The sequence below is a fragment of the Erithacus rubecula genome (genome assembly GCF_903797595.1).
Source record: "Erithacus rubecula genome assembly, chromosome: 12".
Lineage (NCBI taxonomy): Eukaryota > Metazoa > Chordata > Aves > Passeriformes > Muscicapidae > Erithacus > Erithacus rubecula.
Genome location: NC_136664.1, coordinates 14097141 through 14168771, shown reverse-complemented (window position 1 = coordinate 14168771; position 71631 = coordinate 14097141). Strand labels below are relative to the sequence as shown.

The window sequence follows — 71631 nt, the reverse complement described above, 5'->3', positions numbered from 1 at the left end:
GAGGGAAAACTTCCTCCATCTAAGGAGCTTTGAAAGTTATTTACAAACACCAACATTAAGAAAATGGCAGTGCTACAAAAAGAAACAAATATTACAAGCTAAAAAACTGGAAAAACAGAAAACTGGTTTCCTTCAAGACTTCAATTAAGTTATTTGGTGCAGCCACATCGTATAGTTTTAATTATATTCTCCCATATTACACTTTCTACATGATTTTACATTATCCAGTGCACAGCATGAATAGCACTCTGTGAATTAGCAGGCGTGAAATATGTACAGCTACACATGACATTACCCAAGTACACAATTGGAGATGCTCTGCAGAGTCTCTCTTAAAGATGCTCCTGCAAGTCCCCATGATACCCTAAGGAAAAGAGCCAGGATTTTAGCAGGGAGCATAGCACAGCCTTCACACTGCAGGAAGCACTCACAGGAGGTGCCTCTCAGCCCTCCAAGGGAGGGACTGCTACACAGAGCAGCCTGTGTGCTCCCTGTGAGCATCACCTTCAGAGCAGGGGACATGGGCAGCATGGTGGCTTCTCTGGGAACTGTTAGCAACAACCAAGAAAATTTGTCTGCTTTTCTTCAAGATGTCTGTTCTTTTTTTTTTTGTTTGTTTGTTTGATTTTTTGTTTTTTGGGGTTTTTTTTGACAGTTGTATTTTAATGTTAAAACCAGTGCAGAATATTAAAACTACCTACTCCTAGACAGTTGGATGAGCTCCTCATGCATCCAAGTTCAGTGCTTCTTCCCTGCCCAGTGTCCTCCCCCTGGCTCATACACACTGCCTCCAGTGCTCCAGGAACCCAGACTGTTCCTCCCTGTTTTCATCCACTCAAACATTTCTACATCCTTTTCAATCTGTGCAAATCAAACCTCTTATTTTAGTCCTCTTATCACTAAGTCTTCTGTTCCCTTGTCACCTGTGCTTTATATCTTTATTTTCCTGTATCAGGCAGCCTCACAGAAATGACTGGAAAAACTATTACCCTTTTTGCTTCTCTCCATAGCCACTATTGCTGCCACATCAGGAAGAAATCAGCTACTTAATTACAGCGTATGAGACAGATAAAATGCCAATTTTGCCTCCTATTTATAATGATCACTTAATTTTGCAGGCACCCCACAAAGAGCAGAATCTGCATGCTGGTCCCTCATATTTTCATATTGTTATTAATAATCTGAGCATGAGGGGGGTGAGAGACAGAGGAGATCATATTTGCTGCTGTACAGCTCTACACTAGCTATCATAACTGTAGCACAATAATCCTATTTGTGAGCAACTAAATGTATCTATATTAATCACTGAGTCATACAATTACTGAAGTTAGAAAGAACCTCTAATATTGAGTCCAACCCTGTGCTAACAAGCCCCCCACTAAACCATGGCCCTTAGTGCCACATCTACTCATCTTCTAAACCAGGGGTGGCACTGCCCCAGTGCCTGAGTTCCCTTTCAGTGAAGAAATCTTTCCCAATATCCAACCTAAAGCTATCCTGGCACAACTTGAGGCCATTTCCTCTTGTTGTTTCACATGTTCCCTGGAAGCAGGGCCCAATCCCCAGCTGGCTGCACCCTCCTGTCAGGGAGTTGTAGTGAGAAAAGGTCTCCCCAAGGTTCCTGTTCTCCTGGCTGAGTCCCCCCAGCTGCTCCTCAAAATGCTTGTGCTCAGGGGGACAATGACTGTCCTGTGCTGCTGGCCACACTATTTCTGGTACAGGCCAGGTGCTGTTGGCCTGTGGGCCCACCTGGGCACACCTGGCTCATGTTCAGCTGCCAGCCAGCGCCCCAAGGTCTTTTTCCACTGGCAGCTTTCCAGCCACTTTGCCCTCAGCCTGGAGCAGCACATGCTTTCCTGACATAAACAGTCCCTTCTGACCTTATAGACATCATTTGGTTCTCAAGAAGAAAAATAAAAAGGGAGAGAAAAGTATTCTTTGATTATCCATTCAGCAAAAATGGCAGAAAACCATTAACATTAAAGGAACTTAAAAATCTCCAACAGCAAGTGGAAATGTACACTGACAGTGACGTGCTCACAGGTTGTATTCGCAGGCTTTGAGTAACCTGGAAATATAGATCCATCAGGAAACACAATTCACTTGAGTGGAAGCTAGGAAGGCTCAGACCTCTTAAAATCAGGTCCATAAAGACTAACACCTAGAGAAGTGTGTCCCTAAGATAGCCAGAAACTAATTGGTCATGGATAATAATATAACATGCTTGCCCTCCACCATTAATATAGGGCTATATTAATATATCATGGCTTGGTAACATAGTATGACTGGAATCTATATCAAATGATTACATCAAGGGTCCATTAAGCAAATAGTACATTAAACCAATAGAAGAGCATTAGGTGTTTGCTCCATAAATGGGTATATAACAGCAGATTTAGGATTTAAGACTCCCCAATAAATGCAATATTATATAAGCTGCAGGTTAGCAACAAATTTGCTCTACCTCGTTGATTTCTATATAGAACCAGACACAAGGAGCCATTTCTATCCTAAGGCTTGCACTGTAGACAATTAATATGAAATATTTTCCTATGAAAAGCCATATAAACATGACCATGTAATTCTCTTTTAACAGAAATGTTTCATTAGTGTTTCTGATAGAGGTCATCAGTTCTTCTTCATCACATTACTTCCATCTTGTCCAGCAATTATTTACAATACCAAGGTCACCAAACACATCTCCTATGCTTTTCCCCCCCCATCAATATTTGAGTTCAGCATGTCACAAAAGTTTAGTGATGAGGAAAACTCTTGGACAGGAGCCTGTGCAGGATGAAACCCTTCCTGTAGGTCCCTGATATTAAAAGGAAATTATTCAGATGAAAGAAGACCCATTCCCCCTGCAGGGTTGTGATGAGGACTTCCAAAAAGAAGAAAAAAAAAAAAAAAAAAAAAGAAGAAGAAATTTTAAAAAAACCCAAATACAATCCACCACAACAAATTCAAGTTGCAATTGGAGATATTTAACCACATTTCCAGGAATGCATTGAAATTGCAACATTTGCACAGGTCAGCACCTGACATCTGACCCAGCCACAGCAGCTGGAAGCTGGGCAGCAGTGTCAGGGTGAGGGGCACCAAAAAACAACAGGAAGGTCACAAAGAGCTGAGTCCCTGCAATGTCAAGCTCTGTCTCTGGGCACAACATTAGCCCCAAGTCACTTTGGTGGTGTTTTGCTGCACAGGCTCTGCCAGGCACTCCCCAGATTTACCTGGCTTCTCATTGCAGCTGCCAAGAAAATTCTGACAAGAGACTGAATTGCTCTGTACCTCCCCAATCCTTCCAGCCCTCATCTTCAAACCATCTGCAAGGAAAGCCCCTTCCACCTTAAAAGAAAACATAGGATACATTCTTCAAACAAACAAAGAAACTGAAATTAAATTATAAAAATATTTAGGCTTGTTCCCATGTAGTGTCCCACCAGCAGGGCACAGGGCTGATGTCCTTCAGCACACAGCTAAGTCATGGCAGCAATCTCTCCCCCACCAGCACCTTCCAACCTGCACACTAGATCAAGAGTCACCTTTTTTGTGTATCCCTTAACAAACACACATAAACAAAAGCCATGTGGTAATGATAGACTCTATAAGAAATACTTCAAAAAAACAACATGGATAGGAGATGCAGAACACAAAGGTTCAGGCCAGCTATTATAAACTAAAAAGGAATTTGAAAATAAACCACTAAGTCACTTGGTACAAGCTGCAGCTGGGGGCCACATCTCTGCTGCTGCACAAGCTGAGGAGCAGCAGAGCTTTGGGGGGCACATGCCAGAGCTCCCCCACTCTGCCTGTGTGGTTCAGGTGCCCAGCCCTGGTTTTGGGCAGCTCAGCTGCAGGTCTGTGCCCTTTCCCAGGCCAGGCATCACTCAGTGCCTGCTCTCCACAGCAGGGCTGTCACCAGCACTCCCTGGCAATATGCTCCTGGGGTTCCCAACACAGCTCTCCCCTCCTCTGCCCCCCTCAAGTGCTGCCCAGTCCAGTTTCCATGCACCTCTGCTGAGCTTCCCCCAGCCTTTCCCTTCCTGGGATTCTTCCCCAGCACACACAAGTTCCAGCTCCTCTGGTTCTCTCCACATCCAGTGCAAATTGCTCCCCTCCATGTGTTTTCTGTTTGTCACTACACAGATCTGGTGACAGTAATCCTCTTTAGTTTCAAAATGGTTAATGGTTTTGGGCTCAGCTTCTCTCCACTGTGTGTTCAGCTTTCTGGCCTCTACAAAGCAAGCATAAAACAGAGTTTCAGACACTTCTGTTCACTGTGCACGAGAGTAAAGTGCTTGAAAAGATGCAAGATAGTGAAAAATCAGTGCGGTGTGTTTCTGCCTCATTCATGCCTGCCAATATCATTTAAAAAAAATCAATAGATTGCAATTTGCATTCATTTTAATACATTTGCATAAACTCAGGCAAATACATTGAAAGCTTTGTCCCTAACAACTTTAAACTTATGCTGAAGCAAAACACCAGCACTGAGAGCTCACTGGGAGCTGCTGCCTTGGGGGTGTTAAAGTGGGCAGGTTTTCCTCTCCTGCTCACAGGCAGCGTGGGCAGGGAGCAGGGCTGGGCTCTGCCCTGGCAGCACGCCTGGGAGGGATGGGCATGTCCCTGCTTACAGCAAGGCAGCCTCTTGGTCAGCCCAGACTGGTTTTATGACTGCAGGTGAGTTCTCAGGCTGACTCTGAGTAGTCTGTTTTGTTTCACTTCCACGTTTTGGAGCATGGTGTTAGGTCCCTGAGGAACAGGGATCAGGCTCACACTACCTGCAGCAGTCACTGAGCAGGTGATAGTTCAGGGACACACAGAAATGTTGTTTGACATTGGGACATTGAGGCTGGAGCAGACTAAAAAAAAAAAAAAAAAATTCTTTCTTCCCTTGACAGAGCCTCTAGGTCAGATCTGTGAATTTACCTAGCTCACCAGCAACTGTTTCTCTTTCCAGTAAGTTATGTTTCATCTCCCAAATCCATAGCTGATTAGGTATACAATTTGTTGCAAGGCTATAGGATTGCTTTAAAAAGCATCAGGTTTGCTTGCTCTCAGTTGTGTTCAGCCAGAACAGCATCCCCTCAGCCTGTGGTACAGCTTGATGCATAGAGGGGCTGTCCCATGCCCTGCAAGGCACTTCTGACATGGCCCAGGTAAAACTGAGCAGGCAGGGCAGGGCAGCAGTGGCAGGGATGCTTGAGCATGTCCAGAGGAGGGAACAGGGCTGGAGAGGGGCTTGGAACACTGTGAGGAATGACTGGGGAGTTGGGGGAGAAAAGGAGACTCAGGGGTGACCTGATCACTCTCTATAGCTCCCTGAAAGGTGCCTGCTCTGGTGGGGTTGTTCTATTTCTCCAGGCACTGACAGAACCAGAGGACACAGTCTTAAGCTGAATCAAGGGAAATATAGGTTGAATATTTGGAAAAAGTTTTTCACAGAAAGGGTGATAAAGTATTGGAATTGTCTGCCTGGGGGGTGGTGGAGTCCCCATCCCTGGATGTGTTTTATAAAGATGGATGTGGCACTCAGTGCCATGGTTTAGTTCAGGTGTTGGGGCATGGGTTGGACTCGATGATTTTGGAGGCCTCTTCCAACCTAGTGATTCTGTGAAAGCCACAAGCCCCCATTTCCACACTGCCCATCTCAAGGGATGCAGCTCAGCCCTTCAGCAGGGCACACAGCCCACCCACCCCAGAGCAGGCACCTCTCAGCACGGAGAGTCTGACTGCTCACTGTCCTCAGCGTGGGGAGACAGCACTTCTCCAAACCACACTGCTCTGCAAAGTGATGCTGGTGACAGACAGGCACAGCGTGGTGCCCTCAACATCAGCAGTCAGCCACCAGCACCACCACCAGAACCTGACAAGGTTTAAGGGAAGAAAAACAGTGCTGCTTACAGGCCTAAAACAAAAAAATGCAAGGGTAAAAATGAAATGAGTAACGGCTTTTCTGCAAAATGTGTAAAATATCATTGAGAGAATAAAATCTGCACTTGGCTGAAATATGAATCATAAAAAAATTCACAAATACACCAAGGCCATCAACTCTGCATCTAGACCAAAGAGGAGGAATGCGTTGGAAAAAATTCTTTCAAATTCAGTTCAGAGAAGCTGATTTCTGATGTTCTTCAACTCAGAACTTGGAATAATTTTTTCCCCTGTAGGAACTTATACAAAAATGACAAAGAAGGAAAAATATATAAAAAGCCAAGAAATAATGACTTTTTAATCTTTGATGATATCTACTCAGAGGGTAACTATCTATAAGGATTGCAAAATTTAACCTATCATTTCCACAGTGACAACAGAATTTATAGATTAAAGATTTATAGAATTTAAACATTTGGAACGAAACCATCTGGCTGTGCAATAGCCAGCCCCAGACTTAGTGCTTCAATAGCTAGAGCTCTTCTCACTGAACAAAAGCCAAACCTCAAGTCATCAACAGCATCTGGCTATGATAAAGCCCTGCTCCAACACCAACTATTCAGGGATGCTCTGCTAAATTAGAGAAGCTGAACTGCACAAAGGGGTAAGTGGAGACACAGTAGGTGTCCTCTGGGGGGGCTGGAGGTGCTGAGCATGTGCCTCATGGGGCAGGAAGAGAAGGGTTGAAGCTGAGGAAACAGACTCAGTTTTTAAATCTGCTCTCATAAGGGTCAGCTGCTGTCTGGGTGCTCACAGATGTTTCCAGCTGGGGAGTGGGCAGCCATCAGGGTGGTGCCATGGCAGGAAGGGTGACAATGCAGAATCCAGCTCCATTTGCCCGAGGAAGCCACATCCACACTCTCTCCCTGTCCCCATCCTGGGGCTGGGGACCCAAACCACCCAATTCCCCATCAGGGATGCAGGATCTCCAGGGCTGGGGAGGCCAGAGGATTGCTCCCCACCCAGCCACCAGCCCATTTGGAAGCCACTTCTGTTCCACAATGTTAAGGTAGAAATAGAAAACTTGAGACAAATCTCTGACATTTTATAACTGCATTTGCACTAACAAATGTAGACAACATATTTATTGACATTGTAACTACTCCTCCAGGACAACTACATTTTTTTAAAAGTGGAAGAATAAAGATAAATCTCCCATAGATATTGCAATGAATCTTACCCTGACATCCTAACAGCTCTGATTCAATCCTTGAATAGGGAAGAGCTCATTAAAAATATCTTCCCCAGCCGCTGCATGGGGCCGATGGCTCCTTCAGCCCAGCCCCAGCGACTCCTGCATGCAGCTGGTGATGCCAGACAGGCACAATTTATGGTTTCATGAATTTGATGAAGTGATATATACACTCAGACTAGTATGTTTGTAAGAATTGTAAAGGTTTCAGGCCCAGATTTTGTGAACTACAAGTTTAATTGGCCCGCGATTACTGTGACTGCATATGCAAATGAGATCAGCGCAATTTCACATGTAAATGGCCATAAATTGGGCACGCCGAGCCTGCTGTGGCCTCACTGCCACTCCAGCCAGCCCCTGAGCTCTCCACACCTGCATCTTGCTGGTGCTGCTGCCCCCAGGATCCACCTACACAGCTCCATCAGTATTGCTGGGAAACTGCTGCAGGCTCGGGTTTGGGTGAGGAAAGCACAGAGTGATGCAGGCAACAGGGGCTGCAACCCAAACACTGAGCCAGAACCTCTCCAAGGAGGCTGCTTCTCTCTTGTGAAACCCTCACCCAGGCTTCTGCCAAGGGCCTGTCCACCCTGGTAACTCACCAGTAACTAGAAACTAATTTTATCCCAAAGTTTTTCATACAGGCTTGGTTGCACTTCAGAATTTTTGCGAGTTTTCCAGTCTTCAGTGCATTCCCCCAGAACAGCCTCACCCTCCTGGGTTTTGATTCAAGCCAAGAAGTGCCCAGAGTTGATGAGACTCCTGAGCCCCATTTTAAGGCCATTTGGCAGATTTGAACCCGGACTGTGCATTCCCACCCAGGGTCTGCAGTTTTGGTGCACTGCAGGGCAGCACCTTGCCTTGCTGCAGGGATGGGGACACCCAGCTTTGGGGCCCAGGGAAGATGCTGCAGCACCTGGGAACACTGCAGAAAAGCCACCCCATCCAGATAGAGCAGCTTCTGCTCTGTTTCCCTAAATATCTCATTTGCACATTGTAGTTGTTGTTGCTCTTTTTAATGAAGAAAGACTTTAGATCTTCAGCCATGGACTTGGAGCTCTTCAAAAAGAAAAAATTCAAAGGCTAAAAGCCTAATATTAATGAAGAAAAACAGAGCTATGCAAGCCTGAGACAACTAATAACCTATTCAGAGCAATAAACTGATAAAGATTTGCTGGTCTTTAGTAAGAAGCAAAGCACCAAGAGTTTTCATATAATAGGAAGACTCCAGCATTCAGTCTATCTGAACAAGATGCCTTAGGCTTAGTTTCCTCAAGACTTTTGTGCCATTTATGGACCATTTCTGCATGTAAAACAGGAAATTAGTGCACTAAAAATGACTTATGCACCAAATTAGTCTGTTTTCATACCCACAAAATCCCAAAGCAGCTCTATTTAACTCTGACCCAAGTATTCACCTCAGGGGTGAATTACCTAGAGAAGCTGGAATCAGATGGAAAAGCATTTGCAGCTTTAGGAAGCTTATTTTACATATTCACCAGTAGCTTCACGTTGTGGAAACAAGTGCAGATCTGGTGCATGTTGTGCCATGACCCAGCATGGCAGCAACCCAAAATAAAAAATGAACCCAGGGTACTTGACCTCAGTAACCTGCACAGGTTGCAGTGCCACAATTTCCACCTCCTGCTGCTACTGGGCTGTGAACCTCACATGGGATGGGGACACAGGTCTTGTATTCCCACAAGGAATACTCCCTCCACGTCATCCCATGCCTGACACAGGGGCTGGAGGCACTTGGGAAGGAAAGTTCATGTTGTACAACAACCTCCCAGACTGTGGAATTTGCTCCCACGCACTTTTGGGGCATTTTCCAGAAATAAAGACATCCTCCCAGTGCACGATGCACTCAAAACTTCCCTGTAACTATTGTCCAGCCTCTAGGTGTGGATTAGTCTTCAGAAGGACTCAAGCAAGAGCTGGAATGGAAATTTGCTACTTTTGTTCCCTTTAACTCGCTGCAATCTCCTCTGTTTACATCTGCTAGCTACATCAGCAGAAACATCCTGCACAGATGAACTCTACGAGTACATAATAAATAAATAATAACAATAACAGTTTGTGTTAATATAGCACCTCTAATCCAATTATCTGAAAGCTCTTTGCAAATACTAATTAATTAAGTCTTGCAACACCCCTGTGATATAGGTTATTATTATCCCCACTTTGTATATGATAAACGGGAGTCACCAGAATTCCGCTTCCCTCGAGCACGTGTTTAGGGCAGCAGGGCCAGAGCCACGGGCTGTGCTGCAGCACCACACATCACATCCCTCTGAAAAGGGTTTCTCTGTTAAAGACCATCACACTACAGCAGCAGAAAGATGGGAAGCTTCCCAGCCATCTCAGGCTGCAAGTAGAGCCAGCTCTCACACACAGCCCAGCACCAGGCTCCTGCTTGCTGCCTTCCTGCCCCAGACATCCCTGCAGATCCTCACCGAGGCAAAATGAGATCACACCTTACCCCTCCAGCCCTCAGCACAGCATGAAGCAATCATTATTTGCCTTGGGTCTGCTCCAAGGCCAGGCTTGCCAAACAGAGGTGCAGAGAAAGAGCTCAAGCCCCAGAAGGGCTCATAGAGCACAGGATTCTTTGCTGGCTTTGGTTTCCTTCAGGAGCCATGAATTTCAGCATCACCTGAAAAGTCTGTAATTTATGACAGGAGGAGCCATTTGTGTTTCATCAGGAAATGGTCCATCCCAAAAGCACAGGTGGGTGAGGTTGGAGGGAGTGGTGCTGCCCAAGGGCTCCCTCACCCTCTTGCCTGTGGAGGTTTGGGCTCAGCCTCAGCTGCACAGATAATCCACCCTGCTGCCTTTATGTGTCTCAGCAGTTTCAGTGCTCACTTTTTTCATAAACCTTTACAAGGCATCCTAACATCATAGAAGCAAATAATTTTTTAGCTTCCATTTAATGAAAAATTAATTGTTTAAAAGAAAAGAGAGTTGCTGCTTGCTCTCTGTGGAAAGCAGGTGGGGTTAGTTTACATATCAGGAAAACTAAGGCAAAATACCTCTGAAAATGGTTCTTTTCTGCTCCTTTCTGACAGGGAGACACATATGAAGGCCTTCTAATTTGTTAGAACCCTTTTATGCCCATGCTGTCATCTGCTGTAGTCTGGGAAAGCTTTTGGAGCTCCCTGGACCAACCATCCAAGTCCTCAGGTACACTTTTGGCAGCAATGTGGTTGGAACCATCCATCACCTCACTTCAGCTTATCCCAGCACCAATGAAATGGTGTGTAAATGGAAATATTTTATATTCCAGTTGTACCTTTTCAGAAACCTGCTGACCTTTGCCCCAGAAGTGTGTTTCTGTCAAACCCATCCCTGCTGTGCATTGAGCTGTAGTCTGCTTACTACTAACAGGGGGAACCACCCTTTCATCCACAGTGAAATCCATCCTCCCTATTTTTAACATCCAAGTAATAAAATTCACACAGCTGAATGAAAGATGTTGTTAATTATTTTATGGACTCATTGCCAATTCATTCTCTCCCGTGTTAAAGTGAGGTCAGTTAGGTGCTGCTGGGGAAGGGAAGCTGCAGCACCACAGGTGCCATGTGGAGAAAAATGGGCAAGAAGGTGTAATGCTTTAAGTCAAACAAGATAAGGCGTGTTTGCCAGTTGATTACTAAGCCTAGGAAAGATCAAACGGCTCCACTGGAGGAGAACTGGGTACAGCAGCTCATAGCAAGTGCTGTGGCTAATTCCAGACCAAAGGGGAGGCAGGATAAGAGGAAATTTATGAGTAAGCTCTTGAAGTAATGAAACGAAAGTAATGCTGATTGGCCTCATTTGCAGCAGTTCAAAAGCTGATCAGCATCGCTGAAGTAGTGAAGGATCAACTGACAATCATTTCCGTGGTGAGGAGCGGAGCTGACCCGCAGAACACAGCACGGGGGGTCCGGGCACGGGGGCACAGCTGCCGGTCCCAAATTCCCTCCCTGCACCTCCCGGACATCCATCCCATGCTGGCCCTGCCAGGGCAGCAGCTCGGCTTCCTCAGGAAACAGAGAGTGCAGCGCTGCGTGCTGGCCGGAGCAGCTCAGGGGAATGGGGAGCCAAAGCCGGAGAGTGGGAGCGCCCAGGGACTCCTCCCAGGAGCTGAGCATGGAAAGCGCTGCCCCAGGGCAAAGAGGAACCTGAGACCAGGTGGGCTGCACAAGCACAGGACACTGGCTGAGATCCCACCAGATCCTTGGGGCTGAGGGGCTGTGGCAGCCCGGGGGGACCATGGCCCCGGCAGAACACGATCTGCCCTGTGCGCAGGGAGCCAGGAGCCAACAAATCCACATGAAAGCTGCTGGATCTTCAACTGCCCCAGAGCCTGCATTTAGGATCACAACAGTTTGTAGTGTGCTCGCCCAGAAATGGGGCGGGGGGGAAGAGAGGCACATTTGTTACTAATATACCTTTGCTTCAAGACTGAGTCTGACCCGTGTCCCGGTCAGAGTTGTATGGGAATACATTATTTGTGAACATGGAGCCATCTGGAACACATGTGATTCCACTGAATTTGGACAAAACCATCTGCCTATAGGTTGCAACGAAACGCTGATGGAACATGCAGTTTATGGAAATGTTTGTCTCTTCCTGGCTGATGTGCTGTATTATGACTAATTTTTGAAGCCCACATTGCATTAAGTCAGGATGTGCAGTGGAAACAACATGACTGATAAAAATCTTATGTGAAACAATGATTTGTAATATGTAGATTTTAAGACTGTGGAGAAAAAACACCGGCCTTTTTCATCTGCATATTGATTCAAGTCCTTACATAAGCACAAAATCACTGACCATAAACAAATAGAGCCCAAACCATTGCGTTTCCAGTAGTGTTTCACATACCTGGGAGGGAAAAGAAAATATTAACCCCAAATTAGTAGAGTACTTTTAAGCTTTTTATTTTGGCACTGGACACAGTGAGCTGGCTTAGATTAGTCACTGTAATGGGGAGAATATTAATCCACTCCTGCACCAGCAGTTTTACAGGACAGAGTGGTTGTGCCTCAATGAATTTCTTCCTCACCAAACTGTATTCCTGTGGCGAACAAAATCCTCTGAGGGTCCGAGAGTTCCCGTGTCTGTGCGGTGGCCCCGCGCGAGGCTCTCGGGGCTGGGCTGCTCCGCCAGAAATTCCTCGCACGAGAAACTTATTTTTTTGGGGTGGGAGGGATGGAGCGGCGGGAGGATAGACGGGAGTCTGCGGGTGCCGTGAGGGAACGCGGAGGATGCGGTACCGAGGGTGGGATGCGGTACCGAGGGTGGGATGCGGTACCGAGGGGAGGATGCGGTACCGAGGGTGGGATGCTGTACCAAGGGCGGGATGTGGTACCGAGGGTGGGATGCGGTAACGAGGGGAGGATGCGGTACCGAGGGTGGGATGCGGTACCGAGGGTGGGATGCGGTGCGGGCCCGGCGGGAGGTTCTGCGGGGCCGTGCGGGGCTCGGCGGGGCCCGGCTCGGCGCGGCCCACGAGGTGGCAGCAGACCCTTTGGAATGCCGGGCTGTCCCGGCAGAGCCCCCGCCCGCCGCCGGCCCCGCCGCCTCCGGAGGGGCCGCGCGGAGCAGCGGAACCGGCCCGCCCCGGCGGCGCTCCGGCAGGGCTGAGCGGAGTGGGAGCATCCCCAGGCGGCACCTGGGGAGGAGGGACAGCATCCCCGGGCCGTGCCGAGCATCCCCAGGCGGCACCTGGGGAGGAGGGACAGCATCCCCGGGCCGTACCGAGCATCCCCAGGCGGCACCTGGGGAGGAGGGACAGCATCCCCGGGCCGTACCGAGCATCCCCAGGCGGTTCTGAGGTGCGGAGGGCTCAGCCCTGAGGAGCGCTGCCCGGCTCCAGCCCCCGCTGCCGCCCGCCCTGGGCTCCCCCTTCCGCTGCCTCACTCGGCACAGCTGCTGCGGGGCTGCCGGATCCAGAGGGAATTCAGTGTTGTCGAGGTCTTTTAAACGTCACAACAGGAGGAAATTGTACCTGGAATACCTGTGGTTCCCGGGGACAGCCCGGTGCTGGGGCTGTGTCAGGGTGCTCGGGCTGTGACAGGATGCTGAGGCTGTGTCAGGGTGCTCGGGCTGTGTCAGGGTGCTCGGGCTGTGACAGGATACTCGGGCTGTGTCAGAATGCTGGGGCTGTGTCAGGGTGCTCGGGCTGTGTCAGGGTGTTGGGGCTGAGTGTCACAGTGCTGGGGCTGTGTCAGGGTGCTCGGGCTGTGTCAGGGTGTTGGGGCTGAGTGTCACAGTGCTGGGGCTGTGTCAGGGTGCTCGGGCTGTGTCAGGGTGTTGGGGCTGAGTGTCACAGTGTTGGGACTGTGTCAGGGTGTTGGGGCTGTCTCAGGATGCTGGGGCTGTGTCAGGCTGGCAGGGCGGAGTGTCACGATGCTGGGCTGTGTCAGGGTGCCGGGACTGTGTCAGGCTGGCAGGGCGGAGTGTCACGATGCTGGGGCTGTGTCAGGGCGCCGGGACTGTGACAAAGCTGAGCGGGGTCCCCGTGCCGGCTGGCCCCAGTGGCGCAGGGTTTGACCGCAGCTACAAGGCACGGTCAGCGGTGCAAACCCAGACAGGGCACCGCCGAAATGCAGCGGCTGCCAGCCGTATCTGGGGACCGGCGGGGCGGTGGCAGATGGCAGAAGGAGTTTTTTTGTGAACTGAGAATGCAGACGTGGAATTGCTGTCCGCACTGATCCTCCCCCTAAAAGAGCCCGCGCGCTGATAGAGGCTGCTGCACATCCCCGCAATTAAGCAGTCAAGACGTGGTGAATAATAAATGAGCGCAGAAAGGCCTGGACTGCAGCTGGGACCGGTCCCCTGGTGAATGTGACAAGTGCAGCAGGCACACGCTGGCAGAGCGCTGCCAGCCCTGGCTGAACAGGGGAGCTCCCTCTGGAGAGAGCAGCTTTCCCACCAGGCCAGTCCCTTCTCCACCCCCTGTCCCTCCTTGCCTCCCCTCCAGCACGGGGGAGACCCCCAGGACGCGATCACTGTCCCCACCCGTCCCCTCTCTGCTCACAGGTTCCCTGCCACCTCTGCACCTCTGACACATGGACCACTGCCTGCTTTAAATGAGCTCCAAGGTAATCTGTATACACGTGAGAATAAAGGAAAAGGTAATTAAAAGATATGACCTACATCAAGCAAGACCGTCAAGTGCCTGTTACATTAAGTGAGGTGGATGAATCTTCCATCCTGCCTGGTTTTAGCATTTATTTTTGGGCAAAGCATTAGCACAATGGTATTTTACCCCCCTTCACTCTTTGGGTGGCAATATACCTTTGCTTAAAAGACCGTAAGGAGCAGAGAAGTGAAAGGAATGAATGTGGTTTGAGGTTATTGCTTGAGTGGACAGAAGAACATGAAAATTCAAAACATCCCAGCAGCCTATAGATGTAGGCAAACTCCTGGCTGTTCAGGCAACTGATTGTTCAATAAATGCAAATGGACAAAGCAAAGCATCACTGAACTTGAGAGATAAAGGTCCCCTAACAATAGAGGCTTTTTACAGCATTGAGTCCAATTTTTTTTTCCTGTTTGTATAAGTAAAACCCAATTTGAGCAACTGAAGCATCAGCTCTTTACAGTGAAAGATAATTTGTCTGGAGCAGCCAATAAGATAGTGTAAGATCCTCTAAAGAAAGCCCAAAATATGTATCCTCATTTCATTAATAAATGGCTTGAATCCAAGCATAAAAATGATGTGACTTTAATGGTTTTTCCAACTGGTAGCCACATTCCTTGTTAGCGAGAGATCCCATGTGGGAACATTAAAGTGAGACAACCCCACACAGGCTGGGAGTGATGAAACATGACCTAGCAGCTTCAGCATGCATCAGAGGATGGAGCTTGGTAATAAAATATTCAAATAAGCAGTTCAGCCCTAAATGATGCTGACTGTCCAGGTTTTGAAACTGTGGTTTGAAGATCTTTATATTTTGAAGTGCCAGGTTTCCATAAGTAAATATGAAACTGAAAGTCAAAAGCTGGTAATTGCAACCTGGTTGTACCTGGATATCTGTCTGGTTAATTTAAACATGCATTTTGGGTTAGTCCAGGAAAACTATCAAAATCTAGCATCTCTTTGTGAAGAAATCTTTGTGAAGTTGGCATGCCACAGGTAGAAGAGAGGTCATGTGATATGGTATGTTCTCATTTTTTGCTTCAGTAGACTCATTTTTTATTGAATAGCAGAGTAAATATTTAAGCAAAACTAGTGTAAACTGCTGGCAGGTATGCCATGCTAAGTAGCAATCATTTACTTTTAAATAATTAAAAGTCAATATACAAGCATAGCATTCTTGTTGCAGTGCAGCACATGGTGCCACCACTCTACCTACATGTCACTTCAGAGCCTGGTTTACTAACAAAGCATTTAGATCAGTTCCTTTGGAGGGAAAAAAAAAAAAAAAAAAGGAAAGGAAAAAAGGAGGTTTTTAATAACCCACCCTCTCTGTGCAGGTATCTTGGCTATCAGACCCCAGCTATTTCTAAGTAAGGCTGAGTCTGCATTACTTGTGGGGCTGGTAAAGAAAGCCCTGATTTCCTTTGCATTATGCATAGTGAAAGTGTCAGGATGGCTCTGATGGTGTTTAATTAAATATTTGGCAGTGTTTAATTAATTAAATATTTAAACATTAAATACTAAATAGGATGTGATGTCTGCTTAGTGGACATTATGTCTCAATAGCCATTAGTCATTAAATAGGACTCAAATTGGCCCTAGAAGACTCCCCTTAGCTAAGCAAGGTCTTAAGTACATGCACTTTTGGATCTTCATTAATAAGTAATAGAGGCCAATTCAGACTATGTAGCAACACAGAGATCCCTATTAACAGAAATTAATGTCTCTGTTTGAGACCAGACTCTCCAGTCTAGACAGCAGAGGAGCTGCTCAGGGGTGAGGGGTGGGATGGGGCTCCTTGGGCAGTGCACAGGCTGTGGCCAGGGTGGGAGGGCAAGCACAGCAAAGAAATGGCCAGCATGGCTGTGGGGAGCCTGCCAGCACCTCTGCAGGGCTGCAGCCAGCACCATGAGGTCTCTGTGGGACTGTTTTGGGTTAACTTCAGGGGATTTTCAGCTCATGGCACGGTTTAGTGTTCGCACACACTCGGGCTCTCTGCACGAGCCCTGCCCGCCCAGGGAGCCCTGCACAGCCACCTCGAGCTAAATGAGAATCAGGCTCCCCACACCCTCCCTTGGCCACATTCCCACGAGTGCTGGCCACAGCTGATCCAGCCAAACATTGCCACATGCCAGCACTCTCAGCCTGCACTCTTCCCACAGCACAGCACAGCAGCTCACAGGCTGCACGCTGAGCTCGGGCAGCAGCGCCTGCACAAGTGGGGTCTATAAAAGTGGAGGGGAATGATGTTTTAAAGATTTTTCTGTAATATAATTTCAGCAGGGAAACAACATTTTACAGGCCCATGTGGTTTTGAATTTGCTAGTTTATTATTCTCTATTCCCCAGACAACCACTAGTGGCAAGCACTTCATACTTTTCACCTCGGTGGTATTTTTGGTAAGATTTATCGGTTTTACCACGAGATCCAACACTGCCCTCTAACACATTGACACTGCCTTCCAGCACCACACTGCTCAGCAGAGATTATGGAGCCCACACTGGGTACTCAGGCTCCCTGGGGACAGCAAGGGACCTGGCACCCACCCTGCCAGTGATCTGGGGCTTTTCAGAGTGGGATAAACTGATTGCAACTTGAAGCAAGTCTGAGATTGTTTTAATTGATGCTAAAATCAAATTATAATCCAGCAGGATATAATTAACTCAAGGTTTTACTTCTTTGGGGAGCTGTGGTAACAAGCCATGTGCCATCAGTGGGACTTCTGGAGAGCCTGGGGTGGGCAGGCAGCAGGGCCACTGCATGGAGCCTGGTGTGGTCCTGCCCTGGTGCTTCTCTGTGGATTCAGCATTCATAGATCTCCTGTGCCTCCCAGGCTGCAAACACGCCAGTAATCAGATTGTGCTCTGCCTAGTAGTTCTTACTTGAAATATCATTGAGTTAGCTCTTGAGGGATTTGTGTCTGGTGACATATATATTGGTACTGAAGTCAGGGGTCGCCTATTGCAAAGATCATCTTGATAGGATGATTATGAAAAAAGCTATGCTGGTTAGAGGACCCTCTAACTAGATTTGGCCATCTTCTTTCAGCGTCACATTAGCAGATCCTGGTTTCTCTCTCAGTTTTAGTGATCCAATCTTTCTTCTCCTGAATTTCTCCCTTGGGAGCTTTCTACACAGACATTTTAATATATCACACTATTCTCTGCAGAAATCATTTGCTTAATAAAGAGACTGGATATTTTTAATTGTAACATTAGCAGTGTTCAAGAGCAGCCACAATGCCCATACCTACACCTGGCACAGGCTGGGAAGGGCTGGTCCTGGACCAAAGCCATCACAGCAGTGAGTCAGTGCTTTCACCTTCACATTTCCACCCTGCACAGCTCCCAGGGCAGCTGGGACTGGCTGTGGAGAGGATGGTGTGGCTGCTGGGAGCAGGGCTCTGCACAAGATGTTCCTCCACCATTTTGCTCCATGCAGACTCCAGCTGGACCTTTTTTAGTTTGTAATGAATTGTCAGTGGTGGGATAGGCACTATAAAGCAAGCACCCTATCAAACATTAAGTCACTGAATTACCAGCTAACTGCCACACACAGGTTTATTTTTCAGTTTCTGCACTTCTTGTTGCACAATGTCAAGCTGTCAGAAGACACTGCCTGCAGAACATAAAACAAATATCAGTGCCACGCTTCCTAACAATTCAGAGAGCCTGCTCAGCACCCTCTGCCCACAGCCCCCTCCCAGGTGACAGGAGGTGAGCCCACACGAGCTGCAGGTGGGCTGTGCTGCTCCCTGCACTCCCTGCTCTCCCTGTTATTTCTCCTGGTAGCTTTGCATGCTTGTTGCACGCTGTTAAAAGGCTTTTCATTTCCTGACAATTTATAAATATGTATTGGGCCTGAAGGATGAGGGTAAAGCAACTGCTGTTTCTTTTTTTAAAGAAAATTAAACATGACAAACTTAGTTATTCATGCAAACCATCCGCCTGTTATCTCTGATTATGCAGGATCCAAATGGTGAAGCTGAGTGAATGAGTGCATTCATCAAAGTAAACTGTCAGAGGCAGGAACACTGGGTTTAACCTACCCCTACCTTTCTCTTTTGTACTTATGTTTCATCATCTTCAACAGGCAGTGCAGTTGCTTGGTATCAGGAGCACCTATTTCACTACCCTCTCTCTCTTTAAGGGAGTTAATTAGCCCCCAGAAAACAGAAGAGAGACCCTGTGTGTAGTGCTCTCCTGCTTTAAAACATCACCTCACCAGGATCTTTTAGGCTTGTGGGCCAGATTATATGGTATTTCAGGGGCAGAGACTGGTGCCTCCAGTGCTTGTGTGACCCTGCACTCACCCAGCATGAAAGGAGCTGTAGTGTTTTGTTAAGCCTTGTCTCTCATGCATGTGTACTTATGTGTGGGAGAAATAAGTAGAAATAAGCTTCACACACTGGAAAGTGACAGATTGATTCTCATCCATGCACCAACCTGCCCCACAGCAACAGAGGAAACCTGGGACATGTAAACATGAGAAAACAAGAAAGATTGTTTCATACTGTCTGAAATTTGTGGCAAGCACCACTGTTTACTTGTCTGTTTTAATGCAGAGAAGCTGCTTCAGACATCAGCTCTTACACTCAGGAAGAGCTTTGATGTCTCTTATGAGGAAGGTGCCCTTTACCTGGTCTGGAAGGATTGGATGGGGCCAGGTCCCTTCCTGAGGCACCAGAATCACAAAATGAGCTGAGTTGGAAGGGACCCACAAGGATCATCAAGTGCAGCTCCTGGCCCTGCTCAGCCATCCCCAAAAGTTACACCATGTGCCCAGGAGTATTGCCCAAATGCCTCTGGATCTCTGTCAGGTTTACAATCCACCCTTTCTTCTCTCCCACAACCATTACCAGTGCCCTGAATGGCACCTCCTAACTGGATGATGCCCAGGTGACCCCTGAGGCCCCTCTGTCCTGCACTACCCTTCACTGTCAATTCCACTCATTTTGGTCCAAACCAGGGACCAGAACGTTTAACCCATGGTGCTGTGCCTTGCCGGGAGGGTTAAACTGGCCAAGGATTTTTGGAGTGGGCTGGAGGGCAAGGAGGGCTTCTTGGAGCTTTCAATACCTTCTGTGGTACAATATAATGCTTTAGCACCAGGAAAAAGCCCCAGCACTCTCCCAGCATGATTTACACTCTGGTTAAGTCAGTGTGACAGCAGGACTACTTAACGCTACCCTCCGCCCCCACTGTTACAGAGTTATGACTTTAAACGCCAAATATGAATCAAAAATTTCCTCTCCATTCAAGTCCTCCTTCTGCCCTTCTTATCTGACTCATTTCCAGGCTGCCCACTGACCTTCATGCTAATTGATCATTACTAATAGATAAGGGTAATGCAGCTTTTGAGCTGTGCTTACTGTGTGCTTTGTGCTTCTTGATTGGCACAGGCGACATTTTTTTGCCTGGACTGGAATTAAATCAGAAGCTGGTGGACAATACCCCTGCACCCATGCTGCTACAAGCTGAAATGGCTGGAAAAGCCCAGTTCCATCAGAGGTGGGCATTTGCAGGAGCCTGGCTCTTCTCTAGCACCCCCACAGAGCACTCTTAGTGTCACCAAACCCTCTTCCATCACCACGTATGCCCCAGGAAGGTGCCTGAACTCACTGCTGTGAGTGTAGCCCTCCCCAGCTGCCCTTTCCTGGAGGCTGAGGAGTTTCACAGGTGTTAATTAGCTCAGGAAGCCACGCAGAACCCTGGTATCTGTGGAGCTGAGCCACGCCTGCCTCTGGATCCGGTGCTCTGAGAGGATTTAAGTGACTTGTCAGGAGTTACTGGGAGAGCCCGAGGTGCAGCTCAGATCACACTTGCTGCCCGCAGCCTCCTCTGCAGCTATCAGATAATGCCAGCCCTCTGCAGTGCACTAATGCTGGGGAGCAGGTTTCATACACACATGGATTATTACTGGAATCCTATAGATAAAGCCATTCATCTTCTGAGGCCCTTGGGAGTCTGAGAAGTTAATACACATCACAGCAACAAGACATAAAACATGCAGCACAAAGACACAGTGAGAAGCACCTGCAGGAGTGCTGAAAAGGAGACAAGAGCCAGAGCAGAAGAGCAAATCTGCATGAGATACACGGATGTACACACAAACTTCACCAAAAATCTCAGATCTTCAAGCACTTTCAGGTGAAATCTTCAGAAATATTAACACGAGCTAAAAACTTCAAACTCCTTTTGTTCAGCCACCAATTTTCTTGGAAAGACTGTCAATAATAATAGCAATTACCAGCCTTTTTCTCAGACTGGCCCATGCATGGGAGCAGTTGCAGGTGGGAGCAGGTGCTGGTGGCACAGGACACCCAGCCTGCCCAGCCCAGGTGTTTGTACATCTGCCCCTTTATCCAGCCACAGGGACAAAAATAAGAGCAGAAATCCCAACACCCCATTTTCACCAGCTTAAACCCTGGTGATGAGCACTCTAAGAACCCATTTCAGGCAGAATAGAAAATTAATGAGGGAATAAAAGAGGTTGAGTCACACATCTTACATCTCAAATATGCCTTGCACAAATCGGCCGTGATGAATTGTTGTATGAAGTCTGGGCAAGGCTCCTCGCTGGTCAGAATACAGATAAAGCATGTGTGGGGCTTCTCACATGTTAAACAGAGCTCATTAAGGGAAAGATGCTGTTTATCCTTTTAATTCTGACCACATCATTCATTCGTCATCTTATTTAGACCCTATTTTTCCCCAGACTGGCAGGTGATATGATTGCATTGGCCTCAATACAATCACAGCTCACACTTTGCTTGACAATCCAGCAGCAGTGACCAGAGCTTTTGTGCTGGTGCAGCTGGGAGAGCCGAGTGCCTGCTCAGGGACATCCCAGCCCAGCAAAGCCAGGGCCGGCGTGGAAACAAAACCAGACAACTCTCAGTGCCTGAATGTATGGCTCAAAAAGAGCCTCTCCAGCAGCCATGCCAATCCTGCAGATTAATGACAATGCTCTGCCTCTGAAAATGGCCTTGCTGAGTCCAAACACGTTCTCTCGAGATGCCAGATTTTGTAAGTTAGCAAAAATGTTGAGCTGTCTGTTTGCTTTTAACAATTATGTCAGCTCTGCAAGTAAAATATGTTCCCTCGCCTGACCTCTCCATGCTGATAGGTAGGGCAGCATTTGGCTGGTTTTTGCTTTAACACAGATATCAGGGGACAGCTGGAGACTTTGCCTGAGAGAAGGAGGGCACAGCCAGCGAGGGGAGAGGTGGCAGGACCAGCAGCACCAGCAGGACCCTGCAGCAATGAGTGTTATCACCTGTGCATCACAGCAAAGCCCTAGTACCCCTACAGAGGTAAAAGCCCTGGTCAGGTGTGGGTTTAAGTCTTCAGTGGCAAGTAAAAACAGACCTGTTTTCAGAAGGCAACTCTTTAAGTAGATACCTGGTGTCACACTTTATTAAAAATACAGTCCTAAAGCAGAAAATACAAAGGAGCCTGTTGTTGCTGCTCCCACCTCTCTCCCCAAGGGAGAGCTGCTGCAGAAAGAGTGATTAAATGATTTATCCTAGGTCACAGTAGAAGTTAGTGGCAGAACTGGGAATTGCAGAGGCTCCCCTGGGTGCCCACCCAGTACATTAAGCACAAACTGAACCCTCCTGCCCACAGCACTGGGTGAGAGGCCAGGTCAGGCACTCCCTGCACTGGGACAGGCTGTCAGAGCCTGGCACTGGGCTGCTGAGCAGGAAACACTGCCTGTCAACACCGAGGGCAGAGCAGCAATATTTATATCAGAGCTAATGGAGGCAAACACCCATGGCTTTCTGTGATTTACACCCAACACACCACAGCCAAGCTGAGCCAGGGCCCATCCTTCCACCACCTTTCCAAAAGCAGCACCCCAAACCAGTGGGGCCAGGCTAGAGCCAGCCTAGAGGGGATTTTCTCACATGAGCAAACACTCACTTGACAAACACTCAGTAAAAGGAGTCACAAAACACAGCTTACCCTAGGGCTGATACTTGGTTTAAGACCTCATGAGGCTCCCAGGCTGGAAAACACTGCTTGGACAAATCTGAGCTAGATGGCAACAGCCTTGAGTGAACTACATGGAAATAAAACTACAGGCAAGCTAGTGACAGTGCTCAAACACACATCCCAAATATTTCATTACCAGTATCTCCAGAGCCCATCTAGGCAGCTTTCTGGTATGCAGAAAATCAGGTTTGGGAGAGCCAAAAAAGATCCAGAATTGCACTGGGAGTTGCGCTGAGATGGTTGATTAGAGCATGAGACAGTTCTGAACAGATGGAAGGGGAAAAACCAAACCCATGGGAAAAAAACCCAAACAAGAAACCCACAAAAAAAATAAAGGGTTGTTGAGTTCTGCACTGCACTGCAGGGACTGTGGGATGGCAGTCTGGGAGTCAGAGCACTGCACAGCCCAGGCTCTGCAGGCTCTGCTCACACAGAGCTCCCTGGCCTGACACAGACCCCCTGCACCTTGTAACTGCTGATTCAGAAAAGGAGCTTCTTGTATGCAACTGCATACAAAGCCAATATTAACCTTGTCTCAAACACTGCAAAAAACTGTGTGAGAATACACAATTGAAGGTACTTCCCTTGCTATAATCATGTGACAGTTCCTCAGAGAGAGCAGAACTGTGCAACAAATCCAAAAGCCACGACACTTCTGACTGTGATGATTTCACTTCCAAGCTAGCAGCAGGTGAGGACAACACAGTTTGCTCTTTCCAATATTCAAAGACAGTTTAGCATCAAAAAATCTTTCAGAGTGATCACAGTCCAGGAGCATACATCTAATTCCCTTTAAAATAATTTGGAGCTTCACTGGGTAGAAAATTGCTATTTCTGCTCCAATGCCAGAGAATTCAATTTTTAATTATAGAAATTTCTGTTATGCACAATTATAATATTCTTTCATATTCTCCCTCACTCTTAGCTCAAACACACTATTAGCTACTTAAACTACTGCTATGCATTGAGCAGACACAGGTCACTCCTGCTGCACAAAAATGCTGGTGGTCCTGCCTCTAGAATCAGCTCAGACCAAATAACAGAGGATGAAGCACCTTTTTTTCTATATTCCAGGACAAAATCAGTGACTGAATGCAACCTTCAGTCAGATGCAATTAGAACATAAAAGTATTAAATACCTTCTTCAGAATGCAGATATGTGGACTGATGCCTTGTGGAAGGCAAGCTAAGGACCAAATTCAGTGTGCAGAGTGAGAAATGCAACATAAGAATCCACAGCAGAAGTCAGTGAAAAAGAGTAGCCCCTTGCTACTGCCTGTGCTGGCAGGATCAGGAAATAGAGGATAAATTCTCATGTCCCCAACCAATAAACACAAAATCATCTTTACACAACAATTAATCATCCTGTGGAATGAATCAGCTGAACCAAAAAATATCAACCTGTTTCTGAGGGGCTGTTAGGGGCAGCAGCTGGAGATTCACAGCTTAAACCTGTCCCAGTCAGATGAAAGAAGAAGAACCCCAAACACACAGGAGTGTGTCCACACACACATCCCCAGGATTAGTGTTTGCAGATACAAAGATGGTGAATGAGTTGCTTTAATCTGTGGCTGCATTAAACAGATTGTCTCTGTACATTCAGTACCTGCTTTTTCAGTTCCAGTGGGAATTTAGTACCTTTGCTGATCAGAATCGATAACTTTAATTGGTAGTTTAGAGTTAGGTGTGAGGTGCATTGACACTAATGAAAATTAGTTGCTTAATTTGCCAGTGACACCAGGGAACATGCTGGGGAAGGTGATGGGAAAGGCAGGCAAGGCTGCTGCTCTGTGTGCACCACTCCTTGGGGGATGGGATGGGATGGGATGGGGATGGGGATGGGGATGGGGATGGGGATGGGGATGGGGATGGGGATGGGGATGGGGCAGCCTGGCAGCAGGAGGGTGTGCAGGCAGCTGGCCAAGCACACCCAGGAGCCCAGACAGGGGCACACCACTGCCTGGATGGACACAAAACACAGAAAAGTGACCCAGGTGCAAGTGCCTAGAGAGCTGTGCTCCTCCTGCTGCCCTGGGAGCTCAGAGCACACATCAGATGCCCAGGACCCAAGGCTCCCCATACCCCTGGCACAGACAGGCTGCTCTGTACCACCAGGGCTTTCTGTGCACCAAGCAGGTCCCTCCTTCCCAAGGAGCAAACCCAGCAGAGCCCCGAGGGCAGGAGAGGAGGCAGGGCTGTGCCCACCTGCACAGCAGCCTGGCAGGGAGCTCTGGTGGCCAGGACAGCATCCCACCACACCAGGGACCCCTCTGGCCCCTGCTCTGGAAACAGCCTCTGCTCATCAAACTGCAGAGACCACATGCATCAGCCCCCCAGGATCTTCCAATTAAGCTCTTTTGGTGTGGATCAAAATTAAACCACAGCTACCTTGTGGGCACAGTGGAAGCCTCACTAGCCAGCAATTGAAAGGGTTCTGGCTGGCCCCATTCCCTTTGAAGCATGCCTGCTGGCTGTAGGTTTCTCTTGTTGCTCCCTTGCAATTACAGCACTTTTCAGCTTCTCTCTCTCCTTTTTTCTTTAATTTAAATAGATTGAGAGGAATTAAAAAACCCTCATCAATCAGATTTATCAAATAAAACTGTTGAGGTAGGGCCAGCTGCAGCTACATATGTCAAGCTCAGCTGCAGATATGAAAGGAGAGACTGTAATTCATAGGGTGCTCAGCTTTTTGAGGCTTTAGCAGCAAAACTAATCCCATTGATATATTCCTAAACCTATAGAGATGCCCCCAAGATGGGCAAGGATCAGTCCTTTAACACACAGGTCTGTCTGGACTCTGCCCCTGTGAAAGGGGGTGTCTGTGCTGTACTTGCTGCCTGGGCACATTCCTTCAAGCTGCTGCAATATCCCCTTTCTCAGGGCTTGGGAAGGGCTCAATAGACCTTTGGTTTCTTTCCTTGTCTTTGTACCACATGTGTGGCTGCAGAACCTGAATATATCATTTGTCTGAGACAGTGTGCACAGGTTACTCCAGTTGTAGGAACTCAAGTGAAAGAGAAGAGTAAGAGCAAAACTGCTCATTGATTAATATGGGTCAATATTTCTCCAGCTTTGCAAATTTTGGTTCACCGGGGCCCACTTTTGTTGAACACTGTTGAACACTGAGTGACAAAGCACCCAAAGAAATCCCAAAGCAGGTAACATCCCCAGATACCAGCACAAGGATCTTGAGGTGTGGGTGAGAGCAGTCTTCATAGAGCTGAGAATGATGAGGAATATATATCTTGGCAATGGAGAAAGTCAGAGGTGGAGCAGCCTGTTAAAAATGCTATTAAAAAACACTGCTCTTGCCAGGTAACCCCCAAATGCCACTGTCCTGGGACACAGGAAATGCCCATGATTCTCCTGCAGATCCTGCTGGCCTCTGCTTTCTGCAAATGCCCTGATCACAACCCTCCTTCTGTCACAGCAAGTGTCAGGGGGAGCAGTGAGAAACCACAGCATCCTCTCCTCTCCCTCTGCTTTTCCCCACTGCTGTGGAATGTCCAACTCCCCTGTGCAGGGAGCATCCCAGCAGCTGCTGAGCACAAATAATAACCCCAGGAAATTCAGGGACAAACACATGGAACAAGAGACACTCAGGGATGCAGAGGTGTGGAAGTACTTCATGGTTTTCCTCATGGTTATTTTAACAAAAACAGAGTTTAAAACCTAAAATGAGAGATAAGAATTTTCCCAGCCAATGGAAATGCACAAACCTGGGGGAGGCTCTGCCCTGAGATGCTCTGCCCCATCACGGCTGCCTTTGGACAGTGTCACAGTGCTGAGCAGCACCTGGTGGGGGAGCTGAGGGCAGGAAAGCCCTTGTGCCCCTGCTCCAGCAGTGCCAGGCAGCTGCCAGGGCACAGCAGGGCTCTCTGACCCAGGATGTGCTGCAGGGCTGCCCTGCAGAGCTGCTGGCACTGGGGGACACCAGAGCACGTTGGGTTCTGCAGCAGCCAGCAGAAAGAGGCAGTGATGGCAGCAGCCCTCTGAGCACTCCTGGCCAAATCCCCTCCAGCAGAGGCACAGCACCCTGCACTGACCCCCCTGGGCCCCACAGGGCTCTCTCTGCAGCTGCTGCAGCATCCACAGCTTCTTCAGCAGAGGGTTCCAGACCGCATCTCTCATGGCAAAGGCTCCCAGTCCTTCCTCTCCTACAGAACAGAGCTGGATTCTCAGGCCGCTGCCAGGCCCTCGTGTCCTCCAACAGACTCCATCTGCTGGTTTTTCAGACAAGCAACTCCTGCAAGGACAAAATATATCCAGTTAAATAATACACACTTCATCTTCTGTTTCTCTCAGCAAAACTGTGCAATTTTTGGAGATATTTTGTAAATTCAGATTTATGATGATTATTTTTCATGCTGTGGCTACCACAGTGACCATAGAGAATTTATTGAGGTAATAATGTATTTAAATAGTCAATTTTGAAAAGAAACTGAGCCATTGCAATGAATTGACACTCAAACCATTAATATTCAAACATATTAAGTCACTTGAGGGGTTTTTTTTGTGTGTATGCATATTTTGGGGTATATTCTCCTCATAATACATGGAGAGAAGATATGCTTTACTGTTGACATTTAACACATTTTCTTTATTGCTTTTCATTTCATTGTGAGTAAAAGCATTATTTGTCCACCCAGCCTTCCTCAGGACGAATGCCATCATTTCTGTTTGCAGAAGCTACCAAAAATTAAAGGAAATATTTTAGATGTCAACGTTAAATGTCAAAAACTGATTTTAAGTAATTAGTAATACCCTAGCACATATGCATTTTATTCAGAGAATTTCTGTTAAAAATATTCATTGGGGGATATTCAAATTTATTATGTAGAACAACACGGCATTAGCGTGCTGGCTTCTATTTAATGCTTTGGTTCATAGCAACAAAGATACCAATGGGAAATCATTAAACAAATATGAGATTTTTTTGCAGCATAATGGGTCTATGTTTGGTATCACTTGAAGAAAAAAAAGGAAAAGAAAACCCTCAAACTGACAGAAAAAAACCGCAATGATCGGGCGAAGTACAGCAACATTATAAATGTTAACAGATCTCAGAAAGTGATTTTATGTTAATTCAAATGTTAACGCTGTCCGAGGCTGCAGAAGGGAGGAGATAGACGGTGCCGGCAGCGAGCACAAAGGGCTGCTCTGGTCGGGGGGGGGGAGTTTTATTAATTATATTTCCTTCGGAGCGCTAACAAAGCGATGTCAGTAGCGCACACATCCTGCGCTAATTGCCGCTAATGGCCGGGCCGGGCCGGGGCCGCCCCGCGCCGTGAGAATCGCGGCCGCGCCGCGTTCCGCCGGCCCAATTAACCGGGTGAGCGAGGGGCCCACGGCCCGGCACCCTGCAGCCCCCGGAGCACATCCACTGCACGGCCCGGGCACCCTGCAGCCCCCAGAGCACAGGGACACAGCCCCTGCACGGCCCGGGCACCCTGCAGCCCCCGAGCACAGGGACACAGCCCCGGCACCCTGCAGCCCCCGGAGCACATCCACTGCACGGCCCGGGCACCCTGCAGCCCCCGGAGCACAGCCCCTGCACGGCCCGGGCACCCTGCAGCCCCCGAGCACAGGGACACAGCCCCTGCACGGCCCGGGCACCCTGCAGCCCCCGGAGCACAGGGACACAGCCACAGCACGGCCCGGCACCCTGCAGCCCCCGGAGCACAGGGACACAGCCCCTGCACAGCCCGGGCACCCTGCAGCCCCCGAGCACAGGGACACAGCCCCTGCACGGCCCGGGCACCCTGCAGCCCCCGAGCACAGCCACTGCACGGCCCGGGCACCCTGCAGCCCCCGGAGCACAGGAACACAGCTCCTGCACGGCCCGGGCACCCTGCAGCCCCCGAGCACAGGGACACAGCCCCTGCACAGCCCGGGCACCCTGCAGCCCCCAGAGCACATCCACTGCACGGCCCGGGCACCCTGCAGCCCCCGAGCACAGGGACACAGCCCCCGAGCACATCCACTGCACGGCCCGGCACCCTGCAGCCCCCGAGCACAGGGACACAGCCCCTGCACAGCCCGGGCACCCTGCAGCCCCCGAGCACAGGGACACAGCCACAGCACGGCCCGGGCCGCCCAGCCAGCGCGGCCACCCCGACACCGTGACGGGGCGGGTCCCTCTGATGCCCCCACACCCCGCGGGGGACAATTCGGGGGTGTCTGTCCCGCAGGTGAGCAGCGGGTCCCAAAGCGCACACGGCAGCCATCCCATGCTCTGCCAGTCCCGCCGCAGGCACTCAGCACGGCCAGGTACCCGCTACAGCAAAGTGATGCCTCCCTAAACCAGCCCCTGCCTGGGCTGCTGTAGCACCTTCACCTGTGGGGTCACTCAGCCAGCACTGTCCCCCAAAATTCCAGTTTCCACCCCTGGAGTCAGCCCTTCCATGACAGCATCCCTGGAAAAGTGGCTTCTCTTTAGGCAGGCAGCTGGAATAAAGTCCACTGGGCAGCAGCAGGATCCAAACCTGCTGAAGCTGCTGGCATTTCCAGACCTTTGCCGGAGGCAGACAGTCCTGGGAAAGGGCAGGAGAACCTGCAGCCCTGCCACACTCCAAGAGCACACGGAAGTTACAACAGCAGCACCAGGCTGCTCTGGGCAGATGCAGGATGGCTGCCTGGAGTGTTGCACCAGTGCATTCCCTGCGTCCTCCCAGCACTACGGTATGCAAGGAAGTCAAGGATGCTAATTTCTCCACGAGGACCAGTAACAGAATTGCTTTTGTGTGTGGCATTTCCTCCCTCCTTGTGGCTACTGCTCATCCCACTTCAATGCCAGATGTGCATCACAACTGCCAGTGCTACAATTCCATCTTCCTCTCTTCCCACCTTTGATCCTGCCAGCACAGATCCTCCATCACTCATCCAGAGTGTGGCCAAGCACAGAGCACGGCAGCTGAGCCTCTGTCACTACTCTATGGAGCATCAGTGGCTTGTCTGACTCCTTTTTCTTCTTACCTGCATTAACAGGAGTCAGATCTTTTTTAAGCTGTCCAATGGAGGAAGCCAAGAGACAGGGAAGTGGGGAGAGGAACCACAAAAATCCCCATGAGTTCAGATTTGGTAGGAAATCAGGTTAAAAAAACCAACCAGCTCAAGCAAATACCACCCCCTATTAAGGGGTTTCTAGACCAGCCATGCCACAGGCAGCTCCTCTCCCACTCCCAGCAGAACAGGGTGGCCCAGGCAGCAAAACATTCAACAAATTGTTCCGTTGCCACTTCTCAGGGGAAAACATTTGCTTAAAAACAGTCAGATGAATTTGGAGTGATCTATAGGGCACTTTGTTATGTTAATGACTGTTACCAACTGTCTGTTCTTTATATTAAAGTGTTGACTCATTGTCAGTTGGGGCGAGACAAGACAGCTTGCTTGTGCCTTGCAGTCCTTTTGCACTCACCCAAACTACTCATGTGAAGACACTTTAATATGAAGAGACACTGTCTGTGGCTATTATTAATCTCCTGACTGAAGCCCAGAATACTAATAACACCACGCAGGATCAGCTAACCTTTCCTCAGAGCATTCTTCATTCTGCAAGATTTTGGCCAAAACGAAAACATTTTTCTCTGCTCTCACAAGGCTGACAAGCAGACTTCCCAATCAGAGATGTATAAAGGTTTTCACTTGCCCTCTCCTGTGCTCAGATAACATCATCATCATCATTATTCTGGCAGAGGTAAGAGGGGTGCCTCCTGTGAGCCCAGGAACATCAGCTTTACCCACATCAGACAGCAGCATTTGGCAGGTCTGGCTGAGGTGAGAAAGCAACTTGTTTATTCTCAGACTGATCTTAAACCCAAGTGTAACAACCAAACCTCACTGTGAGCTGCACAGTCCAAAAATGACACTGGCATCTGCCAAGAACTGGAAGATGGATAATGGGGTGAAAAGATAAAGGTTATCTTTTAACTCTTGTCACGGTCAATAACTCTTGACACATAGAAAAATTGAGGTGCTGAGCTGCAGAGGCTGCTGTCCTGACAGAGTGCCCCCCCTCAAAAAAATCCAAACACCTTGCACAGAACTGCAAAATAAAGCACCATATTACTCTTCTCCATCTGATGTTGCTGCTCTGGGATCCAATCCAAGAGAGCTCAAACCATTTATCCTGGTTGCACGCAGAGCACACCACAGGTAAGTTTGTGTAACTGGAGTCTGAACACGATAACCTGAGCAAATCACAGCTGTCCCTACTTCTTCTTTTGCCTTGGGAGGAGCCCAAACACATTCCTACACAGTTTCACTACATTTTTACTGTCTTCTTTCCAGCCAAGCCACTTATTTTTAGCTGTATGTGAGGCCTCTTCCATCCCTATTTAAGAAAAAAGCAACAGTCCTAGATCCAGAGCAGTGTCTGCTCCCTGCTCATGCAGACCAGCCAGTCTCACCCTGTCAGCTTTAGTGGACTTCACTACTTGTGTCACCAACAGCTTCCTTCTGAACACTCACATCTGTACATAAGCACTTTGTGCTCCTGACCCTACTGAAAATAAAAGAATCTGCCCCCAAAATGAAGAAAATAGACCCAGTTATGGGAAAATCACATCTGTGGGGTGGCTGTTAACTGCATGGTTTTCCAGAAAATGTTTAGGCTTGTTGCTTTTCTCTGTCAGGAAAATTGCTCAGCTCTTGATTAAACCCATTATAATTTATTTTCAAGGAATGCTACTGTATACAGTTTGTGAGAGACCCAAACATTTGATGCTTTGATGTTTCCTTTACAGTATAAAAGTATAATACATGTGACCAAATACTGATTTTTTAAATCAAGAGTGACCAACTGTAATACTGCCAGAAAGTCATTAAGTGCATTTGGATTTACAGAAGCATTTCCCCTCCCCAGCCATTGTGCATAAACAAAGTAACTTCTCTTCTTTCAAAAGTCATGGGAATTCAAGAAAGCAGCAAAACCCTTACTTCTTTAGCCAAGGCAGAAGTTAACATTTGAGACTCAGATACAGGAGCACACACTGATAAAGGAAATCTTCTCCCTCAAATAAAGACAGTTCTTGTCAGGTACCTGCTTTCCCCCATCCCAGGAGCAGGGGCTGGGCACACCTGACAGAACAGGCACCAGGTGGGAGAAGCTCCACACATACTTTTTCCTCATATCCAGGCAAACACATATGCTGAGGCAAACATTTAGGATTTCATACTTTTCCTCCTTGAAAATTGCCAACATGCTAAAAAAAAAAAAAAAAAAAAAAAATCAGTGTATTATAAAAACATATTTGCTTTCTTACTGCATGTTAGAATATGTTTGGCTTGGTAAAACATACCCAGTTTTCAAGTAGATTTGCACTTCCAGTAGACAGTCTGCTCCCCTGCATTGCGAGCATCTGTAGGACTAAAGCCCCTGGGATCAGAAAGGTTTTCCTTCGTTCCCTGATAGCAATCTCATTTAATTTTCCCTCAAACACACCAGTCTGTGGAGTTTTGAAAAACCTAGTTTTATTCAGCCTACAAAGAATATTTCCTTTCTTTTTCTAATGTGAAACTCACCTTTAACAGAAATAAAGATCTTCACATACAAACCTACCCTTTGTGCTTAGCATAAACTTATTATTTCAAGAGATTGAAAGGAGATATAGCTCATATAGCATTGCAGTATTTTGCAGTCTTAGTTAAATGTTTGATTGTGCAGAAGTTGTGGCAATAGTGAACTACTCAAAATTTGAGAGAAACACATGTTGTACTTTAAGCAGGTTTGCAGATAGTGTGGCTGAAAGAGCACAGGATCATCATGAAAATACTTACTGTTCATCAGCTCAAGCCAAGTAGCTCTGCTGTAGTTTTAACTTCAAAGCAGAGAAGTCTAACAAATTGCTATAACAACAAAAAATGGACATCAAACTCTGCTCATGTTTGTACATACTTTTCTCCTGCCATTTCACAGACACACACACATACAAAAAAAAAAAAATCTAACCCCCAGACCCCTCAGTGTCTCCACCTTGACTGGCCACCCCACAGCTGAGGCAAAGGCAGGACAACCAGAAGGGGAAGAGCCCTGCTGCTTCCTGCCACAGGCAGCACATGACACAGCTACATCCTCTGTTTAGATGCCAGACTGGAACACAGGCTGCAAGACTCCAGGCCAAGCTGTCCCTGGCCTTGCCAGCAAGGCAGAGCTGCTCCCCAGCAAATTCAAGGCTAGACAAAGCTAACCTGTGTTATTTCACAGCAAATGCCAGTGTCTCTCTTTTTGATGGCAGAGGCTTGTGGAAGATGGGGTATGAATGGTCTGGTGCTTCAAATGCATGTTGGTAAATACCTAGAGACAGCAATTCCCTGAATTGCCACAACAGGAGGTTCATGCCAGCAAACAAGGTGAAGCAGGTACATCCAGTGTCAACCTGCACACTCACCAGTCCCCTGCTGCACACACACTGACCCCCCAGCTGCTCCATGAGGCTTCACCTTGCAGCTGTTACTCCAAACCAAGTCTGGAATAAAGCCCATTGCAGGCTATGGCAACTCCCACGCTGCAGTTCAGGTTCCCTGACACTTCTCCCCCCAAGAGCAGATGCTGCTGTAAGCCCTGCACACCAGTGGTGAGGTCTGACCCGAGCCTGGCTGAAGGGAGTGTTCCACCCACCCAGCCTCCTGGATTCAGGCTGCTGCTGGACTGTGTGGGCAGCAAATAGCAGCCAGGAATAGAGAGGACCCTGAGCCAGGCCACGAGGGCTGGATCTTGCCTCCACCTTCTGCAAGCAGGGATGCAATGAACCCCTCAGGTTGTCATTCCTGAGAACCAAGAGGAGATGCTGACTTGGGACCTAGGAATAGAACCTGAGAAAGACCATCCTCCTGCTTTGGGGCAGAGAAGCCATGCAGAACTATTTCTGTGAATTGTTTATACCAGTAACTATTTCTGTGAGGTAGCAACAGCATTTACAAGAGCTGAGCATCTGGCTGACTCAGTGGGTTCCACCACGCCTCCATCATTTCTGCTCACCAGCACTGCTCCTCTCCACCCCAGCTCATCTGGGGCTGTTTCCTTCAATACACCCACAGCACCCCCCAACTTCCAATTTCACAGTAGCAGTAATGCAAAATTAGCACTGGATTTATTTCTGTTCGGTTCCTCTGATGCCCCCAGCTTTCAGACCAAGGTGAGGGTTTGATGCATTGTTATGACAAACCTTTCAGGAGGAGAAGATAATCATGCACCACCTGGGTTACTGCAAATTCAATTTACTTTGCAGCATGCTTTATGCTGGTCTGGAGCTATTAAAGAGAGACAGTTTCCAGTTGAGGGGTGTGCAGCAGTGCACAGCTAAATTGCTTTCTCAGGGTCGCCAGTGCTGCCCCTCCTGCATCACCCTGGAGGCCTCTCCCCACCTCTTGGGGTAACACACTTGGGGGCAGGAACACAGAATTTGGTATTAGCCTATTTCTGTTGCACAAACTTCAGCCCAAACACCCCAAACATTCTTCTCTTACTTAGACAGGCAATTGTCCCCTTACTTCCCCCCACCAGATTGGCCAGGATCAAAATTTAAGAGAATAGAATCCACAAGCAATAAATAGGGAGTAAACTTCTTCTTGGAGGTGGTTGTTTTGGTTTGTTTTTTTTTTTTCTAACAGGGACAACTATCTTCCTTAAACTTACCTTCACTCTTTTCTCTAAACGTCTTTTCAGCTTGTGGCAACCAATGCACATTTTTTCAAGCTACCCTAGAAAGGCAGCACCAGACAGACAGAATCCATGTGTTGCAATAGCCAACCAGAAACAGATTCTTATAAAAGATGAGATAAATTATGAGAAAGTAAGAAAATAGCTCTCAAAGTAAGTCCCCCCAGCTGGGACATGACTGCATTCCTACCTGGGGAGCTGCAAAATCATGATCTCCACTCTGAACACACCGCCTGCCATCAGAATAATGATAATAAAGCCTGACCTTTCACAAAAGAAAGAATTGCAAAATTAGCAGGATTACCATCTGAAGCAGAGACTGCATTTGGAGAGGCTTGTTGTCTAAATAAGTTTAATTCATAGGTGTATCTATCTCTCAGATCCTGGTTTCCCACACAGCCCAGAAACACACACTCACTCTTGCATAGCCATTAACCACAGTTAAAGATTTAGCTTAAATGGAAAGTTAAGCCTTTACCGTATCTATAATATTATTACAGGATATTTTCTTGAACAGTTAAATGCAATCCCCATTTTTAAGAGAACAGTTAGAAATTTAAAAATGGAATTGTGGTTTTGGTGTGAAACATCTAAAAGGGACTAAGATCTGAAATCAAACTCCAAAAGGCCTGGGACTGAAGCATGGTTGGTTATTTAGGAATTAAGCCTAGAGACTACTTTTCAGAAGTATTAGTTTCCCTCATTCACCCACATTTTGTGTTCTACATTTAAGGACAAAGCACCAAAATATCTTGGTAAATCCTTCAATAATCAGCAAATATTACATCCCCTTTGTCTAGGGCATGCAATTCTCTGAGAAATTAAAACCTCTCTAAACTGACACCAGCAAACATGTTCAGCTCACATTTGCACTTGTTTTGTTAACACAGAACTTACAACACTCATTGCAAGGAAAAAAAGCCAGCAGCACCAAAGAATTTGCTTACCATTGATTACCATTGGCAATTTTATTACATTAAAGCTCAAACATTAATCAGAATCCTGGGTCAGGGAAGAGAAAATAGCAGAATAACTTAAAAAAAAAATAGAAAGCAGCCTTGTTGTGAACTATTGTTTAAAAACATCTAACCAAGAACAGAATAGGAGCTTCCTGAAATACTAAGTGTTGTAGCATTTAAGTTATCTGCAGAACATTATGAACCCTGTTAGTCTCACAAAAGTTTTCAGTGTTATTGAACAGTCCTTCAAAGCAAGCACCAAAAAAACATGCAAAAAACAAGGAACCATTAATTTCTGTGTTCCACTCTTCTCCAGAACCGTAAGTTTCCAAAATATGTCCCACCAGGACCTCTGTGATTCTGACATTGCAAAGGTCAGACTTTCCTGCAAAAAGGCACACACCTCTCCACAATCTTACTCTGCACATGATTATTTGTCAAATACTGTGCCAAATGCCCAATGTTTAAATGATTATTTAAGAGGTAGACTTCTCCTATTGATCACCTCTCACTGACCAACACTCAAGGGTAACAATCCAGACAACCTGATTCAAGAATTTCCCAGTAAATTGATCATTACAGAGTATTAAGAAAGGATTCCCCATGCATTTGTCATGTTTATTATCCCCTTTCCAGCCTCCTGGCTAGAGGAAATCAAGTAGCCCAAGATTACAATTTTACCTTAGGACCCCAAATAAAGATGTTTCCATGGATAAGCCAACAGTGGCAAATAAATAAAGCAATAGTTACTACACTATTCATCCCCAACTCTCACACTTATTAATGGTCACAGTCTGAAAAAAAACCTTAACTGATCATAGTTAAAAGAAATATAGAACTATACATAAAACCAGCTGTCTTAGACAGCATTTTTATTAAAAATGAATACACAGAGACATAGCAGCTTTTACAATAAAGAGTTTCTTAAAAGGCATCAAGTTGTAAGCCAACCATTCAAAAAAGAGGCTTTGAAATGTTGTCTTTCCACAGCACTTTTTGCCCATTTGTCAACAAGGGACAGAAATCTGCAGATTACCCAAAAGACAAACAGGCCAGTAACTAATCTAAACTTCAAGCCCTTTTTCTGAACAGTTGATCAAGCATCACCCTCCGTAGCAGCATCTGGAGCACACTTCAGTGTTCTTTCAAGTGGCTGGTGTACTTGATCCATTTCTTTAAAATACTTTAACATTCAATAAAACTATTTCAAATAGAAAAACTTCCGTTACATGAAAGTAAGGTTTCCTTTTCAGATTCCATGAAAGCTTACAAAATTCACTGGCAGCATTTCTGTAATGGAGCAGGAGCTAAAACCAGCAGAACAGGCACTTCAGCAAAATTGTCCATCAACAATTCCTAAAGTCATATTGATTGCAGTCCAGAAGATAGTTTCTTACTACTTTGTGGTGGTGTAAGAACACCAGTGGGGAAAGGTGAAGTCCTATTTTGCTCAGCCAATATGGCTTGTTTTGCTTGAGCTCTGTCCTGAAAGCACATGAAAAAAGAGAAAAAAAAAAAAATCTTTACTTTAGTGCATCTATGCAACAGATCAATATAATTCAGTGTTTTACAATCTGGAAATGCATATCCACATCTAACCCTCCTAAAAGTAACTGATAAATCACACAGTACACAGTAGGTACTTGTGGTACAACTCCAAGAGATCAGTATTAGTTTTTGGAATGTGATGATTAGGCATACATAACATACAAGCACTCCTGTACCTTCAAAAAAGCAATATTCAGAAACAACTGAGCAGGAAGAACTACAATTCAACAACCTAAAGAGAAAAAATAACCCAAATAGCTTAAACCACAATTTGTTGAACAAGACTTTGATGCCCTGCAAGGTTCTCACACTAAAAACCACTCTTGCTCTACCACTTGTAAATGACCACTCACCGTGATCAATCTTTATTTTCCTCTGGATCAGACAAGACTATATTAGTGGTACTTCCTAGAAAGGTCTAACACATGGTATTTGAAGTATTCCAAAGGGTAGAGAAATGCTTCTGATTTCCAGGGTAATTATATACTGTTTCACATGAGAGGCTGAAGGCACAATCACCTTTTTAAACTATATACTGAACAAATCAGTCCCAAGTCAAGTCTTTGTCTCAAGAATTTTTGATCTGCACTACAACCTTATGCCTTTTATCATCTTCAGTCTCAACCTGTTAATGCTTAAGTTGACTGTATATCCTAACCAACGACTTGAGAGATTTCACAGGCAGGTGCTGGCCCTCATTGTGCACATACGTACCAGCAAATCAAAGCTGTTCATGTGCGTCTGTATATTGTGCAAATCTTCAGGAGCTATCCCGCTAAAGTGTTTGAGTTTGGAGCTTCCTACTTCCCTCAGAGCCATGGCAAACGGGACCATCCATTTCACACAGTCCTCTATCTCACAGAATTCATAACCTGCAACACAGGACACAGCTCAGCCTCATCTGCCTGCGTGAAGACATGACATTTGTCAACACACTCGATTTAAGTTTACAAATGCCAATACCTGAAACTTTCTGCATCAACTCGGATGAAGAGAAGTGATACAAAGCAGAAGCTGCAAGTATCCCATAGGTGTATTCCAAGCAGCCAATATCCAGCACACAGAGATCCAGGAGCTACAAGACAATAGATGTTTAGTAAGCCTGTCACAAAAACACTTTTCCAGGTAAAACAGCATTTGAAGAAAATCAGTCTTACCTCTGTTATTTGTACAAATATCTGCTGTGGATATTGTGGCAGCATTACCTCATAAAGATTATTTAAATATGCAACTTGCAGGTAAATGTTTAGCCACGATACAACTGTCAGTGGATTTAAGTTCCAATTAAGAGCCTGAAAGAACAGACATACACAAGACTTCAGTGCCAATTTAAGTTAAGTTCCTAACTTAAATCATGCAAGATGGTTTAACAATCAGAAGCTCGAATTCCAGTTGGTTAAGGCATCTTTAAAACATGCAAATCAAATACTCTCCTGTAACTCTTCCTGCTGATACAGTCAGAACAAATAATTTTGTAAATACATACTGGTGGATGTTTACCTAGAGAAAACACTGCTTTCTAATTAGTAAGAGAAACTGTGCCTCTTAGCAGCACCTAAGATTAACTGAGGAGCTCTGCTTTTAGTCTGATTATGCTATACATTTTTAAAAACTGATTCCACTTTTAAATATTACCTTCATAATGATCAATTCCATACTGATGATTTCATCTTCTGTACAGGCTCCATCTGTAACATAAGCAAACTGGTGCAACTTCGGTGGATAAATTTCCTGAAAAATAGGAGATCAGGTAATTAACTTGTGGAATAGGTTGGAACTAGTTCATCTGTTACTTTAACAAAAAGTACAGGAATAAACAGAACAACCACTAGCTGCCTCAGCCTTCCAAAACACAAAGGGTATATCTAAATCCTGGTATTCTCTGCCTTTAATAGACAGATTTCTTGTTCATCATAGCCTTCAACTTTCACTTTGGATGGGTCAGTACAAACCCACACTGTTTGACTACAGCACTACTGTGATTGTATCATAACTGACATCAAGACTTCTTTTAAATATCCTAAAGAAAAGGCTTATTCTCTCTTGCTTAAGAACAGACTGAAGAGCAGCTCTTAAACGACTAAGAACTTAAATCACTGTGGATTTTAATTCAAATTGCTCCAGTAAATAATAGCTCAGACTACCATGCAGTGGGTACTCCACTGCAGTGAAATTCCAACAAGTGGTCTCTGTATACAGCAGCCAAAAATTCATTTAGCAACTGCAACTAAAAATTTAATTTGTTCTAACACTAAGTTCTCTAATGAGAAAACTAGCTAGTGTCACAGTATAATTTTACCCAGTCCTAAAAAACAGGAACATTGACAAGGGAAAAAAAAAAAAAACTCCGAAACTTTTTTCTGTCTGCCAGCTGAAAAAATGATAGCAACTAACTCTATAAAGCTTTCCACAATAAATCCAGCATCCCAGAAGTGTGCTGGGTATCCATTCACATTTTTATGTTAACTAAAGCAGGAGATAGTTACCTCAAGCTTTGCTGCTATGAATAGAGAAGTGACACCAATAAGCTGCAATAGTGTTTTTACAACATCCTGTTGTGTTGCCATAAAGCGATCAAAGAAATCTTGTGCTAAATAAAAAGTTTCTCTGTGAAGTTTGTAGGCTTCACAAACCTGGAGAGACAATAGAGATTACAAAGGTCAAGAACAGTGTTAAAAAGTGAAAACTAGACACTATATTATATGTATTAAAAAAAAAAAGCAGGAGATTGACATAAAATTTATACTGGCCTTCAACGTCACTGCTATTGTGAAGTAACATGTTAACTAAGTGCAAGAGTTAAACAGTTTCCTTTGACATAAGATGCCATTACTGTAACTTCCAAGGGGAAAAAAAAACCAGATCAGAGTGAACTCTTTTAGGAAATGCAAGCACACTTCCAATAATGCCAGAATATCAGTTCCTCATTTTTTGCAAAGGTCCATCATTCCAACATCTCAAAAAAGAAAATTCTCACAAGCAATTTAAATTTAAGAGAGATGATGCCACCAAGTCATTCAAGTAGCAAAAAAGACTCAGACACAAGAGGAGTTGTAGCACATTTTGCATGACAAACAGATTAAAAGGCTGTGAGATGGATCTGATCTTACAGATACCCACCTTCCAACAGTGACTTTTGTAATTATTTGTTCAGCCTTTGTCTACTTAAAAGCTTACCCTACATTAGTGACAAATTGATTATTATCAACTATCAATCTAAATAAACAACAGATTATATTGTCAGTTTGCAAATCATCAGTTCAATACATCATATATTCTTTAAGTTTAGTGCCATTCATTGACAACATTTAAGATGAAGACAAGTATCTGGAGCTAAACACGCTCCTGAAGTGCACTCATGACAGTTATTAGTGCACTTCAACAAAAGCACACTTGAAGCACTCACAAGCACAGAAAAGCTTACCTCCATTAGCCAGTCTAGAAGGATGGCTCTCATTTTAGGCTGCAGCTGGGGGTGCCTTTGCATGTAGAACTTATCCCTCACGTAGGTCTCTTCTTTGCTTATCATGTTTTTCCATACATCATCCCTGTTTGCCCAGCTAAGAGAGACCAGTGTTTAGGCTTGGATCATGAGACAAGAGGAAGGCAGAGCAGCAGCAGGCCAGCACACTCACCCTAGAGCTGGCAGCGGGGTGGCTCTGGTGGGAACAACGCTCAGGTGGATAAAGCGCGAGTAGTCAACGTGAACGGGGTCGTCGTCCTTGTCCGGAGTGGGAATCAGCATGTGGGCATGCTCGTGCATGTTATTCCAGGACATCTGGCAAACCAAACAGCACCTCTTACACTCTGCTTTTTGAAGGAATTGTTTTAGTTGTAGATAGAAATTACTTGTAATTTTTGTCACAGTTTCCTGCCAATGTCTCATCTCTTTAAACTGCACAGGATCACAGAATGGTAGAGGCTGGAAGGCACCTCTAGGTGTTTTTGTCAACCTCCCTGCTCACACAGGGCCATTGAGAGCCAGTTGCCCAGGACCATGTCCAGAAGGCTTTAGAGTGTCTTTAAGGGTGGAGACTCCACAACTATTTTGGACAACTTTTGCCTCGTTCGACTGCCCTCACAGTAAAAAGTTTTCCACAATATTCAGAGGGAACTTCTTCTGCTTCAGTTTGTGCCCATCTCCTCTTGTCCCATCACACAAAGAAGAGTTTGGCCCCATTTTCTTTACATCTTCCCTTCAAATAATTATAAACAATTGACACAAATTTCCACAGATCTTTTCCCTAGGCTAAAGAGTCCCAGTTTCCTCAGCCTTTCCTTACAGGAAAGATGCTCTGGTTCCTGAATTACCTTAAAGGACCTTTATAGACTCTTGCATGCTCAAGTCTCCTCTTTTAGTGGGGAGCCCACAGCTGGACAGTATTACAGATGTGGTCTCACCTGTGCTGAGTAGAGTGGGTGTTGCTTATAAGCATAGTAGAAAAAGTTTGAAAGTAAAGCTGAAGAACATTCACTCTTGTTCTCCTTCTGAAGGACCACAACTGTTTCATGGAAGAATACCCAAGTCAGAGCCTCCTACTCTCATGCTGAGTTTTGTTTTACCAAAAATATACTTGCCCTTAGGTAAAGAACAAGCAGATGGAACTCAAAGACCCAAATATGAGGTCAGGATTTTGCTAAGGAATATGTAGATAATATGCCTTGAAGCTGTACTTTCATGCAAAGCATCTCAGTGAACACAAAAAATAGTTTGTAGAATTTTGTACTCATTCATTTAGCAGAGTTAAGATAAAAACCCAAAGCATATGTGACCCAATTTTCAGAATACAGCCAAGTACACGTTAAGCAATTGCTACTAAATTATCAAGCTGATAATTTTGTACCTCGAATTCTGCCATGGTCTGCAAACAGATATCCAAAATTTCATCTTGAAACTTCATTCATGTCATTTCAAGTTTTATTTGGATCAGAACTTAAGACCAGGTTTACTCTTCTATCATCTAACTCAAACAGGATCTTGCACACTTCACACAGTGCCCCAGGAAAAGACTACTTAATTTGTCATAGAATACAAAGCCAGCACTGTCATCATGCTTAAGCAAATGAAAATTTGGCATTTTTGTTTAACACTGAAGTCAGACATCTTGATGCAAATTGACTGTACCACTTAAAGGACAGACCTCACTAATAAATTTCTAATGTCCTACAAAAATTAATTAAAACCATGTTCAGAACAATCATTAGGCATTATCAAGTAAAACACAGTGGGAAACCTCACTTGCAAAAAAGCTTCCACAGTTGATTGTTTGCCATCATTCTTACATATACATCACTTTTCAGCAAAATGGCTCCTTCCTGCACCAGTCTCACAAACAGAAACCACTGACTTGATGAAACAAAAACCACATCTCACAGTTCTCTCACAGCTGAGACTGCTTTGCACTTTGAGTTACTGACACAGACCAGTCTTTTTTCTTCTTGGGAGTTCTACATGCAACTATAGCATAGCTACATACCCACCATGCCAGGATCTGATTTGGGTGGGGAGGAGGCAAAACAAGAGAATAGTATCTTTATCTTAAAAATTACAGATTCCTTACAAACTGGAAGTTCAAATGAAAATGTCACACTGGCATTGCCTGAAGTTGATGTTTGTCCTCCCTCAAAACTAGCCTTTAGTCATACTTTGTTCTCCAAACTGCACAGCAAGCCCAGCTGCCAACAGCCTTTGGAGAAGTGCTGTCTTATCAGTTAATCAGCAACCAGCAAAGCAGCAGATTATGCAGTATCTATTTAAAGGTGCCTTCTACACCAGCAGCTTCTGAAGGACAAGAGACATGCTCCCAAAGCTCTCAAAGCAGACATCACATGCAACAAAACTAAAGATATTTCACCACCCTAAATTTTCTATAAGGAAATAGAAATCAAAATTCAAGAGCCTCTTAGGTGTTTTGAAAAGAAGGGAAAACAGTTTTTGACAACACAATGTCACTTAAGACAAGAAAAGATGTGAGCAACACTACAAGTACACGGCTTAGCTAGAGACAAGAACAAAAATTCAGGGCTCAAGAACAAGAAAAAAAATGTGCAGGGCTCAAAAGAAAGCCTACTGGGGAAGGAGACAGGAGTTAATTAGTGTAGGTGAGGGAGCACCATAACTCTGGCACAGATTTTGGTTGAGAGAATGAACATATCAATCAGGCTCTTGAGTCTTTAAAGCAGATTTAGCAAGACACTCAATCGAAAGTAAGAAACACAATCAAGAAACTGCATTACCTCACACTGCAACTGTAAGGAAATAGGAGCCACCACTGAAAAAAGGAACAGCTTAAGGTGGAAAGGGTATGAGCAAACCATGAAGAACTTCCTTTGGCCTTGCACAGAGCCAATCCAAAAGTGGAGACCTATCAGAAAGCAACAGATGTTACCCAGAATCTGTGCTGCCTAACAAAGGAAATACTACAGTCCTGAGCTTACTTCTGAGACAAACAGGAGCTGAAGCAGCACACAAGCAAAATCAGTGGGGAGAATGGCCTCTTCAAATCTGTGTGGAGCCCAGCAAAAAAGCTTGGTGACACCCACAGTAATGTTCCAGGTGCAGGAGCAACTAATCAGATGCAAATCTCTATCTCAGAGCTAACAACAAGACACAGAGTGGAGAAACTGAACTAGGCACATGAGAAGGCTCATTAGGAAACAGCATACCAAGAGGGCAGAAGGTGAGTGATAAGCCCATTAGAGCACCCAAGCCCATACAGCTCCAAAAGGAGAAAATCCAGGAGTTCAGAGGTGGGGTCTTGTTAAAGCTCAAACATTAGCAGGCCTCAGTTTCCTGCAGCACGTCACCATTCATTCATACATCACATATTCAGAGAAATTAATATTTTTGAGCCTTCAGGATATAGATCAGACAAAACAGAGCAGGTAGTGACCACTGGGATTATTGGTTATAGGCCAGGCAGGGCCTTCAGTGAAGAAAAAACATCTAAAAATACAAACTGCTGGAACACTTATGCACCTCAATGTGAGCCACCAGAATGAGCTTCCACTGACAAGTAAGGAGCACAGCAGGAGGAAGAGAATGACCCAGAACTGCATTCAAACAGCCACATCAGAGGTTCTTCAACACAGAAATCCATGGCAGCAGAACAGGTCCGTTTGTCACCCTAAAAGCAGCACCTTACACCAGAGACAATGGCATCACTTCCAAGCCCACAGCCTTAGTTTGTCCAACAGAAATAGCAAGACCTGTAATTCTAGCCATTCTTCACTCATAGGATGCACTGCCTTGAAGTATTGAATTTTTCTTTGCCAACAGAAGGAAATTCCAGATTTAGTCAACAGGACAGAAAAGAGCAACTCACACTATTAAGTTGCTCCAACTCTCTTGGGATAGCATAGGAGTTTTTACTCCTTTTAAATAAGAGGCTAAATGTCCTGATCCAGATTAGAGCCAAGTCAGATTCTCAACCTGGGTGTAGTTTACACTCCATTCTTGTGGGCTTTATTTTAATTGAATCTTCAAAAGTTAATCTAGATTAGTCAAACAAACTTTTTGGATGGTATTTTCAAAACACTTAGGTGGAACACTTTGACAATGCTAAAATGAGATTCTAGAAAAGTCTAGTGAGGAACTCATCAAAACTCCTTCCTGAGAGTTTATTCCACCTTTACATGTGAAAACATTTGCTAGTTTCATCTAAAGAAACCAACTTCTAGATTCAATTCTTCACTTTACATGGAGATGACCATGCAACTTGTATCACAATTACACAGATTATTCTAATCTAGTTAAATGAATTTTGTTTTACATGGAGCCTTGGAAGTACATTCATCCCCACAAAGCAGCCAGAATTAGTATGAGAATTGCTAGGAGAATTACAGCAGTGCCAGTTCTCCAAAATCAAACACAGAATTTATGCAATATTCTGCTGTCACAGACCTGATGATATAGCTACCCTTTCATCACATAAAGGGTAAAGGCATCCTAATTAAGAACTGGGGCCTTATGTTCCACAGAAACAAACTAATGAATTGACTATGAAGATGTCATAAAGTGGGATGTGACTCTGATATTTTGCCTTGTGGATAAACTAGTGTCAGTAAACAATTTATTTAATGTACAAGTCACGTGGTATAGGCTGCAGTGGATTTATAGCTGCTTGCATTTTAGAACTGTCGTGTCTCCACAGAATAACTGTTGCCCTGGCTATCATTCCAGCCTGCTATACTGCTGCTGGAACAGTAAACATATTCTCATTAGTGGTCCATGGCAATTTATATCAGAGAATAGCTTGTGTCACACCATAGACTGAAGAGCTGCTGCTGTGCAGCCAAATGTTAGCTTTTTAACCAGATCTGGAACAATCTGCCTACTTTGTCACAACAAAAATACCTCCTCTATGTAGGCAAAGATATATAGGCATGATATTACTTATTATTTATGGAATTAAAGGGTCAGCATCCTATGACTACCTTGAAAAATTCCCAAGTAAAGATTTTTGAGGCCTACTGTCTAGATTATCCAAGTTTCAGTTTATCTATCACTCCTGAAGTAACACTGAATGGCTACCAGACCAAGAGCACAAACAAGAAGACAAAACTCGAAGTCTTTATCTGCTTTCAAAGTTGAAGGTCAGCATATGCAAAAGATACCTCAAGTTTCCTTCCATTGTCTTTCTAGAAGACAGTAAAATTGGGTCCCCATTGAGACTTTCTAACAAGCATCTTGCTATTATGCAATAAACATGCACAAGAAGGCCTTGCTCAGTTTAAACAGAATGAATCTTCTGGTGAAGGAGAAAGCTGCAGTGAAGGACAGGCAGCTCTTCCTTGTCAGGAGTGAGAAATTAGTTTAATATACTGTGCAAAAGAAAGACAGAAGGGAAGGAGAGATCCCCTCATTAAATGCTCACCATTTGAGCCCTGCTTAATATGTTGACTGATAACTAGTGTACGCAGTTGCAACAAGCAGAGGCCATTCCAAACAATGATGCCCATCTGTTATGGTAGCACTTCAGTCTTAGAACTTCCAGCTGCCACTTCGGGTTAGATGTGCCACATTATGCACAGGCTTGCCTACCAAATGAGGACAGGCTGCACACCCTGACTGTGACTCCTGCAACTGCAGCATCACCCTGGGCACTGACAGGCTGCAGCCTCAGTGACAGTGACTGAGCAGGTGTGTGTGCTCAGGGAAAAAAAGGAGGGGAATCGACCTATTCCAGAACACAGGCTACTCAAGGTACAACAGCATCACGCTTTCCACACCACACACCAACACAGCATCCAACAGAGAACCAAAAGCACCTGCTTTTCCAAGAATATGGACAGGACAATGGGCACTAGAGGACACCAGTAAAATTAGTTTTGACTTTATGTCAGCTCATTCTACATGCCTTGCTGAGAAAGCTGGCAATGGTCACTATCAACCTCCACAGCAGGACTGGCTCTACTCACAGGTAGACTACCTTTACAGAAATATTCCTTCATTCTGCAGAGAAACAAAGCCTATTTTACAATGCCATGAGCATCTAGTATACAATTCCAAGTTCTAATCAGGAGCTCCTTACTGAATCTGTCTGATAATTATCTTTGTTAATGGGAATAGAGTTAATGCTGGAAGAAAAGGGGAAGATTTGCTCTCTCCCAGATGATAGAGAAGTAGAGACATGACTGCAAAGAGAACCACCTCAAGAGATGGTTCTGTCTGCACACTTAAGTGTCTTGTGCTTTGGCCATCAAGCTATAGGAGCACATGTACAAGGTATATAAGCACATGACTGTACTTTTGCATTTCGACAGAGAAGTAAACGAAAAGTAGGTCTAAAGGCTTGACAGGTACACCCCAGGACAGCTGAATTACTTTCAGCATTAACATAATGTTTCAAACCAACACAGGCCTTGTGTCTTGCAAAGGCTTCAAAACTTTATATGTGAACTGAATTGTTCTGGACACTTCATCATCAACCAGGGCCAACAGCCCCCTTGCCCACTGCTATGCAGCATGTGGCAGCAGCATATCAGTTTCACCATGCTAATATAAATAATGAGACACTGTAAAGTAAGGGCAGAGTTAAGTAAGATTACAATATTTGCATAAAAAGCCGATTCAGTTACCTGTTTGTCACACGGCTTTTTTTCTAGTCATCTCCATCTTGGCAATTTCTTCATCAGGATCCTGTAAGAACTACGAAAAGCGACATATGATTTCCGGAGCACAAGCCGCGGGTCGAGCAGCTGTCGGCGGCCGTGTCCGGGCCGGGTCCCTCAGGAGCACAGCCCCGCAGGCCCGGCCCACGCGTGGGGCCCGCACCCCAACAAAGGCGGCGAGGGCGCGGGGCCCAGCCCGGCGGCGGGGCCGGGCCCGCACTCACCGTGGCCACATCAGCTTTCCTCTTGCGGGCTCGCATGGCGGACTCGGCACCCGCGTCCCCCTTGGCAGGACCCTTCTCGTCCGCGCGGTCGCTGCGGAGAGAGCACAAGCTGAGCGAGCGCCGGCCGCGGAGCCGCCGGGCAGCCCGGCGGGCGCTCGGCCTGCAGGCCCCGCGCGGCCCGGCCCGGCGCACTCACCTCTCCCGGCGCATGGCACCCGCCGCGGCCAGCCGAGCGGGCCCGGGCCGCGCACCCCCCCACAAAGGCCGCCGGAGGCGCGCAACGGGCGGCCGGACCGGCCCCACCGGCTCCCCCCCGCCCCGCGGCCGCCCCCTGCCCACCCGCGCTGCCGCTCACTCACCGCCGCGCCGGCCCTGGCCGGCCGGGAGCGGGTGGTCGGCGGGTGCCGGGCCGGTGGGGCAAGGCGGGAGGCGGGCGGGTTCCGCCGGGCGCCTGCTGCCTCACGGCGCGGCCGCTCCCGTCCCTGCGCGCGACGCGGGCCGCGCCCGGCGGGACATTTAAACGCGCGGCGGCGGCGCGGGGCCGCCTCCCGACCGCGCACGTGGCCCCGCGCGCGGGCCGGGGCGGGGCCGGCGGGGCGCGGGAGCAGCGCGGAGTCCCGCGCGCGGCGGGGGGCGGGGCCGGGGCGGGGCCGGCAGGAATCCCGCGCGGAGCGGGGCCTGAGGGGCGGGGCTGGGGGCGGGGCCTGCGGATCCCGCGTGGAGCGGGACTGGAAGGGCGGGGCTGGGGCGGGGCTTGTGAATCCCGCGCGGACGGGAGCCGGGGCGGGGCTGGGGGCGGGCCCGGAGGGGCGGGGCCCGGACGCGGAAGCGGCGGGAGCGGCTGTGGCACGTGAGTCCGCGCCGGGGTGAGCCGAGCCCAGCTGAGCCGAGCCCAGCTGAGCCGAGGATTCTGTCTCGGACTCGGTCCGGCCCTGGCCCACGGCCCGGTCCCCGTCCCCGTCCCCGTCCCTGTCCCGGTCCGCGGCGGGAAGCGGGCCGCCACCATGGCCGGCCCGGCCCGGCTCCGCTCGTCCCCACTCACGCCGTGCTTCCCTCCCCGCAGGCCATGCAGCGGCACGGGCTGTTCGGGCGGCTCAAGGCGGCGGTGATCGGCATGGTGCACGTGGGAGCGCTGCCAGGTAAGCTGCCGGCGGGACCGGACCAGGCCAGGACCGGGTCTGTGTCGCCGCTGTCACCCCCTGCCCCGGCTGCGGGCCCTGCAAGGCTGTCCCTTCACCGCAACCACCGGCCCCCCATGAAGCGCCGTGGGCTTGGGCGCTCCCCATTCCAGAGGTAAAAAGGCGGGAAACAGTTCCACGTGGGACCTGGGCTGAGCAAACCAGGACTGGGGTTTGGTGAGCTCTGTGCTTCGAGCAGCAGGCGTTAGGGAGTTGCACAGATGGGCGCTGGGATAGGATGGAGGTTGGATGGAGCTCTCTCCTGCCCTTCGAGGCGCTGGAAGCTCAGACAACAGGCAGGAGCTGTTCCAGCATGGCTCCTCGTCCCCCTGCCAGGCTGATGCCCAGAGCTCAGAGTGCCCCACGTTTTCCCAGAAGCAGCCCCCAGGTATGGCCAGTCCACCCTGTGCTGTGCAGTCAGGCCAGCTGACAGAGCTAACACAGAGCACAGCACAGTCCCCATTTCAGACTCTCACTGCCTGACCTTAGGAGCCCAAAGATCAGAACAGACTTTGGTCTTAAGGGAAATTCATTGAACTCCAACAAAATCTCCATGTGTTTATTTCTACCACGAAGATCAGATACAATCAACCTTGCAGTTTAAGGATAGTGTTTCCTGGGTTTAAATGCACTGTTGTTCAGCATAGGTGTTCTGTGCTGACCTAGAGGTCAATCTTGCCCATAGGTTGTATTGTCTGGAGCATCACTAATGGATAAATTATAAGTACATGAAGAGTAAGCTAAGAGCAGACCTAGTGCAACAGGGGATTGTAGCAGACATTCCTCAAGTTTGTGAATTAGATTTAGGAGCTGAATGGTTACAGCAGCTCTGCCAAGTTCAGATAAGGAAAGAAATGTTGCTAAGACATGTTACAAGGAAATAGGGCAGCCTTGGAATAAGTTTGTTCTTTATGTCCCTGTCTCAGTATTCTATCCCCATGGATGTCCTATCCAAATCTGTTACTGTCCCTGGGTTTGGTTTGTGCATGCCCTGGGCTAAGCAGCATTGTTCTTGCAGGGACACCAAGAAGTTCTCTTCCATTGACCCAGATCATTGATCAAGCTTGTCAAGAGGCAGAAGCTTACAAGGATGCTGGAGTTGTAAGTTTTGGGTTCTTTCTTCCCATGATGGCCATTACATGAAACCATTTCTGCATAGCCAGAATTTTAAACTGAGCCTATAGTTCATCAAAAGCATCTTGAAGCTCATCGATTAGGGAGATGCTTAAATCCATGTCTTTCATTTCAACACAGGAACCAGACCTTCTAGATTACAAAAAAAAAACCCCTAAGATAAGTATCACCTGCACCCAAAACAATTGAAAAAGCTTAGATTCAAATTGTACCATTCAAATTGTTTGAGTTGAGTGAATCAAGTCAATTTAAGGAGTTAAAAAAAGTGGCCTGAAATATGGGCTGTTGCTGGCATTCAAGGTCTCTGGCTGTAGAATGCTTCATCAATCCAGTCTGACAAGCAACTGTATTTTTAGCTTTGTACAAGACTCTGGTTTCCTGAGGTCGTGGAGGAATGCCATGTGCACAGCTGATACACTGCATGCTTGCTTCAGGAACCTGGAGGGAGCAGGATCACCCCACAGCTGTGTTTGCAACAAAACAGCACACATAGTTCAGAGTCTTAAAAAAAAAGGCTCAGGCCCTTTCCTGCCCTCTCTAAGCCTCTCTCCAGGACCTGGCAGCAAACATGCCTACTCTGCACGTCCAGAAGAGCAGGCCCAAAAGGCCAGTGTCAGCCAGAGGCAAGAAGAGACTGCTGTCAGAATTGCTGTTGGACCTAAAGGGGTGTAGTAATCTTCATAGGTCAGTAGATTTTAACAGGGTGCATGTCCTTTTGAAAGGTCAGATATGTTTTAAACATTTCATTACACCTTGTCTTGGGGTGTTGATGTGCTTCTTCTTCGACCTGCCCACAGCATTATGAACATTTTCTGATGGTGTACTAATGTCCAAGGTTTGAAAATGTCTTCAGTGAACAAGCTTTCACTGCTTCAAGCTGCTGTTTTCAGAAAAAAACTTTATTAACAATCTGGTTGTAACATTTTTAATCTATAAATTAGAATGATACTATACAGAAGAACAAAATTGAATACAAGAGCTTAGTTTAAAGAATAGAAGACCACGGTGAAAATGCAATACAAGGCACACAAGGTAGGTTATGAGCAGAGCGCTGGTAAGGCTAAATTCAGAAAGAACGCTGAGAATGGAATAATTGAAAGGATAAAACACCACTGGGGTGAAATGATGCTAGCCTGGTGGGCTTCAGTACCAGGTGAACAAACATGTGTGAGATGCCCACCCAGTTAGAATAGTCCCTGACTGCAACCTGAACAAAACAAGGAAGTTTTCTTCCTTTTCATTCCTCCTGAAAGAATAGGTGTGCAGTAAGTCTGTATTCTGTACTGTGCCTTTATATTTTGTTGTTGCAGCATCACCATGAGGTAGAACATGATTCGATCTACATCAGAAGAGGGGCAAACACTAATCTCTGCCTTCCTGTGCCAGAGGAAGTGCTTGCACAAGTAATCTGTAACTCATAAAGCCATTGCTCCACATTCCAGTGCCTGTTTGCTCATTTCCTTACATAATAATTACACATTAAACCTTCAACAGCAGGGGGAAGACACCAAATATTCCTGAAGGTGAAGGAAGGTACAGAAGCAGTTATTTCCCATGCTGGCATGCACAAAGCTGGAGCAGCTTTGAGATAAGCTTTAAAATCAGTACTAACACAAAGTTTTAATTTGGCTTTTAGGCTTGTCTTTTAGATTTTGTCTTTTCAACAGTTGTACTGAATCCTGCAGTTCCAGCTCCAGCTGGCTTACCTTTTCTGCAAGTGCATTGCAGTCTCTTGACTCAATTGCAGAACTTGAATATATCTTTAAACTTACCTGTCAGGTAGACACATGAGGTGAATGCAGTAATTTCTCTACACATTTTGACAAATTCAGGGCTTAGAGTTATAACTAACCCATTTTCCTACAGAAGTCACAGGAACATCAATATACTTCCACACCAGTCTTCATTCTGAAGGTCTGTACAGTGTTAGAGAAATATAACAAACAAATCCTTTATTAAGGAGATAAGTCTCAGAGATAATTAGCAGAGTCTCCATAAATATCAGCAGGGTTGCTTAACACTTTCAGCAATTCAATTCTTTAGTTTTTTGTGCTACTTTAAGAGAAATGCAAGTTTTCATGATAGATGCTTCAGGAACTTCCCAGCTTTTACACAGAGATCACCACTGCCAAACTATTCTGGAATGGGAATATATTTCTTTAAAGGAACTGTTAAGCTGTCCATTTTTCTTGTGGAAGAAGGGCAAAAAAAAAGGGGTTTTATCCCCATGGATATTTGTACTGATGATGTTCCCAAATGCTGCCCACAGTAACCCTTAAGAAGATATGTAACCATTTGCTGCTATTTAGATGTTTACATATTGTCTCAAATTGTTCAAATTGGTGATAACATTTAAAAATAAAGTATATGGTCTTGCTCACTCCATCTGCATTGCACTTGGAAGTAAATCCTGCTGTATTCAGTGTAAGGTGACTTGTCTGGCACATTCTCAGCTTCACATAATAAATATGAAAGATTTGTGATATTAGAGCATAGTAATGAAAACAAGTGAGTGCTCAGTTAGGAAGCCATCTGCTCAAAATGTATATGCTTTGTATTTGTGTGTTGCTAAACAATGAAATTCCCTAGACAAGATTTTATAAGCAGCAGGCTATGAGGCATTATAATCCCTCCAATTTGTACCTGCTTTTCTTTAAGGAAGAGGCAAAATATGTATATTCTGTTTAACTTTTATTCATTCCATTCAGCCTGGCTGACATTTGTTTTGTAGCTAGTTCCCACTTGACTGTTAGTTACTGTTCCTAACTGTAGCTACTGGAGTAGCTGACATTAAAAACAGTTACTAGTGTTTATTTTACATTGTTGTTTTTAAAAAATAAAAGTGGTAAGCCTATTGCTTTTACAACTACAGTGATAACTGGAATTCACAACACTTAGAATTTAATAACAGTGGGGACAAAATAAAGTAGTATTTCTGCACAGAAACATGTAGGTAGCTTTCACTTGGATTATAGAGGTTAACATTTCAAATATCAGCTGTATTACAGGAAAATAAAACAGCAGACAGACTGCCCACAGCTACCTCCTATGGCAAGTACAGGAGAACATGAGATAGCAGCTTACTTCTCTTAAGGCAGTGATCTCCTGCTCTGGAGGTGAGTTTTTAAAGAAATTGCTAAGAGCTGTTCTTTACAAACAGCAATTAAGTGCTCTGCAAGGGCAGATTTCCTTTATAAGGAGTACATAAGGAGTGTAGGGGTAATTGCTGTCTTTGTTTTAGTCCCCACCTGAGCCTGTATAATAATAGGGATGATGCAAGCCCTCTTCCCTTTCTGGAGGAAGGAGTAGAAGTGATGTGTTTGGAGAGGTTTGTATTGGGGTGTATGTTTGCAGGTAGAGCCTTTCTCTGGGGAGAAGCACTGGGGATAAAGTTGCCCTGGGGAAAAAGTTAATGTTAGGTACATACTGAGTTAAAACCTGTGCAATTGTTACATCAGTTGTGGTTTATAGTGTTGTTACTGTTTTGAGGCTTTTCTGCTTGCAGCTGAAGTGTTTTAAGAGGTTATTTCTGTAAGCGGAATGCAGCTAAGGAAATTATTTTTCATTTAGTTGGAGAGCTGTTTAAATGACCTGTTTTTCAGTAGCTAACTGTGATACAAAGGGCACTTCACATGTGTAGCACTTCAGAAGCCGTTCAAAGTAAAAAGAAAATATATTGTTTGAAAATTACTTATAATAAGGCTATTGCATATAAGTAACACTTAAGTTATCTTAATATTCAGTGGAAAAGGAGCACAGAAGGTACTTGCAAGAGTTTTATCTCATGCTATCTACATAAATCCTGATTTGGAGGATATAATGCAGAAGCTGTTTCCATAGGCTTCTAAACCATAACCTTAAGTTCCAAGAACTTTATTTTAGCATAACTGTTTTCTTTCCCCCATTTTAATTAGCTGTCTGATAGTACTGAAGTTTGCTTCGTATACATATCAATTCAGTAAACACAAATCTGTGGTGTTATGTTTTTATATAAAATATGAAAGAAAGCTTTGACTTAATGCATCTGTAATTCAGCTTTCTGTATTGCAGAACATATGTTGTTCTGTTTTTAATTAAACAAAGCGTAATATGCAAAAGAACAGTCGGATGGTACCGAAAGAATAACACATTATTAAAGTTCTACCAAAAATATTCACTGTAACTGTGGACCTTGAGGCCATAGGAGGAGGCAGTTACTGAAAAGTGAATATAGTAAATTTAAAACAGGAGAGGAACTGTTGCAATCATCCCATATGCCTGCATTTTGAGTTAGAATTCAATGAGACACTTTGTATGTGCAGTACTATGGCTAGGGGTTTTTATAATTTATTAAATGAATTAATTCATTAATGTAGCTAATGGAATAATTTGCTTTATGCAAATATAGAACTGTTAAAGTAGTACAAGTTGTGAAAAGCTCAGTTTCACTGTGGAATTTCTGTGGAATTCTGCCAGCCCATTCTCTTGCTTTTTTTGGTTACTAGTGTGGCTCTTTAGGAGCTGAGCATTTTAAAGTCCCATTCCCAGTTGCCTTTCTTCCTGTTGAGATTGATTCTTGACTGTCTGGAAGCCTGGGCATTCAGTTTTGCAGATGCTGGTTCCTGGCCCTTGTGATAAGCTTGGAGTTTCCCTGATACCCAGATTTGGCTGAGGTCTGCCAAGTAGAGCATTTCTGAGCCAATGGCTTCCAGGGTTTTTGGCCTGAAGGCCAAGATGGTTCATTGCAGTTTTTTGTTTTATTAAAGTATTATAGTTCTACCTTAGTCCTTTTGCCACATGCAGCTACTGGCCAGCTTTGCATTCTTGCTTAGAGTGAATTAATATATTTATGTGTAGAGAGAGCAAGAGGCTACAGGTTATTCTTTCTGTTGGTTCCACAAAGGATTCAGTAGCTGTGCCTCAGATACCAAGACCATTTGGTCAGTTCAGGTTTGTTGGAACAGTCCTAACCTCATTCCAGAAAAAAATGACTAAAAACTGTGTGGGGTTTTGGTGGTTTTCTCTCACTTTTCCCCACCCTCTGTGTTGGGTGTTCATTTATGATGCCTGTGCCTTAGCCTGTAATTCAGCCATTAAATCCTGACACTATTTTATATACTGTTTTATCTTTTACAGCCAGAAGAGCTTCCACACTATGACAAAAATTAGAGAAGTGTTACATATAAAAGATTTTTTAAAAGGAAACTTTTTTTTTTTTGTTTCTCCTTCCTGATTCTCTATGTTATTAATAATCAAGCTGCTATGCTTAATCTCTAATTGTACTTTTTCCCAAAAAAATGTTCCTTTGATTCTAGTTCAGTTACAATATCTGTGAAAGGTAAAGCTCTCATTTTAAAGGATTAAGATGTGTGATAAAACTCCAGAGAGAGTAGAATTTATTTGCTATGTATACAATTAGTTTGTCTATTAAACTCTTTGCATTTTTAGAATTAGGCTGGTGAGAAATATCTGATTTTCTTTTCATCTTCTCACTGCTAATGCGAAATACCAAGCATGGAATATGTTTCAAGGCTCTACTTTTACTCTTGTTATTAATCCTTGACAAAATTATATATTATCTGCAGTTGTTGCAAACTTTTTGATATAGTCTCTGCAATGATTGGAAAAGTGAGTGGGATCAGGTAATGTACAAATTGTATCAGCAGAGTATCTTATTATCACTCCATTGTTTCCTAAGAGTATGTCCATGTGGATGGAGAGGTATAATAGACAATAATCAGGAATATCTTCCTTCCAGTAATTCTAAATGCAGAATGGGAGAAATAGCAATAGTTTGTATCATGGCATTTGGCACAGTAATAGTCCAACAAAAAATTCCTTTATTTATCCAAAGTAACACTTATTTTCTGACATTAATTGAATTGAAAATTGCCCTGATTATCTCAGAGTCCTCTGGTATCCAAACATATTCAATATCCTGTATTCCCCTTGGATAATTGAAGTTTGACTTTACATTATTTTTAATGAGGTATAAGATTTAACTCATTTGCCTATAGTTCACATTTTAGGATGGATCAAAGGAACCCAAATTGATGAATGTATAATTAAAATCACATTTATTTCTCCTCATGATTTCACTGCAAATACCATGCTGTTGATGAAAGCACTTTTATAAGTGGTTTTGTGCATCAGCACAACTTGCTGTAGATAATCCTTCCTTTGAAGGGAACCTTTACACTTGTGTGTAACACACAATATATAATGGCATATTAGCCATGTTTGTGCAGTGATGTTTCTTTGTAATCCTTTCCCCAGGATGGTTTGATGGTGGAGAACATGCACGACGTGCCGTACACGGTGTGCCCAGGCCCTGAGGTCACAGCTGCCATGGCAGTGCTGGCTGCTGCTGTGAGACAGAGCTGTCCCCGTGTCCCTCTGGGTGTCCAGGTGCTCTGTGCTGCCAACCAGCAGGCAATGGCCATTGCTCTGGCTGCAGGTAAAGGAAAGGGCTCCTCAGGTGTTCCTGCTGTGCTGTGGCGTTCACTGCCCAAAACTGCACCTTGTGCTGGCAGAGATACCATGGAAAGCTGTCTGTACCCTAAACTGCACCTTGTGATAATAGAAATACCATGGGAAGCTGTCTGTACCCTAAACTGCACCTTGTGCTGGCAGAGATACCATGGGAAGCTGTCTGTACCCTAAACTGCACCTTGTGATAATAGAAATACCATGGGAAGCTGTCTGTACCCTCAACTGCACCTTGTGCTGGCAGAGATACCATGGAAATCTCACTGTACCCTGAAAAAGCAGCAGTTAGATTTTGAGAAAGAAGCCTGTTTGGTTAGAATGGATGGTACCTGTGCACTGCTTCAGTTGGAGGCTGCTAAAGACTGCCACAACAGATTTCTACATGAAACCTGTCTAAATGTCATAATTGGTTTAAATCTGCTGGTGTCTGAAAACTACCTTTGGTGTAACTCTTATTTACTTCAGTTATATTATATGTGAGGATCAATTTAACCCATGGTGGTCAAGCATCCTGTTTCAGCATCTAGTTATATGTTGTTGCTGCTACTGTTATCCATTAAAACTAAGTTTTGTCTTTTTTTAATGAATGAGTAGAATGAAACTTTTTATATAATGACAAAAATTGAGTGTACAGATAGTCAAAGTACTTAAAATCAAATTGCATTTGGGGAAATTAAATATAAATTAATCTATCTTTATTGCATGAATCCTAAGCTTCCTACTGTTTGCTGAAGCAATTTTAGTTTTTCATATGTAACCCTCCATGATGTAAAGATGAAGGCTGACTTAATATGGAAAGCCTGTACTTGCCAAATTTGTAAAGTTGGGTTAATGCATGTTTTTGCCCAAATTGACTGTCATTATGGTAAGGCTGCACATTTTTGCATGTACAAATTTTATAGAATCAGGCAGAAGATGCTGGTGTTAACTGGAAGCCATACCTCAGGTAAAATCGTATCAGTTAACCTATATGCAGTGGCAGATTGTTTTTATTATGCTGAATATGTTCTAAAAGCTTTAAATTATTGTTAATAGATGTGTTTTCAATTAAGATTTGTTTTGTGTGCTTTAAAATCAGACATTGCCATTTTCAAAGTTTCTAGACACTTAACAAATTGAGAAAACCTAATTTTTATTACTGCATTGGAACCTATATGGAAACCTCAAATAAAAATGGTAGCAGAATCCAGCTTTAGTTTTTAGAGGTTGCTGCATGTGGGCCACTTGAGGTACATAGGTATTTGGAAAAATAGCATATACCTTATTTTTAAAAGCAGTCATTTAAGGAGCAAAAATCATCACTAAATAAAGGATATAGTCTGGGTACAATGTATTTATCTTCTTTGCAATTATTAATGAAGGGGAGAATTCCTGGAGGGCTTGGGTTTTGCTCAGCTCTACTACTGTTCTGCACTATTTCCTCTGTAACTGGAGAACACCAACCAGGAAGGGCCTGTGTTAAATGCATTTCATTGCACTTCTCTAAAAATGATTGTCTCAAGTTCACTGAACAGGAAAGCTGAAAGAAAATCACTTTAAGCAAAACCATAATAAAGTGGGTACTACTTTGTAGGTAGCAAATCTTTGAATAGTTTTTCTTTAGCAACTTAGTAGTGACTTTAATGTCAATACAGTTTTAACAGGTGACTATTAACAAAGCAAGTCCTGTATGCTTTCACTACAAAAATAACTTGCTGAAGGTGTTCTAGCTAAAAACCATATGTAGCATCCTCTGCCTACTCTATGGTCATTTCATTTTCCCTCTGGAAATCTCTGTCTTTGGTAGGAACTGTTCCTAAGAGAACCACAGAGGGAGTTTATAGCTGGTCTCTAGGAGAAGGTAATGATTTTATTTTGTAGAGGGTGGAGGGAAATCCACAGGTCTGCAGTGTGACTAGGAGCTCAACTAGCTTGAGCAAGGACTGTAGGGTCATGAGCCTAGCTCACTCACCATGAATCAGGGCTCAATTTTTATCTTATCTCATAAATTTAGAAAAAAATGGTTCAGTTGGAAGAGTCTTTAAACAGTCATCTAGTCCAACTGCATCTCTTCCAGAAGCTGCTCTTTTTCCTTTAAGAATCAAGTTACTGAAATTCCAGTTGAGTCAGTCTTCATCAATGATGATGACACAGTTGATAGCTGAAATGAGGCTCCATGTCAGGAGATATCCCACATCTCTCCATGTCTTTTGTAATCACAGCTTTGCTGTCTGAGGCCATTCCTTTCCCTCCTGCACCAGCAGAGGTGAATTCACCTGCTATCATCCACAATACAATTTAGGGTAAGAGAATTAGGCAGAGTTGTGTGCTATGGTTTTTGCTGTCGTTTTTTACCATATTAATTTTTTACCATATTAAGTGGTGAGGAGAACTGCAGCAGGGAGCACCCACAGGTGCTGTGAAAGGCAGGGGATGCTGTGGATCCTGCTGGGAGTGTGCAGACCCTGCTCCTGTGCCTGCAGCCCATGCTGAGCACAGGAAGGACTGCTGTAAGACAGGGTCCTGAGAAGTATTTTTGCAGCACAGACACACTGTGCCTCCAGTGTCAACAGCTGACAAACTCAATGCTCCTCTAAGAGTTCTGTTTATTGGTTTTCATTGGATATTCCCTATTCTTTTTCCAGTGAAACTACAAAATGTGTTGTTCCCATGTAAGTCAGAAATGGGACTGCCTATTAACTATCCAACAGCTATTACTTTTCAACTTGCCTAATGTGAAAGTAAGCAGTAGTATCATTCTCAGAATTTTATGAGCATAAAAATGAATTCATTAGCAGAATCTGATTATGGCTTCATAAAACAGAAGGGTAATGATATGGTGCCTGCACCTATTACACTTGGTAAAAAATTGTATTTTCATGGCCTCCAAAAAGCCAGATTGAAAGTGCAGACTTGTTAAACTAAGTACAATCCAATGTTTAGTAGAAAGTCTTATATTACTGCACTAAGGAAACACAAACCAAGCATCAACAAACAATGTGTAAGCAGCAACTTTAATAAATTAAATTACATAATGCAGAGCCCTGTCCTGAGTTAAACCTTGATTGCTGTGAAAGTGTCACATGCTTCTAGGCTCACCCATAGTCTTGTGATTAGAGAAATATTTACTGTTATGTAACTGAATTGTACTGTAAGCTTGGGTGATGCAGTGACAAGCTATAGCATTTGTTCCTGGCTGTAGAAATCTCAGTTTAGCTATTTGCACTGTTTATCACCCAGGGTCTACAAGCACCTGCAATGGTACTTGGGGCACACTCTTGTCTTTGGATCCTGAGACTGCTCCATGCTTTGCACCCGCTAATCTCAAGGCACAGGACAGCTTGCATTTGATTTGGCATCCATCTGTGATGTTTCTTGTTAGCTGGAGTCTGTGTTGCTAAGCAATACAGGCTCTTCTCTATCAGGCATAAGCTTCTGTTTCTGCAACTTCAGGGCTTTTGGAATGAAACTGGAATTTTAAAATAAACAGACACCTTGCCATTTGGTAAATAAATTTTCAAGATCATCTATGTTTATAGTTGGAATGTACTAAGGTAGTGCCTCTGTTGTCTGATCGTTCTCTGGTGGGTAGGATTGTATTCTTGATGACTATTTCCACCTGCATTGCTTTCCTTTGTATGATGTCAGCTCTAATTAAATGTGCATCTGGCTCCAAAGCTGGAGCACTAGCAGACCTTCAGCAGGGCTTAGAAGACACCTCCAAAGCAAGCTGGAAGAACAGCAAAACTGCACAAGATGAGTGCAGAGATTTTACACAGATGTGTAAAAAAGGCAGGTTTTAATTGACAGGTTCAGGGCTAATGAAAGGAGAGAAGAGGGGAGTGCAATAAGGGAGTCAGAATTAAATCTTGTGCCTCACAGCTGTGGGCTTATTGCTCTGTGGTCCAAGGCTTCAGTCTTACAACAGAGACATTTCAAGGCTGTGGAGGGGGCCCCTGGATGTCAATGGTTGGCCCATGTGAAGTAATTACAATTCATAATCTTCTTCTTCACTATCCATCCTACAAAACCCTCCTAGTGAAGAAATTTAATGAATATGGTGGGACCCAAGTTACTAAGGCATGGCAGAATTGGTGGTTGGAGTAGAATGGCAAATGTTTGACTCTTCTTAAGCCTTTGGCACAGCTCTAAAAGCCATTTGTTGATGTGATGCTGTGTAGGAAACACACTCTACGTTCAGATGGAGTCACTTGGGTTGCATATAGCATGTTCCAGGCTGAGTTTTCTTGTCTAATTTCCTAAAGAAAGATGACAGAGCTATTCCTCTGTGTCCATAGCCTTGATGCTATTGACCTGATGACCAACTTCAGGCCTGTTTAACAGGGGAGAGGGGACCAGGGGCTGGGGGAAAACTGGTGAGGTCAGGGGGAGAGATGGGAGCTGAAAGCAGTGAGATGGGAATAAGTAAGAGAGAATAGGGGCAAAAATAATGTAAATTATGTGGAAAAGTAATGGTTAGTCTAGAGCACATGAAACAATTTGTGTTGGGATCAAATAGGAAGGGCAGTAAGGTGGATTTTCGTTTGGGTTTTAGTGTTTTTCTTTTCCAGTTCTGAGTTTTAGCTAAAATGTTGCTTTTGACTGTTTTCAGGTCTCGATTTTATCCGGGTTGAAGGATTTGTGTTTTCTCATGTGGCTGATGAAGGGATTATAAATGCCTGTGCAGGTGACCTGCTACGGTACAGGAAACAGATCGGAGCAGACAACATTCAGATTTTTGCTGATATTAAAAAGAAACATTGGTAAGTACAAGCAAAACTTTATGAAAATATGAATGAAATCACGATCTTATATTTTTCTTAATTTTCTGGATTTTTTTTAATGTCAATTTTCTTCCAGGAAAGTTAATCATATAGAGAGAAGTTTATTATTTAAGCATTATTATTATTATTATTATTATTATTATTATTATTATTATTATTATTAGTAAATTGCAGTGCTACAAAGGGATACATTTAAAAATAAACTTGCAGCTGTAAGTTGCAAGTTGCTTTATCTGTGAAGTTTGTAGTTGTTTAACCTTCAGGTTTTCAGTATACCAACTATAAAAGCCTTACATCTGGTATTGAGACTTTGTCTGCATGTGTATGTCTATTATGTTTAAAGAAGTTTTGTTTCTGAAAGTTAGGTATCCAAGGTTATTTTTTAGTTATGAAGGCACTTGCCATATAAAAGCATCCAAGTGATAATATTTTGGCATTTTAAAAAGCTCTTCTCTTTCTTCTCCTTCCTGCCAATAATCCTGATTCCTGCTACTTAAATCAGTGCTGTCTATGTAAGGGTTATGTTCTGTGATTATCAAACAGAAGGAACTTATGACAGATAAATCCAGTTTCTTTTCTGCTTATACTTTATCTTACCTGTCACATGGTACTTTCTGCTATTTAGATGTCACTCTTTGGATTTGCTTTTTTTTTTTCCCCCAGAAAAACTACTCAAGTGCTATGTATTATACATGCTAAATAACCTAATTAAAATGTTTGTGTGTAGTATGTGAGCAATCATGAGAATAATCAAGTTTGGAAGATCTTAAATATGTAATAAGGTAATTTCAAAAGAGAAAGAAAACATTGCAGTGGTGGTCAGATGAAGCTTTTCAGGTCCTTTCAGAGCAGTTTCTTTCTGATGATTTTTTTATGTTTATATATAAATATGTATATATATAAATGCAAATACTTTGCATTAGAGTTTCTGCAAATGAAATTGCATAATGTCATTTTTATTTTTGGTCTTGACAATTGACGAATTTATATTTGGATTATATTTCCCATTTTTCAAAGAGTTGGCCTTTAAGAAAGGCAAAGAAGTTTTTATTTCAGGCAGAAACATAAGCTCAGAAGGAGATGTTGAAGGACTTGTTGGTTGAGCTTTTTAATGTAGAAAAATGCAGCTGCCACTGAGAGCTGCCATGCTCCTGTTCTTTAAATGAGGAGGAACTGTTCTTGTGCCATCACCACTCAGCAGTGCAACATTTGCCATAGCTGTTTTCTATTCAAATGCAGAAACAACAATGTTGGATGTTCAACCAGCAATGACTGGAACTCCCTCCAAGTCTGGGACCCCATAAATTAATAGCTGCTATTGCAATAGGTTTCAGACACAGTGTGTCACCCATACATCAAGGCCTGCTGTTGAACAGCTGGGATGCAGGTGTAATTGATGTTTGTAATTGCTGTGTGAGATGATTCCTGTGGTTATATCATAGCTATTAACTATACTTTCTGTTAGTTGGGCTCGTGGAGGTTGTTGATTCTGTCCTAGGCAACAGGATCTGATTTATGAATGAGGACACATCCACGACTCCCACTTGAAGCCAGAGAGCTCTGTGTGCTCAACACTTCTGAGACACAGGTGCTTGACACGTAAGCAGCTGTCTCAATTGACACTTGGTGGCTCTCACTTGGCACTCACTCTCTAGAGCCAGGGGACCCAGAGCAATAACTGATCAATTCTGGGTTGGATTTCACTCCTGCTGGGGCAGCAGTGTCACCTGCCATGTAAAGCAGCCAGGGGGCTGTGCCAGCAGGTCTGGGTGTCCCAGTCTGAGGTGTCTCCTTGGACCCAAGATCACCTCAGAGGGACATGCAGTGGTTCAAATCCTGCTTCTTCCCAAAGCAGCCAAAGAGAGATTGCTGGAGACAGTTTTCAGAGGCTTCAAGGATTGTTTATTGTTTCTTATCTCAGGGACTTTTTTTGCCCATCCAGCATTGGTCTGCTCAGCTGGGCACCCAGGGTGGAATCTGCCTGGTGAAGGCAGGGCTTATCTTATATAGCCTAAATTATGTGCTACATGTTTACAATAATTTTCGAATACAATACAATTTTATTAAATGGTCCAGCTCTGACCCCATCCAATCTAAAAGTGCCAATGTGTCACCTAACATGGATGACATGGAGGAGAAGGAGGAAGTATCCACCCCCCAAATTCTCCATCTTGGCCACGTGTCCCTTATCATAAACATTCCCAAAAGTCTATTTATCTACATTCCAACAATCTAATTTACACTTTACTAATTTTGGTGGCTTGTTTCCATTCCCTTTGTGTTGGTATTTTCCCTCAGGGGTTAGAATTCGGTGCCTGTGGCACCAGGGACCCTCGCCAGGGGGGTTTTGGGACTCCCGAGGAGGCCAGGGGAGGCAGGGTGTCTGTGTGTGTGTCAGTGAGTGTGTCTGTGTGTGTCAGCTGTGTGTCTGTGTGTGTGTGTGTGTGTGTGTGTGAGCTGTGTGTCTGTGTGTGTCTGTGTGTGTCAGCAGTGTGACAGCAGTGTGTCCCGCAGTGTGTCTGTGTGTGTGTGTGTGTCTGTGTGTGTCTGTGTGTGTCAGCTGTGTGTCTGTGTGTCTGTGTGTGTCAGCAGTGTGTCAGCTGTGTGTCCCGCAGTGTGTCTGTGTGTGTCTGTGTCTCTGTGTGTGTCTGTGTGTGTCAGCTGTGTGTCTGTGTGTGTCAGCTGTGTGTCAGCTGTGTGTCAGCTGTGTGTCAGCTGTGTGACAGCTGTGTGTCTGTGTGTGTCAGCAGTGTGTCTGTGTGTGTCTGTGTGTGTGTGTGTCTGTGTGTGACAGCAGTGTGACAGCTGTGTGTCCCGCAGTGTGTCTGTGTGTGTATGTGTGTGTCTGTGTGTGACAGCAGTGTGACAGCTGTGTGTCCCGCAGTGTGTCTGTGTGTGTCTGTGTGTGACAGCTGTGTGTCAGCTGTGTGTCTGTGTGTGTCAGCAGTGTGACAGCTGTGTGTCAGCTGTGTGTCTGTGTGTGACAGCAGTGTGTCTGTGTGTGTCTGTGTGTGTCTGTGTGTCTGTGTGTGTCAGCAGTGTGACAGCTGTGTGTCTGTGTGTGTCAGCAGTGTGTCTGTGTGTGTCTGTGTGTGTCTGTGTGTGACAGCAGTGTGACAGCTGTGTGTCCCGCAGTGTGTCTGTGTGTGTCAGCTGTGTGTCAGCTGTGTGTCTGTGTGTGTCTGTGTGTGTCAGCTGTGTGTCAGCTGTGTGTCTGTGTGTGTCAACTGTGTGTCAGCTGTGTGTCCCGCAGTGTGTCTGTGTGTGTCTGTGTGTGTCTGTGTGTGTCAGCTGTGTGTCTGTGTATCAGCTGTGTGTCCCGCAGTGTGTCTGTGTGTGTCTGTGTGTGTCTGTGTGTGACAGCTGTGTGTCTGTGTATCAGCTGTGTGTCCCGCAGTGTGTCTGTGTGTGTCTGTGTGTGACAGCAGTGTGTCAGCTGTGTGTCTGTGTGTGACAGCAGTGTGACAGCTGTGTGTCAGCTGTGTGTCTGTGTGTGTCAGCAGTGTGACAGCTGTGTGTCAGCTGTGTGTCTGTGTGTGACAGCAGTGTGTCTGTGTGTGTCTGTGTGTGTCTGTGTGTCTGTGTGTGTCAGCAGTGTGACAGCTGTGTGTCTGTGTGTGTCAGCAGTGTGTCAGCTGTGTGTCAGCTGTGTGTCTGTGTGTGTCAGCTGTGTGTCAGCTGTGTGTCTGTGTGTGTCAACTGTGTGTCAGCTGTGTGTCCCGCAGTGTGTCTGTGTGTGTCAGCAGTGTGTCAGCTGTGTGTCAGCTGTGTGTCTGTGTGTGTCTGTGTGTGTCAGCTGTGTGTCCCGCAGTGTGTCTGTGTGTGTCTGTGTGTGTATGTGTGTGTCTGTGTGTGACAGCAGTGTGACAGCTGTGTGTCCCGCAGTGTGTCTGTGTGTGTCTGTGTGTGTCTGTGTGTCTGTGTGTGACAGCAGTGTGACAGCTGTGTGTCCCGCAGTGTGTCTGTGTGTGTCTGTGTGTGACAGCTGTGTGTCCCGCAGTGTGTCTGTGTGTGTCAGCAGTGTGACAGCTGTGTGTCAGCTGTGTGTCTGTGTGTGACAGCAGTGTGTCTGTGTGTGTCTGTGTGTGTCTGTGTGTCTGTGTGTGTCAGCAGTGTGACAGCTGTGTGTCTGTGTGTGTCTGTGTGTGTCTGTGTGTGACAGCAGTGTGACAGCTGTGTGACAGCTGTGTGTCCCGCAGTGTGTCTGTGTGTGTCTGTGTGTGACAGCAGTGTGACAGCTGTGTGTCCCGCAGTGTGTCTGTGTGTGTCCCGCAGTGTGTCTGTGTGTGTCTGTGTGTGTCTGTGTGTCAGCTGTGTGTCTGTGTGTGACAGCAGTGTGTCAGCTGTGTGTCTGTGTGTGACAGCAGTGTGACAGCTGTGTGTCTGTGTGTGTCAGCTGTGTGTCTGTGTGTGTCTGTGTGTGTCTGTGTGTCTGTGTGTGACAGCAGTGTGACAGCTGTGTGTCTGTGTGTGTCAGCTGTGTGTCTGTGTGTGTCTGTGTGTGACAGCAGTGTGACAGCTGTGTGTCCCGCAGTGTGTCTGTGTGTGTCTGTGTGTGTCAGCTGTGTGTCCCGCAGTGTGTCAGCTGTGTGTCTGTGTGTGACAGCAGTGTGACAGCTGTGTGTCTGTGTGTGTCAGCTGTGTGTCTGTGTGTGTCTGTGTGTGACAGCAGTGTGACAGCTGTGTGTCCCGCAGTGCCCACGCCCTGACGGCCGATGTTGGCGTGGCGCAGACGGCGGCCGCTGCCCAGCTGTTCCTGGCCGATGGTGTGGTGCTGACCGGCACGGCCACCGGCCGGCCTGCCGACCCCCGCCAGCTGCCAGGTGAGACCACTGCCCGCCGGGCATGGGGACAGCAGGGGGACAAGAGCCCCCCAGGGGCTTTCATTCGGTCACAGTGAACAGAGCTGGGGTGGTACTAGATGGTAGGTTCTATACATCACAGTTATTCCATAATGACAATTATTCCAAGCTCTTATAACACCGAATGATGCTGAGGCTGAAAATGCTGTTTCATTGGGGCCTGGGCACATTTCAGCCAAGCCTTTTTCTCAGGTCCTGAGGCTTTTTCTCAGGCTGTGAAACTTTCTCAGCTCCAGCTAGGATTTTTCCCAGGCTAGAGACTTTTCTTTGCTGTAAACATAAGGCAAAGAATCATAACAGAAATAAACACCTGCTAGATCCATGAAAAAGCCAGGAAGGAGAGGTGTCTCTTTTTCTGTCCAATGAACTGTCTGTATTCTGTTTTTCACAAAGTGCCTTATTTAAAGCCATGGCTTTAAATTGCTCTTTCTTGCATCAAGTAAGAAAGTGCCTTGTTGCTATTTTCTCTCACTGTTCTGTAACCTTTCATACAGCAACGTTCCATTTGTAAAAAGCCACTTTGTAACCCTAGGAAACTAGCTGTACTAAAACTAGCCATATTGAACTAACTAGCTAACCACAAATCATTCCTGTGAAGGGTTTGGTGTTTTTTATCTTTCACAGTTAAAATGGAATTCCTGCAAGAAAAGGTGCATTTTGATAAGGCAACATTGCAAATATTAATACCAGGGAAAGTACTGCTTGGAAGATTTTCAGAAAGAACAAAAGTGCATTGGTAGACAGGAAGATATTAACATCAAAATAATTTTTAAATAGTGTGGACTTTTTGTCAAGGGAGACTCATTTGACCTTTGAGTTCTGACCTTTGCAAAAGTGCTATGATTCTTGATAATTTTATATTGGCATAAGTTTGGGCTGTGTTCATGAAATGGTATTGCTCCCATGCTAGAATTAAAGTTCTATCATGGGGACATTTAATTTTCATCACTAATTTTAATTTAGATCAATGGCTTGAATGTGAATGTCTCACTACATTAAATAGAATGTGTGGGTTTTTAGGTTTTGCTTTGCCTGGCACACTATAACTTGGCATGTTTTGAAGTTCCAGTGTACTGTATTGTATTCAACTTAAGTTAGCAGATCAGCATGAAAAACATACTTCATCTGCCAGAGATAACCTGGACCTCAACAGGTTGTATTTGTATCTTTTGAGTTGTATTTTTGTATCTTTTGAAACAACATAAAATAGTTCAGTGTTTTCAGGGCTTTATGTATATCCCACATGCTTAAGAGCATTTAAAATGAACCTTAAACTTGTCAAAATGGTTATTTCATATATATTAACCTTTTGCTAAAAAAAAGATTATAAATTGCTATGCCTCAGTCACCAATGTTATGAAACAATGATGTGTGAACACAGAGCCTCTTGAATTAGCTGGGTCTTTTGGTACAGTAAATTAGAAATGATACATGGAACAGGTGATACTGGAAGCTATGCCTGCTTTAGAGACTGCAAAATTTTGTTAGTCTAAAGATCCATCCCTGTTTGTACTTAATGTCTCCACTGTTATTAATGCAGATTAAATAACTTTTAAAAAATATTTTATATGTCTTTGGGCAAAATCCTAGGTTAAATTCTGCTTTCATGTATGCACATGGAACCTGTAGGCCCAGAGCTTTTTTGTCACAGGACCCCAAGCAGACAGAACCATAGCTTCTGCTTTTCTTTCATGTGAACAAACTTGTCAGTCTGTCTCTTTCTCTTTCTGGGTCCAAAGAACAAAATGAATCAGAGTTGGCAGCTGTAATGAAGTACACATTAATTCTGTGTTTGGATTTGTGTTATGAAAGCAAGAGTGTGCTGATCATGGGTTTATTGTACTTAGATCACAGCATTTTGGATGTTAGCAGGCCCTCTCATGAGAAAGATGTCTTAAAACAGTCAAGAGAAGAACTTAAAAATCAATATTCTACAGTATAAAAAATGACAAATTAGGCATATCTATGTCAGGAGATTCTTAAAAGGACCAGATATACAGTCTACAGAGTTGGTGTTGATGTGAGTGATATTTTGCATTTCAGGAATTTATGCAGCCCTGGCAGTGCCGTGTTACAGTGATACAATTGGGCACCTTTCATCACACTGCAAAGCAGCTCTTGAAAGCAAAGCTGAGAGACAGATGAGATTTTTGTCATGTCTCTTTTTCAGCTTTGTTGTGCAGTAATATAGAAGTGGTTTTGCCTTTGTGTCTTTGTGTAGAATTGATTGATTTGTGATGGGCTGTGGGAAGTGTTTCCCTGTCAAGGCAGAGATCTGTGCTCAGCCAGGTTTTGTTTGCAGTTTGTGTTGCTGCCTTCTCTAGGCTGGCAGCCTCTGCTCCAGGGCTTCCTGGGCACTACAGGGCACCAGAGGTCTGAAAAAATCAGGTTTGGTGTCGAATGGCTGAGCATTTTGAATTGCAGTTCATTGATAAGCCATCTTTTCATCTAAGAGGTTATAGAAGTTCTAGTTTGCTGCCTTGTGGAATGTTCTTTGGTTGGATGTCTGAACCCATCAGTTTTTTTTCTGTGGCCATAACTGCTGAAATACCTGCTTTGCATTCAGTTTGTATTTTGAGTGACCAAAGCTTTGCATAATGACTGCTCACTTACCTCTTTGAACAAAACAAAGTGTCTCAGTTGAGTAACCTGTGGAAAACAGGTACATTATGAAATCCAACAGCTGGCTGACTGTCACCTCCTTAATTACTGTTCATAAAAGGGGCCTCAAGACTGACTCACCCTCTCATCTTTTGATGGCCAAAATAGAGGCTGCTGCCTGTGTGATACCCTCAGAGACAGGAGATGTGAGTGATCAGTACTTTTTCTGTTTAAGCCCTAAATTTAATGACAGAGAAAAAGTCCTTTGAATTAAAAAGCTCAAATGTGTTAAGAGTGGAGCATTACCATAAACATAGTGTTGTGTATGGTACAGTGATCACTGCAATGAGAGAGCTGTTAAAGAAGAGTAGTCGAGCAAGTTATTGGCACAGTGGTGCTTATTTTTACACCACTCTTTGCCATTGTTTTCAGGCTAGGAGCACTTGGCCTTTATTTCATGAAACTTGTGCATAGCACAGTTGAAATGCTTTCATTGTGCTTTACAACCAAGCAGGATTTCATTGGGTTTTGTTAAAGATCTGTGTGCAGCTGTACTGCCACAAGAAAGAGCACAGTGCCCTCTAGTTACAGTCCACTGGAACAGAGAAATCTGTAAACTTCAGCACCTCCTTACTGTAACACCAAAATTGTCTCCTTTTTCTCAGCTGTGACTAAAAAGAATGCCAGGAAAACTGAGAGATTTGAAGCAGAGCTCTGTGTTTAGAGGTATTTTGACAGTGACTGAACATTGCCACACAAAAGCACATCTCACTGCTGTTGCTTTATTTTCTTTTGCAGGTTAGAATTTGTATTAGCACAGCCAATAGACAAATCACCTTCTGCTAATCAACTTTAGGCCCTGATGTGCTTGGAAAGGACTTAAAAGTAGCATCTGTAGCATATTTAATGAGGTAACACATCTCACTGCACACTGAGCACTCCCTTTGCCATTCTTCACGTTGTCATTCTGGATAAATCTCCAGCCCAGGAGATGTGTGTGCACTCTGTGTCAAGTGTAGATCACAGCAGCACTTCCCATTCTGGAAGGCTTTGGGTTGTTCAGGAGTTTCAGATCAATCTCAGGTTTCACTGGGTTTTTCCCTTTGCCCAGCAGGGCTGAGCTGTTGTCTCAGACCCATATGAACATTCTCTGTTTAATTATTTGGCTCTTCATTTTTCCTACTGATGTGAAATAATTATGAAACAGCTCCCTGCTAATGTGCTATATGCACGTGTAAGAACAAATATTGACTTGGAGCCTGGTTGCTCTGGGGATTCAGTCAAGTGCTGTGACAAATCTGTGGTCAGATATACCTTAATCCTGCCCTGGTATTGATGTAAAGCAGATAGGATATTCCTAAGAGCATATAGATATTACATAAAGAAAATTCCAGGGTTTTTTGAACAGAGTATCAGTAATAATGCTATAAGTAACTAGAAATTAATTATTTTGTTGCTGTAAGCAGAATGACTAAGAATATCAAATATGCATAGAAATAACTGAAGTTTTAATCATATATGCATGATCCATCTGATTTGCTTTACAATTTCAGGAAAGGCTGTATTGAATGGTTTTATTTTTGTGTTAAAATCTTTTTAAGAAGGAGTTATTGTTCCTAGATGGGAAAAATGGTAGAGCATGTGACCTAAAAAGAGATTCAAGAGCATTTTAATTGATCCCCTTTCTTCAGTGAAGTAGGAAGGTGATAAATAATTAGTCTTCCCTGAAGCATAATTAATAAGTTAGGCTTCTGATGAAACTTCATTTAAACCGTGTTTTGAAGCAGACTTTTATTTGTTGCATGTGTGCTTTCCCTAGTTACCTCAAGCTATAACTACCTTACCATCAGCTTATCACTAATTAAACCAATTTATATGTTTTTAAAGGTCAGAAATAATGGCTCACAACATTCCTCTAAAGGATGAAGCATCCAGTCATATGAGTCACTTTGGATGGTCAGTTTGACATAAAATGATGAGAAGGATGCTTAAGTAATTCTTGAACTGGGCTTTTTTTCCTTCCTCCCAAAGCTAGTACTATATTTTGAGCCTTGTTTTTGTCTGTTTTTCCTCTTCAAACCAGGTAAAAGATCTGATAATTAAGTACCACTGTATATAGGAAAATAAGAGGCTTTTTTATTCCACTGTCATTCCCCATGCTGATAAAAGACCACTTGTCTTTCTGGCTTTTGCTTTCTAGAAAAACTAACTGAGCTGTCAGTGGTGCCTGTATGATCCCTGCTCTCTGTCTCATACAAGCAAAGCATTCTAGACAGCAGGAATATAAAAAGTAAGATTTATTTTTCCTATTTAGAGCTAAAGGAGTTTTTTCTAGAGAACCTGTTTCATTTTGCAGTAGAAGTAATAAATACCACAAGCACCAGTTTCTTGATACCTTTATTTTTCTGTTGAAAAGCTAGGCAAATTAGAGTCTTTATGGAGAGAGTTTCAAAGACAGGAATTAACCCTGATTTTGGTTTTTCTCTCTTCAGAGGTTAAGCAAGCTGTGAAGATTCCTGTGCTGATTGGGTCTGGAGTGACTCTGGAGAACGTGAGGAATTACTTGGATGCAGATGCTCTGATAATTGGTTCCTATTTCAAGAAAGGAGGATATTGGGCAAATGCTGTTGATCCTGACCGAGTCAAGAAATTCATGGAACACATAAGTAAACTGAGGGAATGAGTTTGTCAGCAAACACTGTTTGTTTGTGTGTGTTTGTAGAAATGCAGTGGCCGAATGGCAAATTAAATTAAAGCACAAATGCGTGGCTGAGTGGCAAATAACACCAAATAAAAATGCACATCATCTCCATAACTAGCTGGGAAACTTGGTGAAATGCTTCACAATAAGCAGGTGCTCTGATGTTTGCTTCTAGGCAGCACATTTCTGTGGTGCTCAAAGCCACCAGCAGTACAAAAACAACTCTGAAATCTTGTCTGAGATATTCTCTCCTGTAAGTTAAATGCATATGGAGTTTAAGAATTTTTAGAAAATGTTCATCACAGGTGAGCTAAGTTCTGTTTTGCCTTTAAGTACACTATGTTGCCCTAAGTTTAGAGCTAAAAGTGTTGTAAATTGGACAAGTTAATTAGCCTTTCAGTTTCCCATCTGTAAAATGATGATAATAGCACCTACATCACACAGGGGCCGTAAGACATAATGAATGAAAGAATGTACAGCACTTTCATCTCTCCAAATGAAGGGCTCTTTTAAAGTTCAAGATCATTATTTTTTCATTAGAAATGTGCATTTATACAATTGCTACATTTTTGTAATACCACACAAAAATTTAAGATAATTGGGGTATTGATTTACTTACAATACTTATTAGAGAATAAATGTAAATATTTAATTACATTTTAAGTAGATTTGGAATGTAGTCAAAATGCTTTTGCAAAAACTGGAAATTTTAATAAAGGTTTATTGTTTTTCAGCAAGCACCTGCAGCTTTGTACTTCTCTAGACTAGTAATATGATGTAAAAAACTTTCTTGGAATACACAATTACAATAGAAACCTTTCTACCATAGCCACAGGTAAACAGAGATTTTTATTTTTCATGTAAAATGTAGAGGAAAATATTAGTCTTACTATGGGTGTTGTAAGAGATTCTCCTCTGATTTGATCCTTTAGCTCTAAGGAATCATAAAAAACCCAAAGAATACCTGTTATGTCATGGCTGCACAAAATGTGGGCATATGTTTTCATTCCTTGGGACTGGGAGCTCTGTTTGTCCTTTGGGATCTCTCTTTTTCCTTGGCATGTGCACATCAGGCTTCTGCTGATGGCAGTGAAAGTTAAATTGTGGATCTCAAAGCAAACACAGGGTTTGTGGCAGCTGGCAGAGCACCCATGCTTCTCTGAACA

The 71631-nt window shown here is 44.7% G+C and overlaps 2 protein-coding genes across 3 annotated transcripts; one reads left to right on the top strand and one right to left on the bottom strand.

The window, feature by feature from the left end:
* Positions 1 to 34852: 34852 nt before the first annotated feature.
* CCNE1 (cyclin E1) lies at positions 34853 to 47102 on the bottom strand. Its single transcript, XM_079316407.1, is given in 12 exon segments — positions 34853 to 36358; positions 37136 to 37293; positions 37385 to 37496; positions 37579 to 37713; positions 38057 to 38152; positions 38908 to 39054; positions 39846 to 39981; positions 40057 to 40199; positions 46502 to 46522; positions 46524 to 46571; positions 46759 to 46849; positions 46955 to 47102. Coding segments are annotated over 12 exon segments (1224 nt in total). The 5' UTR covers positions 46969 to 47102; the 3' UTR covers positions 34853 to 36235.
* Positions 47103 to 47565: 463 nt separating this feature from the next.
* LOC306806924 (uncharacterized protein F13E9.13, mitochondrial-like) lies at positions 47566 to 71291 on the top strand. Of its 2 annotated transcripts, none has more exons than XM_079316078.1 (7): positions 47566 to 47608; positions 47822 to 47897; positions 48955 to 49037; positions 55326 to 55506; positions 60130 to 60280; positions 64997 to 65124; positions 70257 to 71291. In XM_079316078.1, exons 2-7 carry the CDS (start codon positions 47825 to 47827, stop codon positions 70445 to 70447), a joined length of 807 nt encoding a protein of 268 aa, XP_079172204.1. In that variant the 5' UTR covers positions 47566 to 47608; positions 47822 to 47824; the 3' UTR covers positions 70448 to 71291. The 2 variants fall into 2 exon arrangements, with proteins under 2 accessions (XP_079172204.1, XP_079172205.1); XM_079316079.1 differs by having other exon boundaries at positions 47600 to 47624.
* The last annotated feature ends 340 nt before the right edge of the window (positions 71292 to 71631 follow it).

Coding starts and splice junctions, on each gene's coding strand:
- LOC306806924 (XM_079316078.1), top strand. CDS start 47,825: ATGCAGCGGCACGGGCTGTTCGGGCGGCTCAAGGCGGCGGTGATCGGC. Junction 60,281..64,996: donor GATATTAAAAAGAAACATTG/GTAAGTACAAGC, acceptor TGTGTCCCGCAG/TGCCCACGCCCTGACGGCCG. Junction 65,125..70,256: donor CGACCCCCGCCAGCTGCCAG/GTGAGACCACTG, acceptor TTCTCTCTTCAG/AGGTTAAGCAAGCTGTGAAG.